Source organism: Carcharhinus amblyrhynchos, unplaced genomic scaffold, assembly GCF_965287045.1.
Source record: "Carcharhinus amblyrhynchos unplaced genomic scaffold, sCarAmb.v2.hapA scaffold_550, whole genome shotgun sequence".
Lineage (NCBI taxonomy): Eukaryota > Metazoa > Chordata > Chondrichthyes > Carcharhiniformes > Carcharhinidae > Carcharhinus > Carcharhinus amblyrhynchos.
The window spans coordinates 37501-102500 of NW_027650290.1; the positions used below are offsets into that span (position 1 = coordinate 37501).

The window sequence follows — 65000 nt, forward strand, 5'->3', positions numbered from 1 at the left end:
TTGCATAGACTGAAGCTAACAGTGCTAAGCATACGCAGGATCCCTTAACTTCAATCAACCCAAATGATCCAACTATCCAGGGCAGCATGTTTTTTAAGTTTAGTGTCACAAGTAGGCTTACAGTAACGCCACAATGAAGTTGCTGTGAAAATCAAAAGAGAAAATGTTAGAAAATCTCAGCAGGTCTGGCAGCATCTGTACAATGGGTTAGCACTGCTGCCTCACAGTGCCAGGGATCCGGGTTCGATTCCCGGCTTGGGCCACTGTCTGTGCGGAATCTGCACCTTCTCCCCGTGTCTGCATGGGTTTCCTCCAGTTTCCTCCCACAGTCTGAAAGACGTGCCGGTTAGGGTGCTAAATTCTCCCTCAGTGTTACCCGGACAGACGCCTGAGTGTGGCCACTAGGAGATTTTCACAGCAAATTACTGCGGAAGCTGGAATCTGAGCTTTGACAAGGGACTCGAAACATCAGCTGTCTTCTCTCCTTACAGATGCTGACAGACCTGCTGAGGTTTTTCCAGCATTTTCCCTTTAGATTTTCACAGTAACTTCATTGCGGTGTTAATGTAAGCCTTGTGAACACTAATAAATAAACTTTAAAAACTTGTTGACACGGTGAAACCGCGCAGCAAACTTGGTGCGGCCGGAACGCATGAACCTCGTCCACGCTACCTGGAATGGGGAATGTGCCTCCAAGCTATATCCTAGCCCCCTCCCTTACCCGCTCCTCCCCAACGCACCGAGGTTAGGACATGTGAAACGGGGCCTTTCGATTACCAGACAATTTGTCTCCAAAGTAAACCCGGGATAACAACTTCCTTCCACCCAACCAGCAAATCCAATGGAAAGCTGCAGCTTTGGAAAAATAAGTCGGAAACAAATTAGTAAACTATAATTAGTCACAGAACATTGTTAACCTCCAGCGGAGTGTGATGCACTTTGCATACAAAAACTGACTCAACTCGCAGCCTCAGAATCTTTTGCCACCCCCTCAAATTGATTTTCTTATCTGTTTTATTTAAGTCACCCATTGGCAAAATACTTTTATTGCTGAATTCTCTCCTTGCGAGGAAATTTCCGATTACTGTCACTCAGGCTATGGATTCAAAATTACTAAGAACTGGGGGCCCAGCCCAAAGCAGTGATGGCTCCTATTGCAGACGCGACGGGCCAAATGGCCTCCTTCTGCACTGTGGAATCTCTGGTTCTATTCTATTGGCTGGCCCAGAAAACTGCCTATTGGGCAGTGATGGAATTTACTAACTGGGGCTATAGGGCAGTGATGGTGTTTATGAGTTAAACTAGTGGGAACTATAGGGCAGTAATGGTGTTTACTAGTTAAACTAACTGGGACTATAGGGCAGTGATGGAGTTTACTAGTTAAACTAACTGGGACTATAGGGCAGTGATGGTGTTTACTAGTTAAACTAACTGGGACTATAGGGCAGTGATGGTGTTTATGAGTTAAACTAGTGGGAACTATAGGGCAGTGATGGTGTTTACTAGTTAAACTAACTGGGACTGTAGGGCAGTGATGGAGTTTACTAGTTAAACTAACTGGGACTATAGGGCAGTGATGGTGTTTAACAGTTAAACTTGCAGGGCCTACAGGGCAGTGATGGAGTTTACTAGTTAAACTAGTGAGAACGATAGGACAGAGATGGAGTGTACTAGTTAAACTAGCAGGACCTATAGGACATTGATGGGGCTTAGTAGTTAAATCAGTTGGACCTATTGGACAGTGTTGGAGTTTACTAGTTAAACTAGCTGGACCTATAGGGCAGTGATGGTGTTTACTAGTTAAACTAGCTGGACCTATAGGGCTGTGATGGAGTTTACTAGTTGAACTAGCTGGATCTATAGGGCTGTGGTAGAGTTTACTAGTTAAACTAGCTGGACATATAGGGCAGTGATGGTGTTTACTAGTTAAACTAGCTGGACCTATAGGGCAGTGATGGTATTTACTAGTTACACTAGATGGACCTATAGAGCAGTAATGGAGTTTACTAGTTAAACTAGCTGGACATATAGGGCAGTGATGGTATTTACTAGTTAAATTATCTGGGCCGATAGGCAGTGATGGTATTTACTAGTTAAATTATCTGGGCCGATAGGCAGTGATGGAATTTACTAGTTAAACTAGCTGGACCTATAGGGCAGTGATGGTATTTACTAGTTAAATTATCTGGGCCGATAGGCAGTGATGGAATTTACTAGTTAAACTAGCTGGACCTATAGGGCAGTGATGGTATTTACTAGTTAAACTAGCTGGACATATAGGGCAGTAATGGAGTTTACTAGTTAAACTAGCTGGGCCTACTGAGCAGGGATGAAGCTTACTGCATGGTTGCCCTGGGAAACTAGAGCTGGAACAGCTCCTCTCTCTGTCAGTGCTACCTGTAACCCTGTCAACCTGCTTTGGGACAGAAACATACAGATTTTGGCCCGAGATTTGGCACCATCCCTCCCCAACAGGGTAGCTGCACAAGTTTAAAGTGAATCAAACCTCTGCTATTGTGACATAAAGATCATCTATCTGGCTGAAGTGTTAATTCAAGTTCTCTGTCCACAGCCAGTCTGGCAAGAGGGTTTCCAGCCTCTGCAATTTCTTCTTCCAATATTTGCTCTGCTGACTGTCCCAGTAAATGATTGGAGGTGCTTTGACAGCAGTGCATTGCATCATTGTTTGGCGTGAATATAGGTGCAGTAGGAAGGGCCAGTATTGCCTATTCTGCTGATGTTGTTATCTCAGGATTATTATCTCCAGAATTCAGAGTAACTTTCTCATTGTTGGATGTGTGGTGACATCATGTGAGTGCAGAGGAGAAGGTGCAGCCCGCCTTAAACAACTGCAACGCTTCTGTTCATTAACGTCAGTGTTACTAACAGGGGAAGTGCATCACACCCAGTTTACGCACCCAACACACCCAGGTCAACTAGAGTACACAGTAAAGTTCCCTTTATACTGTCCCCGTCAAACACTCCCAGGACAGGTACAGCACAGGGTTAGATACAGAGTAAAGCCTCCTCTACACTGTCCTCATCAAACACTCCCAGGACAGGTACAGCACGGGGTTAGATACAGAGTAAAGCTCCCTCTACACTGTCCCCATTAAACACTCCCAGGACAGGTACAGCACGGGGTTAGATACAGAGTAAAGCTCCCTCTACACTGTCCCCCATCAAACACTCCCAGGACAGGTACAGCACGGGGTTAGATACAGAGTAAAGCCCCCTCTACACTGTCCCCCATCAAACACTCCCAGGACAGGTACAGCACGGGGTTAGATACAGAGTAAAGCTCCCTCTACACTGTCCCCCATCAAACACTCCCAGGACAGGCACAGCACGGGGTTAGATACAGAGTAAAGCTCCCTCTACACTGTCCCCCATCAAACACTCCCAGGACAGGTACAGCACGGGGTTAGATACAGAGTAAAGCTCCCTCTACACTGTCCCCCATCAAACACTCCCAGGACAGGTACAGCACGGGGTTAGATACAGAGTAAAGCTCCCCTACACTGTCCCCATCAAACACTCCCAGGAGAGGTATGGCACGGGGTTAGATACAGAAGTCCATGTTTTTACGATTGAGTTGGGACACAGTCAGGAAAATTCTCCTATCCACAATCCGGGCTCAGGTGAAGGTGCCCTGGATAGTCAGATCTTCATTCTCGGAGTGTGGGTGTTAATGGGAGTCAGAGGCAGCAGTTATGGAAAGTGATCAGCGGCAGGCACTGGGAGCACAGACAGTCTGTCTGAAAGGCTAGCCTTGGTGCTCTGGACCTGTAAGAAGAGTGAAATAGAAACACAGCCCTGTACTAACCCTCTCCTACCCCTTCACCCCTGCTCACAATCCCCATGCCCAACTCATGCCAACTATTGATTCCCGTACTCCCTCATGCCTTGACCCACCCCTGTTCCCCATAACCCACTCCTCACGGGCCCACATACCTCGCTGGACATTCTGTGCCCCTCTACCCACTCAGTACATGGCCCCATTTTAAGTCCTATTGTAGCTTATTTTTGTTTTATTTATTAGTATCATAAGTAGGCTTACACTAACAATGCAATGAAGTTACTGTGAAACTCCCTAGTCGCCACACTCTGGTGCCTGTTCAGGGTACACTGAGGAAGAGTTTAGCACGGCCAATGCACCCTAACCAGCACGTCTTTCGGACTGTGGGAGGAAACCAGAGCACCCGGAGGAAACCCACACAGACACTGGAAGAACGTGCACACTCCGCACAGACAGTGACCCAAGCCGGGAATCGAACCCGGGTGCTGTGAGGCAGCAGTGCTAACCACTGTGCCACTGTGCTGCCCAGTGCCAACTCATGCCATCCCGTGACTCCCCATCTGCCACCCTTTTCCATGCCAACTCACCATAAGCACATCTCAGGAGAGAATAACTGAGTACAAGGCACAGTGGTTAGCACTGCTGCCTCATAGCGCCAGGGACCCGGGTTCAATTCCGGTTTGGGTCACTGACTGTGCAGAATCTGCACGTTCTCCCTGTGTCTGCGAGGGTTTCCTCCGGGTGCCCTGGTTTCCTCCCACAGTCCGAAAGACATGCTGTTTAGGTGGATTGGCTGTGCTAAAATTACTTTAAAGAGAAACACTCCCATTCCTAAAACAGCACTGAAATTTCAGCATTCCTTATAAATGCCCGTTTTGTCTAATCTAAAGACCCTCCCTGAATACTCCACTACAACGTGGAAACATAGGCCACAGGGAAATGCTCCATCAACCCCTGCCACACACCAGATGCCCAGTTAGAACACGCACTTATTGACCTTTCAATTACAGTGTGTGAATAAATACTTCACAAACTGATAGCAGATCCCTCAGGCCACTCCTCCAACTGCCCAGAACCATTGACTAACAGAATGATAAACATCTCTCATTGGGTGTTAAATAGAATACTTATTCTGGAGATGGACTTTGATAGAATGCAGAATATAAGCAATTTCTAAGACCTTGATATCAGCGGTGACTCTCTCTTCCTACTCAGGCTCTGAGTCGCATATAGAATGATACAGTGCAGAAAGAGAGCTCCCACTTGGTCCATTGTGCCTGTACTGGGTTAGAGTTCAAAGCCTATTATTGTAGTGTGGGTGCCTGGAAGGTACTGCCAGTGGAGGTGGAGGAAGCAGGCACGTTAGCAATGCTCAAGGTGTATCTTGATGAACAGGAGGCAAACAAAGCGATAGAAACCGCGTATCGACGCAGACTTGATGGGCTGAAGGGCCTATTCCTGGGCTGTATCGATCCGTATTCTCTGTGAATGCCCGTGTTAGGGGCAGTGGTGTAACATAGCAAAGTAAGGCTAGTTTATAGTTTCTTTTCCTCCGCTTAGTAATATACTTGAATTCAGCGGGTTGACACGTCTGATCTGAGGTCGACCACTTAACGGTTTCACGTCCTCTTGAAGTCTCTCTTCAAAGTTGTTTTCAACTTTCCCTTACAGTGTTTGTTGACTATTGGCCTCGTGGGGTGGCACAGTAGCACAGTGGTTAGCACTACTGCTTCACAGCCCCAGGGACCTGGGTTCAATTCCCGGCTCAGGTCACTGGCTGTGTGGAGTTTGTACATTCTCCCCGTGTCTGCGTGGGTTTCCTCCGGGTGCTCCGGTTTCCTCCCACAGTCCAAAGGTGTGCGGGTTAGGTTGATTGGCCATGCTAGAAAAAAATTGCCCCTTAGTGTCTTGAGATGTGTAGGTTAGTGGGTAAAATATGTAGAGGTAAGGTCTGGGTGGGATTGTGTTGCGTGCAGACTCTATAGGCTGAAGGGCCTCTTTCTGTACTGTAGGGTTCTATGATTCTAAGGCACAAACTCCAATCAGTGAACTAAGAAAGGTTTGTAACTATACACATTACACAGCAAGGAAAAAAGTCTTCAACTCCATCGGCCCAAAACTTCTGGCACAAGCCGATGGGTAGCACAGTGGTTAGCGCTGCTGCCTCACAGTGCCAGGGATCCAGGTTCGATTCCAGCCTCGGGTGACTGTGTGGAGTTGGGACATTCCCCCCGCGTCTGTATGAGTTTCCTCCGGGTACTCCAGTTTCTTCCCACAGAGGTTTTAAGGTGAGAGGGGGAAAGATTTAAGAGGGACCCAAGGGGCACCTTTTTCACACAGGGGATGGTGTATGGAATGAGCTGCCAGAGGAGGTGGTAGAGGCGGGTACAATTACAACATTTAAAAGACATTTGGACAGGTACATGGATGGGAAAGGTTTACAGGGATATGGGCTCTAACACAGTCAAACAGGACTAGTTCAGTTTAGGAAACCTGGTCAGCATGGACGGGTTGGGCCGAAGGGCCTGTCTCCATGCTGTATATCTCTGTGACTGTATGGGCAGAATTATTCCATCCCACCTGCCATGGGATAACTAGTGGTTGGAAGGTTCAGTGGCCCGTGCAAAAATCAGATAAACTGAGGCAGGAATTTCTTAGTACGAGTGCAGCTGGAAAATCCCATCCCACGGCTCAGCCCATTCCAGATCCCAACCACTGGCTGGGTGAAAAAGGTTTCTCTCACATCATATTTGCTTCTTTTGCTAATCACTTTAAATATTTGCCCCTCGCTATTGTAAGTGCGAACAGTTTCCCTCTACTCTGTCCAGCCCCCTCATTATTTTGAACATCTCTGTCAAATTTCCTCTTAACCTTCTTCTCTCCAAGGGGAACAGTCCCAACCTCTCTAGCCCAGGTGACACAATGGCACAGTGGTTAGCACTGCTGCCTCACAGCGCCAAGGACCCGAGTTCGATTCTGGCCTCGGGTCACTGTCTGTGTGGAGTTTGGACACTCTGCCATGTCTGTATGGGTTTCCTCTGGGTGCTCCAGTTTCCTTCCACAGTTCAAAGATGTGCAGATTAGGCGGATTGGCCATGCTAAATGGCCCCATAGTGTCCAAAAATGTGTAGGTTAGGTGGATTGGCCATGCTAAATGGTGCCTTAGTGTCAGGGAGATTAACAGGGTAAAGGAGGTTACAGGGTAAGGATGGGTGGGATTGTTGCCTGTGCAGACCTGATGGGCCAAATGGCCTCCTTATGCACTGAAGGGATGCTATGATTCTATGAACAGCACTGTGGGCCTACTTCTACAGGAAGGACTGCAACGGTTCAAGATGGCGGCTCACCCCCCCATTTCTTAAGGGGGCAATTAGGGGTGGGCAATGAGTGCTGGCCTACCCAGCAGCACCAACATCTCTTGAATGAAGAAAACAACAAAAACAGGTTGGATGGAACTTTCCCATCCCGCCCGCCATGGGAATCGTAGCGAGCGGGACGCAGGCTGTGCAAAGGTCCATTGACCTCAGGTGGGTTTTCACACACTGGGACAAGCACAGCCAGAAAAGCCCACCCTTCATCACTGGCAACAGTTTGTATTTTGTGATTTTTTTCTCATTTTACCAGCGAGTTCCTCGCTGGGACTTAAACTCATTTCCTGCTGGGGTTTCATGGAGATTCCCGAATGTTCTCGACACTCGCCAAGCACGGTGGGTGAGTCTCAGAAGGTGGGACTGTCCGGCTGTGGGACCGGGTTCCACAGTCTGACACGATTCGCAGCCACATGTAAATGAAGCAGAAAATCCCGCAGGAGAAACATTAAGAGCCTGTAACCTGGATCCACTGAGATGTGTGGTACAGGCACCTACCCCAGCATTGGAGAAACCTATGTCGAAATAGTTTACAACCTATCGGTCGTTGTACTAAAAATATTCTCTGACAGAGCAGTTGTCACAGTACCCTGTTGTTCAACCTGTTCCAGCGGTTTGCCTTGGGGAGATTGGTGGATGATTCATCCCATCCTTTGCATATAATTTGTGTCACGAGGGCCAATATCATGACTTGATCTTCACAGGTTTGACAATCAATGGGCAACGCTTGACTCATTATTCTCACATGTACTGGCATCCAGTGAAAAGTATCGTACAGTGAAAAGTACCAATATCAGGACTACAAAAAGTTGCGAGTGTAGCCCAATCCATCACGCAAACCAGCCTCCCATCCATTGATTCTGTCTACACTTCCCGCTGTCTTGGGAAAAGCAGCCAGCATAATTAAGGACCCCACACAGTCCAGACATTCTCTCTTCCATTTGGGAAAAAGACACAAAAGTCTGAGGTCATGTACCAACCAACTCAAGAACAGCTTCTTCCCTGTTGCCGTCAGACTTTTGAATGGACCTATCTCACATTAAGTTGATCTTTCTCTACACCCTAGCTATGACTGTAACACTACATTCTGCACTGTCTCATTTCCTTCTCTACGAACAGCATGTTTTGTCTCTACAGCGCGCAAGAAACAATACTTTTCACTGTATGTTAATAGAGTGACAATAATAAATCAAATCAAATTCTGCCGTCCCTAACCCACAGTGAGATCATAGAATCCCTACAGTGCAGAAGGAAGCCATTCAGCCCATCACGTCTGCACTGAACACAATCCCACCCAGGCCCTATCCCCATAACCCCAAGCATTTACCCCAGCTAGTCCCACTCACATGAAGGGACAATGTAGCACGGCCAATCTATCTAACCCACACACCTTTGGACTGTGGGAGGAAACTGGAGCACCCGCAGGAAACCCAGGCGCACACGGGAAGAACATGCAGACTCCGCACAGACAGTGACCCAAGTCAGGATTCGAACCCGGGTCCCTGGTGCTGTGAGGTAGCAGTGCTAACCACTGTGTCACCAAGCCATCCTGCCAAGGCACAAACTCCCAACTAATCTCTTCCAGCAAGTGTGGGGGAAAAGAAAATTGGCAATTGATTAATGAGTTTATCAATTAATGATTCAGCACGGTGGCACAGTGGTCAGCACTGCTGGCTCACAACAGCAGGGACCCAGGTTCAATTCCCGCTTGGGTCAATGTCTGTGCGATGTTTGCATGTTCTCCCCACGTCTGCATGGGTTTCCTCTGGGTGCTCCGGTTTCTTCCCACAGTCTGAAAGGTTAGGGTGCATTGGCTGTGCTAAATTCTCCATAATGGAACAGGAGTGTGGCGACTAGGGGATTTTCACAGTAACTTCATTGCAGTGTTAATGTGAGCCCAGTAATAAATAAAGTTAAACTTAAAGAAGCCACATTTGAATGTGACAGAATCGCTTTACAGAATACCACATCCACCTCGCTTAACATTGGAAATTAAAATGAATAATAGTCAGGTGCACAAAATAGAGGGAATTTTCATTTAAATTAGTTCTCCTAAATGACTGATCATTGAGTTAATGCAAATAAATGCAATAATTAAGCAAAGATGGACAAGCATTTCAGGGTGTTTACAACACAGCTTGGAGAGAGATCAAAGCTTCCTCTACACAGTCCCCATCAAACACTTCCAGGACAGGTACAGCACAGGGTTAGATACAGAGTAAAGCTCCCTCTACACTGTCCCCATTAAACACTCCCAGGACAGGTACAGCATGGGGTTAGATATAGAGTAAAGCTCCCTCTACACTGTCCCCATCAAACACTCCCAGGACAGGTACAGCACGGGGTTAGATACAGAGTAAAGCTCCCTCTACACTGTCCCCATCAAACACTCCCAGGACAGGTACAGCACAGGGTTAGGTACAGAGTAAAGCTCCCTCTACACTGTCCCCATCAAACACTCCCAGGACAGGTACAGCACGGGGTTAGATACAGAGTATTGTGTGTATCAGCTCCGATTTCTGAATGGCTGCTGGATTATAGGTAGTTCAGCATTGGGCATTTGTAAACAGTGGAGTTACCCCTGAGCCTCAGTCATTCATTATTGGAAACTGAAAGTCGGTGAAAGAAATTCAGCTGCATTGTGGGCAGCAGGGAGCCGTTCAGATGGTGACGTACACACTCAGTGCACTTGATAGGGGTTTAGATCCCACCAGGGCAGCTGATAGAATTTCAATTCAGTTTATCAAATCTGAAATGGGAAAGCTAGTCTCTGTAATGGTGACCATGACAACATCATCAATTGTTGGAAAAACCCATCCGGATCACCAATGTCTTTTAGGGAAGGAAATCTGCCATCTTTACCCGGTCTGGCCTACATGTGACTCCAGAACCACAGCAATGTGTTTGACTGTTAACCATCCTCTTAAATAGCCTTGCAAGCCATTTAGTTCAAGGGCAATTAGGGATGGGCAATAAATGCAGTCATGGCCACAAAGAAATTTATTAAAAACTGCTTCAGTGCTGTTGACAACTCGAGGAACAGTTTATCATGGTATTTGTGTGTTACTCTCACAGGAACAGCTATGTGGGGGGGGGGGAGGTAACACGTTGACACAGTAGTTAGCACTGCAGCCTCACAGCGCCAGGGACCCGGGTTTGATTCTGGCCTGAGGTCACTGTCTGTCTGGAGTCTGCTTGTTCTCCCTGTGTCTGTGTGGATTTCCCCCGGTTTCTCCGATTTCCTCCCATGTCCCAGAGATCTGCAGGTTAGGTGGATTGGCCATGCTAAATTGCCCCTTAGTGTCCAAAGATGTGTAGGTTAGGTGGATTGGCCATGCTAAATTACCCCTTAGTGTCCAAAGATGTGTAGGGTAGGGGGATTGGCCATGATGAATGTGTGACATTATAGAGCGGGCGAGCAGGCCTGGGTAAGATACATAGTCACAGAGTTGGTGCAGACTTGTTGGGCCGAATGGCCTCCTTCTGCACCATAGCGGGTTCTATGTAACACAGTTTGTTTCCCACGAGTTAGCACAGATTCTGATCATTGATTTTGGTAAATGCACCGTCCAGGAACGTCGTCTGGTCTGGGCTGAGATAGCTCAGCGAGTGAAGCTGGCACTTAATGATGGTGCCACATTGCGACAGTCCTCAACACCCCCACTGTGTGAAGGTGGGGGCGAGCTCACCAACCCCCTCCATAATGCCCTTGTTCCCCAGTCGGTAGAGGCAGAGGCACAATGAGCAGTCACGAAGGAGGGGGGGGTGGTTAGACAGTTCCTCTCGTGCTGGTCTTTGTATCAAGTTTATCTCCCCCCCAGCACACCACCTCCACCCCCCCCCCCACCTCCCACCACGCCCCCCCCCCCCCCCCAACCCCACCACTGCCATTCACTCACTTGGAGCGGTGAACAAAGTGTTTCCCACAGTGCAATCTGCTCCAGAAACGGCCCCAGTAAAAATGGAGCTGGTTCTGTTAAAGCCACAGTGCAGAGGGGCCAGTGTGTAAACAGGTCAAAAACACAGTAATTAAACACATCTTTAATAAACGATGTTCTTCCCTGCAATTACACCAGCGAAGATGTACTGAAATCTCCCAGTCTATGGATGCTTTACTTACAGTTACTCACCCCGCCCCCGTCCCCCCACCACCCCAAGCCCCGACCCTCTTGGGACTGGGTCCATTTAACATTCAGTGCTGCTTGCGAAGGTGGTGCAGCTCTGCCCCCTACAGTTACCCCACAGTACTGCCTTTGGAAACCACAACAGAACAAGGCCACATTCTCAGTGCAGAGGGTGTAATCTACAGCCTCTGTCCAGCATCTCCTTTGCTGAAGAAAGTGAGAGAAGGAGGGGGGTTGTAATGAGCCACACAATTCTTGTAGCCACATTTGTGTTGGCAGACATTTAGATAGGCAAAGAGTGGTTAGGGACAGTCAGCATGGCTTTGCGAGTGGAAAATCATATCTCACAAATTTGATTGAGTTTTTTGAAGGGGTAACCAACAAGGTAGATGAAGGCGCTGCTGTCTACATGGATTTTAACAAGGCTTTTGACAAGGTACCACATAGTAGGTTGCTGCATAAGGTTAAATCTCACTGGATTCAGGGTGAGGTAGCCAAATGGATACAAAATTGGCTTGATGACAGAGGCCGGAGGGTGGTTGTAGAGAGTTATTTTTCAAATGGAGACTTGTGACCAGCGGTGTGCCTCAGCGATCAGTACTGGATCCATTGTTATTTGTCATTTATATTAATGATTTGGATGAGAATTTAGTAGGCATGGTTGGTAAGTTTGCAGATGACACCAAGAATGGTGACATAGTGGACAGTAAAGAAGGTTATTCAGGATTGCAACGGGATCTTGATCAATTGGGCCAGTGGGCTGACAAATGGCAGATGGAGTTTAATTTAGATAAATGCAAGGTGATACATTTTGGTAGATTGAACCAGGACAGGACTTACTCAGTTAATGGTAGGGCATTGGGGAGATGGGCAATTGGGACTAGCATGGTGGTTTAATAAAAGGGCGCATGAACAAGTTGGGCTGAAGGGCCTGTTTCCATGCTGTAAACCTCTATCACACTAAATGTGGGTAGAGATTATTTAAACTTCAAACTCAGTTGAAAATGCAGGTGCTGGCAATGTGTAAACCCTGGAGGTTATGAGGGGCATGGATAGAGTGGATAGTCAGAAGCTTTTTCCCAGGGTGGAAGAGTCAATTACTCGGGGGCACAGGTTTAAGGTGCGAGGGGCAAGGTTTAAAGGAGATGGGCGAGGCAAGTTTTTTTACACAGAGGGTGGTGGGTGCCTGGAACTCGCTGCCGGGGGGAGGTAGTGGATGCGGATACAATGGTGACTTTTAAGGGGAGTCTGGACAAATATATGAATAGGATGGGAATAGAGGGATATGGACTCCGGAAGAGTAGGGGGCTTTAGATCAGACAGGCAGCATGGTCAGTGCAGGCTTGGAGGGCCGAAGGGCCTGTTCCTGTGCTGTAATTTTCTTTGTTCTTTATCGACAATTGAATCTTTCGATTGTGAACTGGAGTAAGGTCTCCGCCCCTCACTCTGGAAAAGCCTCACTCACACTGTTGGCACATTAATGAGTTCAACACTTTGGGGATGCTTCCACTGAAAAGTGTACAAAGTGGCAGTCTGTTCCTGGAAAACCCTCCCCTGCCCTTGGTGCCCCCTCCGTCGCCACTGCGCTCCCCCCTCCCTCCTCGTCCCTTTTCCCCCATCCCCCCAAATCAAAGGCTTGCTTCACTTTGGAGTCCAGGAGTTACAGGTAGATCCTGCGCAGGTCTCCTGGTGACGTGATGGTGTTACACTGAGGGCACAGTTTCTTAGACCCCTGCAATAAACAGAGAAAAAAAGACATGAGGATGTTATGGGTTTTACACACTTAAAGTTTATTTATTAGTTACAAGTAGGCTTCATTAACACCACAATGAAGTTACTATGGAAATCCCCTAGTCGCCGCACTTTGGCACCTGTTCGGGTACACTGAGGGAGAATTTAGCACGGCCAACGCACCCTAACCAGCACGTCTTTCAGACTGTGGGAGGAAACCGGAGCACCTGGAGGAAACCCACACAGACACCGGGAGAACGTACAGACTCCACACAGACAGTGACCCAAGCCGGGAATTGAACCCGGGTCCCTGGTGCTGTGAGGAAGCAGTGCTAATCACTGTGCCTTCGTGCCTCCCAGCTTGGTCTGTTTTCAGAACACTCCCAGCTACAAAGGCACAAGGATCTAAATCCCTCATCTCCTGAACTAGGCACAAAGAAAGACCAGGGGAAAGCCCCATAACAACAACTTCTATTTACATGGCACCTTTAATGTAATGAAAGATCGCAAGGAACTTCCCATGAGATTTCTGAGATGAAGTTTGACACCAGATCTTGGTCATAGAATCTAATCATGGGTGGCACGGCGGCACAGTAGTTGGCGACATGCCTGCCAAGGGGCAGTGCTGGGGGATGCCTCTGGGCAGCTCCGAGGGGGGCTTTCTCCATGTCCGTAAAAGAAAGGGGATTTCCCGTGTGTGTGGGAGTGGGTTCCCCATGTGCAAAGCAGGATCTCTGCATGTATGTTGGAGTCCCCACGTGTGTGGGTGTGGGTGTGTGTGTGTGGGTGTGTGGGTGTGTGTGGGTGTGGAGGGGATTCCTCATGTTCATGGCGGATGGGGGTGCGGGGGAGGTGGTTGTTCCCTGTATCCATTGTGGGGAGGGGGAGTGTACCCTGTATCCATGGAAGGGGGGGTGTACCTGTATCCATGGGTGGGAGGGTTCCTGTATCCATGGAAAGTGAGGTTCCCCATATCCTGGAGAGGGGGGGGGGGTTCCCCGTATCCATGGAAGGGGTTCCCTGTATCCATGGAGGGGGGTGGGTTCCCCGTGTCCATAGAGGGGGGTTCCCCGTATCCATGGAGGGGAATGTACCCCGTATCCATGGGGGGGGGGAGGTTCCCCATATCCATGGAGTGGGGGGTTCATGTATCCATGGAGGGGGATGTACCCCATATCCATAGAGGGGCGGGTTCCCCGAATCCGTGGGCGGGGGGGAGGTGCGGTTTCTCCTTATCCATGGAGATGAGCGTTCCCCATATCCGTTGAGGGCTGGGGGGAGGGGGGGAGTTTCTCGTATCCCGGGAGGTCCCCGTGTCCTTGGAGAGGGTTGTGGGGCTGGGGAGGGGGGCGGGGGTGGTGGTCAGTGTTTTGATTTTTAACACTGGTGACCCCGGGATGCTTATCTCCGGAAAGCTGTTGTCACCGGCGGGACAGCCTGTGTGGGACACACCTCCAGCCAACACTGCAGCAGGCGGGCTACACACCACTTCTCCCATCTGAGGCAGCACTCCGAGGGAAAACCGGAACGTCCTGTCCATCGAAAACCACGTCCGTGCCAACTGGACTGGTCTCACCCGAGGTAACAGATTGAGCCTGACCGTGGGGCTGGGTGGGAATCACTCGCTGTAATGTCCAGAATATTCCGGCTCTCCTGTGTCTCAGAGGAAGAGGAAAGTCTATCGACCCCCAGCAGGATCAGGAGATCCCGGTGACCTCTAAACTTTGACCTGTGCCCAGAATAGCATGCAGGCTTGATTGCGATGCCTTTCACTGTCGAATAGTTTGTTGACCAGACCGATGGCAGCTCACACATGTGAATAGCTTCTCTTAAGTACTGACAAATTACCCACCCCCCCAACATCAAGAATACCGAGAGAAATTTGTCAAGAACGAGATTATCGTCACATCCCTCCAGGGCAGGAGGCCATTCGGTCCATCGAGCCTGCACCGGCCACAATCACAACCGGGCCCCATCACCGTAACCACACATATTAACCCTGCTAATGCCCCTGACACTAAGGGGTAATTTAGCATGGCCAATCCACCTAACCCGCTCATCTTTGATGTGGAGATGCCGGCGTTGGACTGGGGTGCACGCACTAATAAGTCTCACAACACCAGGTTAAAGTCCAAGGGGTTTATTTGGAATCACAAGCTTTCGGAGCGCCGCTCCTTCATCAGGTGAGTCGCTCTCTGATGAAGGAGCAGCACTGCGAAAGCTCGTGATTCCAAATAAACCTGCTGGACTTTAACCTGGTGTTGTGAGACTTATTAGTGTGCACAGCTTTCGGACTGTGGGTGGAAACCGGAGCACCCGGAGGAAACCCACAGAGACACGGGGAGAACACGCAAACTTCACATAGGCAGTCATGCGAGGCCGGAATTCGAACCCGGGTCCCTGGTGCTGTGAGGCAGCTGTGCTAACCACTGCACCAACCCCCCCATTCTCCCAGTGTAAATGAAAGTCTTCACTGAGGGGGAAGATATTTCACAAGATGGGGAGAGGAACAGCTTGTAAGGTTTGTTCCGAGTGACCTTACCAATGTGCGAAGCCAGCATTCCTCACAGTGTATGTGCCAACAATGGATTGATGCCAGAGGCACTGAGTATGATCCCTACAGAGAGAGAGAGAGAGAGAGAATTAGACATAGAATTGTCGTGGAGTTTTGGCAGTGAACCTTCCAGTTCCCACGATGTGGAGTCTCTGAATTCTATCCGCCAGCTCAACACACCAGTTGATGGCAGGCCTGTCCCATAAGGGGAGACTAAGTCGGTTAGCATCCTACAGTGCAGAAGGAGGCCATTCGGCCCATTGAGTCTGCACCGACCGCAATCCCACCTATCCCCGTAACCCCAAATCATTGACCCTAGCTAGTCCCCCTGACACTAAGGGGCACTTTAGCGTGGCCAATCCACCTAACCCGCACATCTTTGGATTGTGGGAGGAAATCGGGGCACTTGGAGGAAACCCACGCAGACACGGGGAGAATGTGCAAATTCTACACAGCCAGTGACCCAAGCCAGGAACCGAGCTTGGGTCCCTGGCCCTGTGAGGCAGCTGTGCTAACCACTATGCCAGCGTGCCGCCCGGTTAGGATTATATTCTCGGGAGTTTACAAGAGTGAGAGGGGAATCTCACAGAAACTTATAAAATTCTAACAGGGTTAGACAGGGGAGATTCAGAAAGAATGTTCCCGATGGTGGGGAGAGTCCAGAACTAGGGATCATCGTCTGAGGATAAGGGGTAAGACCTTTTAGGACTGAGGTGAGGAGAAATTTCTTCACCCAGAGGATGGCAAATGTGTGGAATTCACAGAATGGAGTTAAGACCAAAATATTGTGTGATTTCAAGAAGAAATTAGATATCGCTCTTGGGGCTAAAGGGATCAAGGGATTATGGCTGGGGGTGGGGAGGGTGGATCAGGATATTGAATTTGATGATCAGCCATGATCAAAATGAATGGGCTGGAGCAGGCTCGAAGGGCCAAATGGCCTCCTCCTGGGCTTATGGGGAGCACACAGACTAAGTGGAACCAATGGCAGCAGAGATTCGGAATGGCTTGAGTGAGAGGGGCCAATGGTTTTGGGTCGAAATGTAGAACATATTAACAGGAAAAGGCCATTCAGCCCCTTATTCAATGAGATCAGTGCTGGCCTGCCTCAATTCTGGATTACCTCACTCCTCGCTCTGATCCAGTTCATGGTGACAAAGTGTCAAACTTCTTAAATGAAAATCCGGGTGATTGGCAAGATTGGATTCAAGCCCAGAACTGTGTGTGTTTCTCTGCGATGGGAATTAAAGCACAAATACAGGAACTGTAAGTGGGTGGTGGGATCATCTGAGGGTCCCCCCCTAACACGTAGTGTCTGACCCCTGGGGCGGCACGGTAGCACAGTGCTACCGTGCACGGTAGCATTGCTGCTTCACAGCTCCAGGGTTCAATTCCCGGCTTGGGTCACTGTCTGTGTGGTGTTTGCACATTGTCCTCGTGTCTGCGTGGGTTTCCTCCGGGTGCTCCGGTTTCCTCCCACAGTCCAAAGATGTGTGGGTTAGGTTGATTGGCCGTGCTAAAATTGCCCCTTAGTGTCCTGAGATGTGCAGGTTAGAGGGATTAGTGGGTAAATATGGGGGGGGGTAGGGCTGGGTTGGGATTGTGGTCAGTACAGACTCGATGGGCTGAATGGCCTCCTTCTGCACTGTCGGATTCCCATGACGATTTGCCCCAGGGAAGGGTTTGGAAACTGGTTGAGCAAAAGAATTGAATGGCAGCAAAGGGCCTTCCGGATAAGCGAGTGGTGGAAAGGGATACGTCCCTGATCTCGGCTTGTTTCCTCCTCCAGCAGCAGGAACCTCTGTGGGAGAGGCCCAGCCCCAAGGCGAGGGAGTGGCGAGTCCAGGTGGTTGGAGCAAAGCAAGATGCCGTGAGGAAACATGACGTAAGCCACATTCCGGCAGTCGTGCTTCAGGCAGTCGACGGAGTCAACTCCTCGAAACTGGCTGAGTTCAGCTTCCTGACAAAATAAAGAAGATTCAGTGTGCCGCTCTCCCCCGCCCCACCTCCAGGACAGCATGTCCCAGCTTGCTTTCCACTGCAAAAAAAAACCCGTCTTTCGACAATTGATACAGAGAACGCTCCCTCTTCACCTGTGTCCCATCCAGCTCTCAAAATCCTTCCTGGATCTAGTTCAAAGGCTCGAGGCCCCACATCCCCACCACCTGTAGCTCATTCGGCCTAAGAGGAGGCGATGGCCCAGTGGTATTATCATCCAGAAACTCAGCTAGTGTTCTGGGGACCTGGGTTCGAATCCCGCCAAATTTGATGGAATTTAAATTCCATTAAATAAAAATCTGGAATTAAGGATCTACTGACCGTGAAATTATTGTCGGAAAATCCCATCTAGTTCACTAATGTCTCCTCAGGGAAGGAAATCTGCCGTCCTTACCCGGTCTGGCCTACATGTGACTCCAGAGCCACAGCAATATGGTTGACTCTCAATTGCCCTCGAAGGGTAACTAGGGATGGGCAATAAATGCTGGCCCAGCCAGCGATGCCCATGTCCCACAAATGTATATCTGATGTAATATGTCATGAAAAGACAAAACTCATGTGATTAAATCCAAACTAACCATCCTCTGTGATTGAGATCTCTGAAACCCAATCAATGTCAGGCCTCCCTGAGCTGGGAGAGCGAGACGTACAGTGGCCATGCCCATGACTAATGGGACATGGAGGTGAAGGTCCCCATTGTACCCACACAGAAAGCCAAAACGGTAAAAAGGGTGCAAAAACATCCTGGGAGAAGCGAGAGAGAGGCTTAAAAAACACAGGCGAGAAGACAGGGAGAAGTTAAAAAATGAAGTTCCCAGAAAGGGAAGAAGACAGAGAAAGTGGGAGAAGAGTCTCAAAATTGTTAGCAATCATAGACTCATTGAGGTTTACAGCATGGAAACAGGCCCTTCGGCCCAACTTGTCCATACTGCCCTTTTTTTTAAAACCCCTAAGCTAGTCCCAATTGCCCAAGTTGGTCCATATCCCTTGATACCCACCTAAACGCTTTTTAAAAGACAAAATTGTACCCGCCTCTGTTACTACCTCTGGCAGCTTGTTCCAAACACTCGCCATCCTCTGTCCTGTATTATCGTGGTGTGCCATGATAGAGAAAAGATCACGAACCGGTTGGGGCTTCGCTTGGGGTCTTACAATAGACCTCAGTGCCACCAGGGAAGCCATTCTGAGTCCGCGGGTGAGATTCTCCAGCCTCCCAGCCGGGTGTTAACCCCACCCCCCCCCCCAACCACCACCCCCCCCCCCCAACCTCCCCACCTCCCCCCTCCCCGCCGCCCACCACCACCGGCCGGAGGTGGCGTGCTGCTTGCTCGCGGCAGGATTCTCCGGGAATTCCCACTGATGTCACCCCACGCGGGCAGGAACCAGGCGAGGATTCTCCAGTCCCGCTGGCGTGGACGGGCGGAGAATTCCACGGAGAACGCCTCTCGGGAGAGGAGCGGGGGAGGTAAGATGGAATCAAGTATTTCAGCAACAACTGCTTACCATACACACGTGACATTTGTATGTTTCCCTCCGTAGCAGCTTCTGGGTCAGCTCACCGATGCGCGCTTTCAGGATTTCCGATGTCACACCTTTCTCCTCATCCGTGTTTATCATTCTGCAGAAAGTTGAAGCAGAAATGTTTTCAAGTGCACCTACATCCGAGACCCGTCTGAAAGCCCACTGTACGTCAAAACCACCTCTGGTTTCGTCCCCCTTCCCCCCAGCCCCTTCCAGACCAACGTGTACAACAGAACCACCACTTGAGCTCAGTCAGCAGAGGAAGATCCCACAGTATCTGACCATGCATGCCCAGAGTCCAAAACAGCAATAAGACCTCCTTCCCTCAGTTAACGTGACTGGCGATTCATAGAATCCCTACAGTGCAGAAGGAGGCCATTCAGCCCATTGAGTCTGCACCCACAACAATCCCACTCAGACCCGATCCCCCAAACCACACATATCTACCCTGTTAATCCCCTGACACTAAGGGGCAATTTAGCATGGCCAATCCAACTAACCTACACATCTTTGGATACTAAGGGAAATTTAACATGGTCAATCCAATTAACCGGCACATCTTTGGACACTAAGGTGCAATTTAGCATGGCCAATCCACCTTACCTACACATCTTTGGACACTAAGGTGCAATTTAGCATGGCCAATCCACCTAACTCACACATCTTTGGACACTAAGGGGCAATTTAGCATGGCCAATCCAACTAACCTACACATCTTTGGATACTAAGGGAAATTTAGCATGGTCAATCCAATTAACCAGCACATCTTTGGACACTAAGGGGCAATTTAGCATGGCCAATCCACCTAACCTACACATCTTTGGACACTAAGGTGCAATTTAGCATGGCCAATCCACCTAACTCACACATCTTTGGACACTAAGGGGCAATTTAGCATGGCCAATCCACCTAACCTACACATCTTTGGACACTAAGGTGCAATTTAGCATGGCCAATCCACCTAACTCACACATCTTTGGACACTAAGGGGCAATTTAGCATGGCCAATCCACCTAACCTACACATCTTTGGACACTAAGGTGCAATTTAGCATGGCCAATCCACCTAACTCACACATCTTTGGAAACTAAGGGGCAATTTAGCATGGCCAATCCACCTAACCTGCACATCTTTGGCATTAAATGGGAATTTAGTATGGCCAATCTAACTAACCTACACAACTTTGGGTTGTGGGAGGAAACCGGAGAACCTGGAAGAAACCCATACAGACACAGAGAGAACGTGCAAATCCCACACAGTGACCCAAGCCAGGAATTGAACACAGGTTCTTGCTGCTGTGAGGCAGCAGTGCTAACCACTGTGCCACCATGCCGCTTGAGATATACCTGAATTCAAATCATTTGTAGAAATGGGGGGTCATCATGCTCTCTATGTTCGTTCCGTTTCTGTCTAACCCAGTAACGTTAAACTTGCCTCATCACCACGTTATCCAGGTATCTGTCCTGCGATTCCAACAGTTTCTGGGCCGGGCCAGTTAGTCTGTCCACCGTCGAGCACCTGTACGATGACTTGGTCAAGGGAACATTCAGAACATCTCCAACCAAAGAGATCGGAGAGGGTGTAAACAGCTGCTGTGCTCAGACCGAGAGATCTGGGTCGAGATTCTCCCAAAAAAATTCTAAATTCCCAACATGTGGAAAAATGGGAGTAAGTCCCACTGGTTGTTTTAGCGTCATTTCTGGAATGAATCTCCGATACTCAGTACATCACAGAGTGCCCCAGCGGGATTCACTCTGAGGGAAACTGGCATGTGCCAATCTGTCAATGCCAAGATCAGCGCTTGTGTGGTACTGCCCCTTTGTCAGCCTCCCGATCACTGGCTTTCCCCACGCACCCCCATCACTAGCTTTCAGAACTAACCTCCCCCCCCCCCCACCCCGCCCAATGATCACTGCTTTCCCTCCCTTCTGGACCCACCCCGATGTCCCCTCTCGTCCCCACCCCAATAACCAGCCCCGATATCCCCCCCGTCTCGCGGTAACCCCAATCTCCCCACACCCCACCCCCGCTGACTATCCCTGACCACCCCCTGGGAGCCCTTCCCTCTCCCCCCCTCCCTCTGATGGCCAGTCCTGATCGTCCTCAATCCCTCCCCCCCCCCCCACCCCCCCACCGATCCGCTTGCAGAGTGGCAGCGGGTTCCCCCCCTCGTAGACCCCACCCCGGCAGGTTCCATCCCTTGGCACTGCTAATGCCCAGTGGGCAGTGCCAAGATCCCCCATTGGACAGCGCCACTTTGTCCCTTTGGCAGTGCCAGGGTGCCAGGCTGGCAGTGTCAGGCTGGCACTGCCCAAGGGGTACCCCCCCTTACCCCGACCTCCCGGGGAGGGAGGCAATGTCCTCTCTCCACCCCCCCCACAGTGGGGATGGGCCACCTACTCCCCATTAGTGGAGAGCAGGAGTAAACTCTGCTGGGGGGAGCCACTCCCGGCTGGGGGGGGGGTGGGGGAGACACTAACGGGCTGAAGAATTCAGTCCCAGGCCCACTAATCAAAGGGAAACATTGATTTCTATATACCGATACTCGAGTAGCACAGTGGGTTGGGAGAACTGCCCACCACCCCTGATATTTTGTGTTGCTGGAGGTTTATTTTAAGGAGTGCTACTGGGCCAAAACTGAAATTGCAATGAGTTGTGCGAAGGATACTTAAACTTGGTGCAGGCTGGGAGTTCATCGCCATCTGTGTCCAGATCTCCATCACTGTCCCTGCTTGTTGGACTCTGGGTTGCGCAAGAACTGGATTCTGGAATAAAACAGCGGATACACAAGGCGGTTTGCTCATTATAAAAGCAGCAGCAATGTGGATAGTTGCAAGTTTGCAAGTTCTGAAACCGCTTTGGTGGCATTTGGAACAATGCTGCGTTAATGCGAGGTTAATCATTCCTGATCTAAACCTTTCCGACCTCACAAAGTGTCGGAGAACAAGAGGTGACACGTTAGCAAAAATGTGAGAGGTGTAAAAGATCATCGTAAGCTTATAACAACGAGAACTAACAACTAAAGGAGTTATTGAATGAGGAAAGCGATAAAGGAATGGCAAGAAAGGAATTCTGTAGAAGGGTCAGTAGACTCAAAGTGTGAACTCTGTTTCTCTCTCGCTCCAGGTCCAACATTTTCTGCTTTTATTATTGAGGAATGGCAATAATTCTCAGAGACAGATTTCTAAAAATTTATTTCATGGGTTGTGGGCCTTCGCAGGTAAGGCCAGCCCCAACATTAATTCACCTGAGAAAAAAAACCTTTTTGAACCAGCAGCACATTGATTAACACTGCTGCCTCACAGTGCCAGAGACCTGGCTTTGATTCCAGCCTCAGGGCAGTGTCTGTATGGAGATTGCACATTCTCCCTATGTCTGCGTGGGTTTCCTCTGGGTGCTCCGGTTTCCTCCCACAGTCTGAAAGATGCACTGGTTAGGTGATTGGACATGCTAAATTGCCTCTTAGTGTCCAAAGATGTGCAGGTTAGATGGATTGGCCATGCTAAATTGTCTCTTAGTGTCCAAAGATGTGCAGATTAGGTGGATTGGCCATGCTAAATTGCTCCTTAGTGTCCGAAGATGTGCAGGTTAGGTGGATTGGCCATGCTAAATTGCTCCTTAGTGTCCAAAGATGTGCAGGTTAGATGGATTGGCCATGTTAAATTGCCCCTTAGTGTCCAAAGATGTGCAGGTTAGATGAGGCTGAATAAAATAGGCTTGTACTTGTTAGAGTTTAGAAGAATGAGGGGAGATCTCATTGAAACATATATGATGAAGGGGATGGATAGGATAGAGGTGGAGAGGCTCTTCCCGCTCAGAAAGGACAGTAGGACTAGAGGGCACAGCCTCAAGATAAAGGGGGGGCAGTTTAGAACGGAGTTGAGGAGGAACTTCTTCACTCAAAGGGTGGTGAATCTCTGGAATTCTCTGCCCGTTGAAGTGGTGGAGGCTGCCTCGCTAAATATATTTAAGACGCGGGTAGATAGGTTTTTGATAGGCAAGGGGATTAAGGGTTATGGGGAGAAGGCGGGAAAGTGGAACTGAGCCACGACAGATCAGCCATGATCTTATTGAATGGCGGGGCAGGCTCGAGGGACTAGATGGCCTACTCCTGCTCCTATTTCTTATGTTCTTATGTTCTTATGATTGGCCATGCTAAATTGTCCCTTAGTGTCAGGAGGATTAGCAAGGTAAATACATGGAGTTAACCATTGCGCCACCATGCCACTCCTAAACCAACCTCAGCCCGTAGCAGAAACCTGCCAGGGCGGGGTGGGGGTTAAATCCTGCCTATCATTCCTTACCCAAGAAGTCAACTCATCACCACTGATTACCTCTCAGGCCAGGGAATGGCTGTGTGCTGTGTTTGCCCAGGCGAGGCCACGGACACTGCAAGTACTGATTCCCACACGGAATTTCCTCCCCCATATCGCGGAACCTGAGGTCCTTCGAAAAGGGGCCTTCGATCTGCAAGGCAAGAAGACAACATGGATAACCAACTGTGACAGGCCTCCCATTAAGCAAGGCAGAAGAAAATGTAGAAGCTTGGGGTTGCTCCGATGCAGAGGGATCTGGGAGTCCTTGTTCATGGGTCACAGAAAACTGGCAGATAATAAAGAAAGTGAATGGAATGTTGACATTTATAACTAAATGAATAGAATATAAAGGTAAGGAAGTATTGTTGCAACTGTACAAGGTGTGGAGATGTCGGCGTTGGACTAGGGTGGGCACAGCAAGAAGCCTCACAGCACCAAGTTAAAGTCCAACAGGTCTAGTTGGAATCACGAGCTTTCGGAGCACTGCTCCTTCATCAGGTGAGTCCATCCATGAAGGAGCAGTGCTCCGAAAGCTCGTGATTCCAAATAAACCTGTTGGATTTTAACCCGGTGCTATGAAATTTCTTACTGCAACTATACAAAGCATTGGTGAGGCCCCACCTGGAGTATCGTGCACAGTTTTGGTCCCCTTATTTGAGGAACAATGTCGTGGCATTGGAGGCAGTTCAGAGGGGGTTCACTAGATTGGTTCCAGAGATGAGGGGTTTGTCGTATGGAGAGAGATTGAACAGTTTAGGCCGACACTCTCTGGAATTTAGAAGAATGAAGGGAGATCAATTTGAGGTTTACAAGATGATAAAAGGAGCGGATGCTTCCTCTTGTGGGCCATTCTAGGTCAAGAGGTCATAGTCTTAGGATAAGGGGCAGCAAATTTAAAACAGAGTTGAGGAGAAACTACTTCTCCCAAAGGGTTGTGAGTCTGTGGAATTCACTACCCCAAAGCGCAGTGGGTGCTGGGACAGTGAGTAAATTTAAGGAGGAGTTAGATAGATTTTTAATTGGTAATGGGGTGAAGGGTTATGGGGAGAAGGCAGGGATGAGGAGCATATCAGCCATGATCAAATGGACTCGATGGGCTGAATGGACTCATTCTGCTCCTATATCTTATGAACTTCTAGAAAAAGAGCAGGAACCATAACAATCACACAGCCTAACATCTTAGCCTCTTCGGGGTGGCCAGTGGAGCCAAGAGGTGTGTTGCTGGGAGGGGAGTATAGCACCCCCCTTAACAAAAGTTTCAAAGCCCTCTTACCCAGGCCCGTCCTAATCCTGGATCTGTTTCCCCAAGTCTGGATGGTATTGTCCTGTGATACCTATAGCCTTGCCGTAGACAACAAAATTGTGAGCCAACATAAATAATTGGGGCCGAATGGCTAACAAGACCTTGACCGACCTGGTGTTGGACTGTGGCAAAATTGTGCCTCATCGTGTGCGGGGCAAGAGAAACACTGCTAGACAGAGTGTATGTCAGAAAGAGGAGTGTGATCAAGATCTCCAGCCTCCTGCCCACTGCCCACCCCCTACCGCACCCCACATCCCCAACGTCATGTCTCCCTCTCCTCAGGCCCAGGAAGTTGAAATTGGGCCTTGTGTTTCTCCATGTGTGCAAAGTCTCCCCTGCCTTCCTCCCTCCTTCAGGAAGCTCAATCACGCCTACCTGATCTTCATCCAAAGGCCTGATCCGCTTACACCTCTTGGCCCTGGCTGGAAGATAAAGAGAGGAGAATGAGAGCTCGCTGGTGACTCTGAGGTGAATGAGACTGTTCCCTATCCTAAATTACAACCTAATCTATACGTGGCACCTGCGCGGAAGAATCAAAGAACAACTACAGTGCAGAAGGAGGCCATTCGGCCCATCAATCCAGCACCGACAACAATCCCACATGGACCCTAGTCCTGTAACCTCATGTATTTACCCTGCTAATCTCCCTGATACTTAGCGGCAATTTAGCATGGCCAATCCAGCTAACCTGTACATCTTTGTACACTAAGGGGTAATTTAGCATGGCCAATCTACCTAACCTGTACATCTTTGTACACTAAGGGGTAATTTAGCATGGCCAATCCAGCTAACCTGTACATCTTTGTACACTAAGGGGTAATTTAGCATGGCCAATCCACCTAACCTGCACATCTTTGGACGCTAAGAGGCAATTTAACATGGTCGATCCACATAATCTGCATAATTTTGGCACATGCAAGGAAACTGGAGCACCCGGAGGAAACCCACACAGACACAGGGAGAACGTGCAGAGTCCGCACAGACAGTGACCCAAGGCCGGAATTGAATCCGGGTGCCTGGCGCTGTGAGGCAGTAGCACTAACTACTGTGCCACTCCACTGATGTCTGCCAGCCATAGCTCACACTTCTATTACTTCGGATGGACAACTTTAGTGGAGGTTTGTGAAATGTGGGTGAATTTGCGGTCAGGATTGTAGAACGTTGTCGGCTCCCCCCGATATCGGGGACTTCCAACAAAGGTAGTCCATCCCTAAGCTCAACAGTTACATACAGTATTCTGCCCGAGATCCCAGGGACAACTGGCAGGCTCCCACCACCCCATCTCACGTGTGAACACGTCATCATATTTCCTCACGACCATTCAGTCTACAAGGACAAGCGTTTAACAAGGGTAGGCCAGAGTGCATGATAACTGAGTACTCTGTCGATCGTGGTAGCTCAGGGCTAGATACTGTAAGGTAGGAGGTACAAACTGGAATGAGGTAAGCAGGGGTTGCGGCCACCAGAGGTTTTGGAAAGGGTGGATTTTGAATTCAATGCACTAGGGGGCGATGTTGCCCTCTTTTTGGATCAGAAGTTGCTGCCTCGAGTGAAACCATTTCCCAAGAAATATAGCCTATTGCTCTCGATTCCACTCCCCCTCCACCGTGCCATCAATGGAGATAGCCAGGCTTCCAGGGAGACCAGCTTCTGATTAGTAATTTCAATGCAATGAACACATCCTAACTTCAGAAAACTGAGAGGGTGGCACAGTGGTTAGCACTGCTGCCTCGCAGCACCAGGGACCCAGGTTCAACTCCCAGCTTGGGTCGTTATCTGTGTGGACTTTGCACGCTCTCCCCATGTCTGCGTGGGTTTCCTCCGGGTGCTCCAGTTTCCTCCCACACCCCCAAAGATGTGTGGGTTAGATCGACTGGCCATGCTAAGTTGCATCTTAGAATCAGGGGGATTAGCTAGGATAAAGGTGTGGGGATAGGGCCCGGGTGGGAATGTTGTCAGTGCAGACTTGATGGGCTGAATGGCCTCCTTCTGCACTGTAGGGATTCTATGATTCTATGATCTTTGAAGGCTAAAGGTCAATTTAGCATGGCCAAGCCACGGTAACCTACACATCTTTGGACACTAATGTAAGTCTACTTGATACACTAATAAATAAACTTTAAAACTAATGGGTAGTTTAGCAATGGCTAATCCACCTAACCCATACATCTTTGGACTGTGAGAAGAAACCAGAGCAAAACCCACGCAGACACAGGGAAAATGTGCAAACTCCACACAGTCAGTGACCCGAGGCCGGAATCGAACCCGGGTCCCTGTGAGGCAGCAGTGCTAACCACTGTGCCATGTGCTGTCCACACCAATGAACAAGGAACACTTCCTTTTTGTACATTTTGTGTTTTATGGGTCCATTTAGAAGGAATGGAATTCCTCTTTAATTGTGTCCTGTCGTGAAGACGACTTTCATTCATATAGCACCTTAAAGCTAAAGTTTATTTAATGGTCACAAGTAAGGCTTATGTTAACACTGCAATGAAGTTACTGTGAAATTCCCCTAGTCGCCTGTTCAGATACACCGAGGGAGATTTTAGCACGGCCAGCGCACCCAGTCAGCACGTCTTTCAGACTGTGGGAGGAAACTGGAGCCCCTGGAGGAAACCCATGCAGACATGGGGAGAATGTGCAAACTCCACTCAGACAATGACCCAGGCCAGGAATCGAACCCAGGCCCCCGGTACGGTGAAACAGCAATGCTAACCACTGTGCCACCGTCCACCCCTAAAAATATTCAGTGTAACCTCATTGACTTCTATCAAGTGCAGGACTGCCAATGATACGCTTGACCTTAGCCCAAAGGCCGAGTAGTGAGGACCTGAAGGCATCCCATAATGTTTTACATTCGATGAATCACTATTAAAGTGTTGTCATTATTCTAATGTAGGAAACACAATGTAGGGTGGCATGGTGGCACGGTGGTTAGCACTGCTGCTTCACAGCACCAGGGACCTGGGTTCATTTCCCAGATTAGGTCACTGTCGGAGTGGAGTCTGCACATTCTCCCCGTGCCTGTGTGGGTTTCCTCCGGGTGCTCCAGTTTCCTCCCACAGTCCAAAGATATGCAGGTTAGGTGGATTGGCCATGCTAAGTTGCCCATTAGTTTTAAAGTTCATTTATTAGTGTCACAAGTAGGCTTACATTAACACTGCAATGAAGCTACTGTGAAAATCTCTGGGTCACCACACTCCAGTGCCTGTTCGGGTACACTGAGGGAGAATTTAGCACAGCCAATACACCCTAACCAGCGTGTCTTTCAGACTGTGAGAGGAAACTGGAGCACCCGGAGGGTATCTACACCGACATGGGGAGAACGTGCAGACTCCACACAGACAGAGACCCAAGGCGGGAATCGAACCCAGGTCTCTGGCACTATGAGGCAGCAGTACTAACCACTGTGCCACCGTGCCACCCCATTAATGTCCAAAGATGTGCAGGCTAGGTGGATTGGCCATGCTAAATTACACATTAATGTCTCAAGAATGGTCGGTTAGGTGGATTGGCCATGCTAAATTACGCCATTAGTGTCTCAATATTGATAGGTTGGATGGGTTTGGCCATGCTGTATTGGCCCTTAGTGTCAAGGTTACGGGGATGAGGCCTGGTTGGGATTGTTGTCAGTACAGGCCCGATGGGCAGAATGACCTCTTTCTGCACTGTCGGGGTTCTATGGGATTCTGTAAGGAGAATAGAACTTCCACCTTCAAACATACCCAAGCACTGTGTGAGGAGGCTGTACGTTACTATTCGTACCATGACATTTTACAGTGAAGAATATTATCCAGGGTCCAATCTTATCTTTATGAAGACCCATGGATTGTTTAGCCTTACATTTGTCTCCCAGGCATGCATTAAAATAATCAGATCACTGGAGTCTGGGTCAGAAAGGGGACAGCACCAATTTCCGATGTGTTATTTGGAACTAATGGTCTAATATTTCTTCTAAATTTGAGGTCAAGTTGGCGTCTTGGCTCCTGTAAAACCTTTTGCGAGGAATATTGAAGAAAAAATACAGGTGGTGGCTGATTGAATCGCGTGTTTTTGCAGAGAGACAGACGGAGTTACACACAGAGATAATAAGTGGTACAATCTGCCTCTCTGCTCAATAATCCTTCATACAGGAAAATCTTTGAACTGCAGCAGACTGAGCTGGGATGTTATCCCATTTCATAGCCGCCAGTTCCAATTGCAGGAGCCGCAATGAGTTTCTGCTCAAACAGCTGATCTTCAACTTAATCCCCCAGCTCCCCCGTGTATTTGCACGCAGGGTTAATAAAGTTTCACTGATGGAATTATTTTAATTTAAGCATTGATTTCACATTGGAGTGTGGGGGAGAGCTGTCAGTGACGGGGTTAGTGGCAGTGGGATTTGAACTCATGTCCTCACACTAAGGTTTTATGAATAACCCTGTGTCCTCCTAGCAGGAAGTGTCCCAGTGCTAATCACATTATCTTGTCAAGCTGTCAAACAAACCCCTACACTTCCCTGTCAGAGGAAGACAAAGAGTGAATTCACTTTGGTGAATCTGTCCACTAGCGAAACTTTACTTTCTCAGGTGGCTAAGGAAATTCAGAATGTCCGCTACGACTCTCACCAATTTTTACAGATTCAACATAGAAAGCATCCTGTCCGGTTGTATCACAGCTTGGATTGGCTCCTGCTCTGACCAAGACCACAAGAAACTACAAAGGATTGTGAATGTAGCCCAGTCCATCACTCAAACCAGCCTCTCATCCATTGACTCTGTCTACACTTCCCGCTGCCTTGGAAAAGCAGCCAGCATAATCAAGGACGCCACACACCCCGGATATTCTCTTTCCGCCTTCTTCCGTTGGGAAAAAGATACAAAAGCCTGAGGTCACGTACCAATCAACTCAAGAGCAGCTTCTTCCCTGCTGCTGTCAGACTTTTGAATGGACCTTCCATATATTAAGCTGATCTTTCTCTACACCCTAGCTATGATTGTAACACTCTCTCCTTTCCTTCTCCCCTATGTGCTCTATGAACAGTATGCTTTGTCTGTACAGCGTGCGAGAAACGATGCTTTTCACTGTATCCCAATTCATGTGGCAATAATAAATCGAATCAAAATGTGTATATATATATAGACATATGCGCATGTCTGTTGCCCTGGTTTTGACCTTCCATCTTGTCCCTCAGTGTAAAGACTCACCGTTCCGACGGCCCTCTCTGTTAATCTTTACTTGTTGCAGAGTCTGTGGACAAACAGAAGTTGTTATAGTTGATTATTTACACAGAAACGTAGAAGATAGAAGCAGGAGGAGGCCAGTCAGCCCATCGAGCTTGCTCCGCCATTCATCACGATCATGGCTGATCATCCGACTCAATAGTTTAATCCTGCTTTCTCCCCATAACCTTGGATCCCATTCACCTCAAAAAGGTATATCCAGCTGCATCTTGAATACATTCAATGTTTTGGCATCAACTACTTCCTGTGGGAATGAATTCCACAGACTCACCGGGTGAAGAAATGTCTCCTCAGCTCCGTCCTAAATGGTCTACCCCGAATCCTCAGACTGTGACCCCCTGGTTCTGGACTCCCCCACCATCAGGAACATCCTCCCTGCCTCTACCCTGTCTAGTCCTGTTAGAATTTTATAAGTCTCTATGAGATCCCCCCCTCATTCGTCTGAATTCCAGTGAAAACAATCCGAACCTCGTCAATCTCTCCTCGTACATCAGTCCCGAAATCCCCGGAATCAGCCTGGTAAACCTTCACTGCACTCCCTCGAGAACAAGAACATCCTTCCTCAGAAAAGGAGACCAGAACTGCACACAAAATTCTGAGTGTGGCCTCACCAAGGCCCTGGATAATTACAACACCATAATCCCTGCTTCTGTATTTGAAACAGCATCTCTGCACCCACAGCTGGAAGCTACTTCAGAGTAACTTAGAGGCAGCATAAATAGACATAGTGAATAGCAAAGTGGGAATGTCTCTGGGCTAGAAACCCAGAATAATCCTCTTGAGTCACAAGTTCAAATCCCATCACCACTGATGGAGGAATTTAAATTCAGGTAATTAATAAACCGGGATAGAATATTTTTTACTCAATCATAGGACAGGGTGTCGCTGGCTGGGCCAGTATTTATTACCCAACCCAAATTGCCCCTTGAGAAGGTGGTGGTGAGCTGCCTTCTTGAATCGCTGCAGTCCCCGTGCTGTGGGTTGACCCACTGTGCTGTTAGAGAGGGGATTCCAGGATTCACCCAGCCACAGTGAAGGAACAGCCGATATATTTCCAATTCGGGATAGTGAGTGGCTTAGAGGGGAACTTGCAGGTGGTGGTGTCCCCCATGTATCTGCTGCCCTTGTCCTTCTAGATGGAAGTGGCCATGGGTTTGGAAGGTGCTGTCTAAGGAGCCTTGGTGAGTTGCTGCAGTGCATCTAGTAGATGGTACACACGGCTGCTACTGAGTGTCAGTGGCAGAGGGACTGAATGTCGTGGATGTGATGCCAATCACAGGGCTGCTTTGTCCTGGATGGTGTCGAGCTTCGGCTAGTGTTGGAGCTGCTCCCATCCAGGCAAACCCGTCACACTGTCTGGGTGGAGTCTGCACATTCTCCCCATGTCTGTGTGGGTTTCCTCCGGGTGCTCCGGTTTCCTCCCACGTCCAAAGATGTGCGGTTAGGTGCATTGGCCATGCTAAATTGCCCCTTAATGTCAGGGTAAATATGTGGGGTCGCGGGAATAGGGCCTGGATGGGATTGTGGTCGACACAGACTCGATGGGCTGAATGGCCTCCTTCTGCACTACTGGGATTCTATGATACTAACACTTAATACTAATCGTATTAATGATGGTGACTGAATTGGGATAAGGGCCCATCTGGTTTGCTCACGGCCTCCTGAGGAGGATTCTCTGACCCACATGTGACTCCTGACCCCAGCCATGCAGTGCCCCCCTCCCAAATCCACAGCGAACCACTCGGTCATGTACAGCTCACCACTCAAGGGCAATTAGGAATGGACGTTAAATGCTGGCCTCATCAGCGACACTCACATTCCAACAACGAATAAAAGAAAATATAATAATGTTAATCACGGATTTGTTTCCCTGCTTGATCTTTTGCAATGGGATTGTTGAAGCTTTTGAAGCTCTATGCTGCCGTGTTACAGCGAGAGGGTGGCAGCCAAAACTGATGCCACAAAGAGATTGTGAAGGGAGTGGGGGGAACTTTCACCATTTCCAGTGGCTGGGAAGGTCGTGGGGGGAGAAGGGGAGAGGGGGGGGGGCAATCAAACAGCAGAGCCAAAATGGCATTTACACATTGAGATAACGTCTCCTCCCCCACCAATGAAATAAAGCTTTAGAGTTTATTCATTAGTGTCACAAGTCAGCTTACATTAACACTGCAATGAAGTTACTGTGAAAATCCCCTAGTCGCCACACTCCGGTGCCTGTTCAGGTACACTGAGAGAAAATTAGCACCGCCAGTCCACCTAACCAACACGTCTTTCAGACTGTGGGAGGAAACCCACGCAGACACGGGGAGAACGTGCAAATTCCACACACACTGACCAAGCCGGGAATCGAACCCGGGTCCCTGGCGCTGTGAGGCACCACTGTGCCACGATGCCGCCCCCTAATGGGGTTCCCACCATAAAAAGTTAAGAATGCCATTGCCATGCATTTTTTAAAATTTTTTATTAGTGTCACAAGTAAGCTGACATTAACACTGCAAAGAAGTTACTGTGAAAATTTCAATGACGTGACGTAGAAACTAGAAGCAGGAGGAGGCCATTTGGCCCTTCAAGTCTGCTCCACCATTCATTTTGATCATGGCTGATCATCAAATTCAATATCCTGATCCCCCCTTCCCCTCCCCCCCATATCCCTTGATCCCTTTAGCCCCAAGAGCTATATCTAATTTCTTCTTGAAATCACACAAGGTTTTGGCCTCAACTACTTCCTGTGGGAGTGAATTCCACACATTACCACTCTGCGGGAGATGAAATTGGGTCCTCCCACTGTATCATCCTCTCCACGTAACGAGTTCCCCTTCCAACAGGTTGGGAACTTGACAAAGAGGACCCACCACTGTAAGTATAACTCCCAGACGGCAGAGGGTCATGCCCAAGCACTGCCCTGGCATTTCCTCTGGCACTGCCCCTTATTACCAAGGAAATACAGTCGACATTCTGCAGCAAGACAGATGGGACTAAGGCAATCTCACAACCACGTGACACGTCACTCAACACGGTTTCACCTGTTGTCTTTCCAGATGGTGGCCATCGTCTGTAGATACGGGTGACCCACTGGGAGATTCCACTTCTTTCTTAATGGAAGGACTCTGGGGAAAGATAAGAAGCATTAATACAGATAGTGAAGACAACAGGAATGCGAGGGTCACAGTGTATGTCTCATGTGTAGGTTAATCACAGGGAGGTCAGACTGGCCCAGTTTCGGAATCAGTAAGGATTTTGCCTTTCCTTAGCAAAGGGTGGCACAGTGGTTGGCACTGCTGCTTAACAGCACCAGGGACCTGGGTTCAACTCCCGACTTGGGTCACTGTCTGTGTGGAGCCTGCATGTTCTCCCCATGTCTGCATAGGTTTCCTCCGGGTGCTCCAGTTTCCTCCCACAGTCAGAAAGACGTGCTGGTTAGGGTGCATTGGCCATGCTAAGTTCTCCCTCGGTGTACCTGAACAGGCGCTGGAGTGTGGCAACCAGGGGATTAGCACAGTAACTTCATTGCAGTGTTAATGTAAATTAACTTTAAACTTTTTCCCTGGAGTGTAGGAGGATGAGGGGTGACCTTATAGAGGTTTTTAAAATCATGAGGGGTATAGATAAGGTGAATAGCCAAGGTCTTTTCCCCAGGGTAGGGGGAGTCCAAAACGAGAGGGTGTAGGTTAAGATGAGAGGGGAAAGATTTCAAAGAGACCCGAGGGATAACTTTTTCACACAGAGGGTGGTGTATGGAATGAGGTGCCAGACAAGGTGGTAGAGGCGGGTACAATTACATTTAAAAGATATTTGGACAGGTACATGGATGGGAAAGGTTTAAGGACAAGAACAAAGAAAAGTATAGTACAAGAACAGGCCCTTCAGCCCTCCAAGCCTGTGCCAATCATAATGCCCTAACTGAACTAAAAAAGACTTCTGGCCTTAGTTGATCTGTATCCCTCTACTTCCATCCAGATACCTTTTAAATATCGCTAATGTTCCTGCTTCCACCACCTCCTCTGGCAGCACATTCCAGACACCCACCCCTCTGGGTGAAAAACCTCCCCCGCACATCTCCCTTAAACTCTCCCCCTCTCACCTTGAGCCTGTGCCCCCTTGTAATTGACACTTTCACCCTGGGGAAAAAGTCTCTAACTCTCCATCCTGTCCACGCCTCTCATAATTATGTAGACCTCTATCAGGTCTCCCCTCAGCCTCTGTCACTCCAGTGAAAACAATCCTAGTTTATCCAACCTCTCCTCATGGCCAACACCCGCGAGACCAGGCAACATCCTGGTGAACCTTCTCTGCACTCTCTCTAAAATTTCCACATCCTTCTGGTAGTGCGGTGACCAGAACTGCACAGAATACGCCAAATGCGGCCTAACCATGGTTTTATATCGCTGCAACATGATTTCCCAACTCTTGTACTCAAAGCCCTGGTTGATGAAGGCAAGCATGCCATGTGCCTTCTTAATCACCTTGCCCCCCCCACCCCCATGTTGCCACTTTTAGGGAGCTGTACGCCCAGATCCCTCTGCATGTTAATGTTCCTAAGTGTTCTGCCATTTACAGTATAATTCACACCTAAATCTGATCCTCCAAAATGCATCACCTTGCGTTTGTCTGGATTAAATTCCATTTCCCATTTTTATATGAGCCAAACACAGGTAAATGGGATTAGTTCAGTTTAAGAAACCTGGTTGGCATGGACCAGTTGGGCCAAAGGGCCTGTTTCCATGCTGTTTATCTCTAAGATCCTATGACTAGGTCCAAAACCTGGCCCCTGCTTCATATACATTTAAGGCATGGCTGTCAGTGGGTGGACTGGCAGCAGACACTGGCACGTGGGCATTAGTTCAGGAATCTGTGTCCACAATTGGAAGCGCAGAAACCTGGACGTAGGCAAGCTTAATCCCATCTCTGTCCCGTGCTCTACCCATTGGGGCAGCCACCTTGACATTGAGTTCAATAATGTTCTAATTACACACTGAGAACTTCATTCTTTGATCTTAGGCAATGACGAGACAGAGGACAGGAATGAGATAGAGAATCTGGTGAACTGGTACGGCAACAATAATCTCTCCCTCAATGTCAACAAAACGAAGGAGACTGTCATCGACTTCAGGAAGCGTACTGGAGGTCATGCATCTGTCTACATCAAAGGGGACGAAGTAGAAATGGTCGAAAGCTTCATGTTTTTAGATGTCCAGATCACCAATGACTTGTCCTGGTCCCCCCATGCTGACACTATAGTTAAGAAAGCCCACCAACACCTCTACTTTCTCAGAAGACGAAGGAAATTTGGCATGTCCGCTATGACTTTCACCAACTTTTATAGATTCACCATAGGAAACATTCTTTCTGGTTGTATCGCAGCTTGGTATGGCTCCTGCTCTGCCCAAGATCGCAAGGAAATACAAAAGATCGTGAATGTAGCCCAACCCATCACTCAAACCAGCCTCCCATCCATTGACTCCGTCTACACTTCCCACTGCCTGGGCAAAGCAGCCAGCATAATTAAAGACCCCATGCACCCCGGACATTCTCTCTTCCACCTTCTTCCATCAGGGAAAAGGTACAAAAGTCTGAGGTCACGTACCAACCAACACAAGAACAGCTTCTCCCCTGCTGCTGTCAGACTTTTGGATGGACCTACCTCACATTAAGTTGATCTTCCTCCATTCTCTAGCTATGACTGTAACACTACATTCTGCACCCCCTGCTTTCCTTCTCTATGAACAGTCCGTATAACACGCTACCTTTCACTGAAACAATACTTTTCACTGTATACTAATACATGTGACAATAATAAATCAAAGCAAATCAAAAAACAGAAAGATGTGCCATCAATTACCTGTGTCAGTTGTAAAGTTGCACTTTCCGCCTCACAGCTGAAAGAAAGGAACAAAAGTTAGTGTTTGGAGATGTAAATGAGACCATAACTCAATCAATTCAGAGAGAATGAGACACCCCACTGCTTGATTAGGCCGCACAAATCCCAGAAACATCAAACTCCCCCCCTGGAGCCCTGGATTGACCCCTTGACAATTTGCCTGGTCTCCTGGACGACCGCACTCCATTATCCACCAATGGAGAGCACTCCTGGCCATCTTGTCTCACATATACAGGGCAGGACTGGGGAGTGAGAAGATAGAAAAGTAGAATTAGGCCATTTGGCCCTCCGAGCCTGCTCCACCATTCAACATGATCACTGCCAATCCTCTATCTCAATACCATTTGGCATTGGTAAGAGTGCACAGTGGCACAGTGGTGAGCACTGTTGCCTCACAGCACCAGGGACCCAGGTTCGATTTGGGTGATTGTGTGGAGTTTGTACATTCTCCCTGTGTCTGCAAGGGTTTCCTCTGGGTGCTCCAGTTTCCACCCACAGTCTAAAGATGTGCAGGTTAGGTTGATTGGCCATGATAAATTGCCCCTTAGTGTTAGGAGGATTAGGAATATAAATATGAGGAGTTATGAGAATAGGGCCTGGGTGGGATTGTTGTCAGTGCAGGCTCGATGGGCCAAGGGGCCTCCTTCTGCAGTATAAATTCTATGATTCTAACCATATTCCCACACTCTCTCAATATCCCTTGACATCTTTCTCAGCTAGAAATCTATCTATTTTCTTCTTGAGTATATTCAGTGATTATCAAGGCCTCCACAGCTTTCTATGGTCGAGAAATCCACAGAACTGTCACCAGCTAAATGAAGAAATTTCTCTTCTTGATCCTAAATGGTCTACCCCGTATCCTGAGACTTTGATCCCTTGGCCTAGACCCTGTATCCAGTCTGTCCAGGCCTGCCAGAATTCTTATCTTTTTCTATGGGATCTCTTCTGATTCATCAAATTCCAGAGAAGACAGGCCCAGTTGACCCAATCTCTCCTCCTATGACAATCCGGCCACCCCAGGAATCAGGCTGGTGAACATTTGCTGCTCTCCCTCGATCCTTTCTTAGGTAAGGAGGTTAAAACTGTACACAATACTCCAGGTGTGGCCTCACCAAGGCCCTGTACAGCTGCAGTAAAATATCTTGCAATGAAGGCCGATATACCATTTGCCTTCCTAATTACCTGCTGCAACTGCATGCTTACTTTCAGCAACTGGTGTCCAAGGACACCCAGGTCCATTTGTACATCAACATTTCCCAATCTATTAACAGATGCAGCTAATGGTGCATGTTACCCTTTTCCGGATATTCCAGCTTTGTGGCACCAATTGCATTCTAAGGCATGGTTCGCTTGAGGATGAGGAGAATTTCAGGGTAGATATTCTTCAAGGATCTGTTCATGGGTGGCACAGCGGTTAGCACTGCTGCCTCACAGTCCCAGAGACCCAGGTTCGATTCTGATCTTGGGTGACTGTCTGTATGGAGTCTGCATGTTCTCCCCGTGTCTGTGTGGGTTTCCTCCTGGTGCTCCGGTTTCCTCTCAAAGTCAAAGGATGTGAAAGTAAGGGGACATGTTAACTTGCCCCTTAGTCTCCAAAAATGTGTAGGTTAGGTGGATTGACCAGGCTAAATTGCTCCTTAGTGTCCCAAAGATGTGCAGGCTAGGTAGATTGGCCATGCTAAATTGTCCTTTAGTGTCCCAACAGTGTGCAGGTTAGGTGGATTGGCTATGGTAAATTGTCCCTTAGTGTCCCAAAAGTGTGCAGGTTAGGTGGATTGGCCATGGTAAATTGTCCTTTAGTGTCCCAACAGTGTGCAGGTTAGGTGGATTGGCTATGGTAAATTGTCCCTTAGTGTCCCAAAGGCGTGCAGGTTAGGTGGATTGGCTATGTTAACTTGCCCCTTAGTCTCCAAAGATATGGAGGTAAGGTGGATTGGCCATGGTAAGTTCCCCTTAGTGTACCAAAGATGTGTGGGTTAGGTGAATTGGCCGTGTAAAATTGCCCTTTGGTGTTCCAAAGATGTGTAGGTCTACACAGACAGTGACCCAAGCCAGGAATCGAACCCGGGTCACTGGCGCTGTGAGCCAGTGTGGGAGCTGGAAGATTTTGAGGAAGAGCATTGCACTCGCAATTGATGTAAACAATTTCATAATTCCTGGGAAGTCATTCCTTCCCAAATATAACTCAGCCTCCCACTTTATTAATGGTGGAAATCCAAATGTATAAGCTGTAAACGCGACTCACTGTAAAATCTACACAAATAATGTCCTTTTTCCATTGGTGCCCTGGCTATTGGTAAATGAGCTACAGACAGTGTCACCCACAAATAATTACCTATTCACATTCAGATTCATCATACAGATCCCAGTCACTTGAGAAATACAGAGGGGGTAATCTTAATGACTCCACTCCCTCCCCTACTGGCAAGAATCACATTTGGGATCTTTTTTCTCTAAGTGCCTTACGATTGCGTCTGGAAGCTCACCCAAAGATTTGATGCAATCCCCTTCCATTTTTACATTCATTCAACACTTAGAATTTTTTCGGTGAGGTTGTCCTCACCCCCCCCACCTCACCCCACCTCAAAGAGTTCCAAACTGAGGCCCAATCCTCTCTCAAATTCATATCTCTTGCACCAGCAAAGGTAGAACATTTTCAGCAGGGACATGGGGTGGTGAGACTGACGGTTACTGGTTTGTGTTTCTGACGATGTGGGAGGCAGAGGGGGAAAGCAGAAAGGGGTGGAGCAGCAGAATGAATGTCCCCCCCAACTTGTTCCCCTAGTAAGAAGTCTCGCAACATCAGATTAAAGTCCAACAGGTTTATTTGGAATCACGAGCTTTCGGAGCGCTGCCCCTTCGTCAGGTGAGCGATGAAGGAGCAGCGCGATTCCAAATAGAGCAGTTGGACTTTAACCTGGTGTTGTGAGATTTCTAACTGTGCCCACCCCAGTCCAACGCCAGCATCTCCACCTTACGGCTCTCACCCACACTTGTTCCCCCTGACACAGACCTGGGGCTGAGTGCCATCAATCTCTCCAATTCATGCTTCAGGTGTTGCTGGAGATCTCCTCGAGTTAACTCCTCCTGGCACAGGGGGCAGCGCGGGAGTGTTGAGCAGTCGTGGGCGGTCTTAACATCTACAAGAAGATTCACAAACAGCCATCACATCGCAAAGTCCGTCCTTCCAATCATGTCAGTTTAGTTCAGATACAGCACTCCTCTCTGAGTCAGTACAGTGTGGGTTGAGTCTATAACCTCTGCTAACCTTCCACTGCAGTGCTGACGGAGGGTATTTATTTATTAGTGTCACAAGTAAGCTTACATTAACACTGTAATGAAGTTACTGTGAAAATCCCTTAGTTGCCACACTCCGGCACCTGTTCGGGTACACTGGGGGAGAATTTAACATGGCCAATCCACCTAAACATTGCATCTTTCGGACTGTGGGAGGAAACCGGAGCACCTGGAGAAAACCCACGCAGACACAGGGAGAATGTGCAGATTCCACACAGACAGTGACCCGAGCTGGGAATCGAACCGGGTCCCTGGTGCTGTGAGGCAGTATTGCTGACCACTGTGCCACCGGCTGCTTGTTCCCTCAATCCAGATGTTAAACTGAGGCACCATCTGCCTGTAAATCCACATGCCATTTCGCTAGGTGCAAGAGAAAGGCAATATGTTGTTGTTGTAATCGCACGTAGGCATTAGGAGCAGGAGTAGGCCGTTCAGCCCCTCAAGCCTGCTCCGCCATTCAATAAGCCCATGAGGTGGTTGTGGCCTCAAACTCCACTTTCACCCGATAACCTTTGACCTCCGTGTTAGTCAAGAATCTATCCACCTCCTGAAAAATATTTATTGCCCCATAAGAACATAAGAAATAGAAGCAGGAGTAGGCCATCTGGCCCTTCGAGCCTGCCCCGCCATTCAATAAGATCATGGCTGATCTGAAGTGGATCAGTTCCACTTTCCCACTTTCTCCTCATAACCCTTAATTCCCTTGTCTGTCAAAAACCTATCTACCCGTGACTTAAATATATTTAGCGAGGTAGCCTCCACCGCTTCAATGGGCAGAGGATTCCAGAGATTCACCACCCTTTGAGTGAAGAAGTTCCTCCTCAACTCCGTTTTAAACTGCGCCCCCCCCCCCTTTATCTTGAGGCTGCGCCCCCTAGTCCTGCTATCCCTTCTGAGCAGCTGCTTTACCGAGGCAGTGGGAAGTGTAGACGGAGTCAATGGATGGGAGGCTGGTTTGCGCGATGGATTGGGCTACATTCACAACCTTTTGTAGTTCCTTGCGCAGATGTGCAGATGAGGTTGATTGGTCATGCTAAATTGCCCCTTAGTGTCCCAGGTTACATAGGTTCGAGGGATTAGCGGGGTGAATATGTGGGGTTACGGGAATAAGGGACTGGATGGGATTGCTGCTGGTGCAGACTCGATGGGCTGAGTGGTCTCCCTCCGCATTGTAGGGATTGTATGATCCACGTACAAGAGGGTGGATGAATCCGGCGATAGCCAGTGTCAACCCTTAGGTTCTGCTGGCATCCCGACCTCATAAAACGATTTGAAAAATGACGAGAGATGAAGGAAGGGATGTCTGTGAGGTGCGGCTGAGTGCCTGTGACAGATCAGCGCACACAGTCTGTCTGTCACTCCTGTGCTGAGAGCGTGCCCCGGACTCCAGTTGATTTCTTTGCTTCGACAAACATTGCAGCGCGGGAGCCACAATTTGATGATTGTTTAGAGAGCAGGGCCCCGCTCGGAGCTGGGAACTGGGCAGCTTGACTCTTGGTTGATCTATCGAGAGCATCTGTTCACACAAGCAACGCTGTTGTAAACCGCCATTCAGCTCAATAAACAGCGGCCCACCTCCCAGGCTCCTGGGAAAAGACAAACCTGAGCGATTATCAGGTCATTATCCACACGGTGACCCACACAGAGCGGGGGCGGAGGGGGGGTGGTGGTGAGGCTTGTGTCAAACCACCAGGCCTCAAGGGGTGTTAGCAACCGCAAACAAATCTGTTAACGGTTTCCCTCAGTCCTGAATATTTATTATTTGATTTTAACCTCGACAGGAGGCTCCTTTTTAACCCTTACGTTGTCTCTCAGCAGTGTCCGCTTCCCGTCGTAGGCCTCGCTCGGCCAGGGTTCAGCTCCTCGGCCTAATCCAGCCGCACGGCACATTTTAAAATTAACTTACGGGGTGTGGGCGCCGTTGGTTAGGCCCAGTGTTTATTGCCCATCCTCAATTGCCCCTTGAGAAGGCGGTGGTGAGCCGCCATCTTGAACCCACCGCAGTCCATGTGGGGTAGGTACGCCCACAGTGCTGCTAGGGATGGGGTTGGAGGATTTTGATACCCAGCCACACTGAAGGAACAGCCAATATCTTTTCAAGTCAGAGTGGTGTGTGGTTTGGAGGGGAACCTCAGGGTGTTGGTGCTCCCGCCCCCCCAAATCATAGAATCATAGAACCCTACAGTGCAGTAAGAGGCCCTTCGGCCCATTGAGTCTGCACCAATCACAATCCCAACCAAGCCCTACCCCCATATCCCTACATATTTTACCGCTAATCCCTCTAACCTAAGCATCCTAGTACACTATGGGGCAATTTTAGCATGGCCAATCAACCTAATCTGCACATCTTTGGATTGTGGGAGGAAACCGGAGCACCCGGAGGAAACCCACACAGACACAAGGAGAATGTGCAGACTCCACACAGACAGTGACCCGAGCCAGGAATCGAACCCAGGTCCCTGGCGCTGTGAAGCAGCAGTGCTAACCACTGTGCTACCGTGCCACCCCAAATGTGCTGCCATTGTCCCTGTAGCTGGTAGGGTTGCGGGTTTGGAGTTTTGGTGATTTCCTGCAGTGCACGACGGGAATGGATAATCACACAGCCAGCAGTGTTTGACACATCTCCACCAATTCTGTTGCACGGTAACACATGGTGGGGGTGGGGGGAGTGGGTGGCAGCACTGCTGCATCACAGCACCAGAGACTGAGTTCGATTCTGGCCTCAGATCATTGTCTGTGCAGAGTTTGCACCTTTTCCCTGTGTCTGCGTGGGTTTCCTCTGGATGTTCTGGTTTTCTCCCACATTCCAAAGATGTGCAGGTTAGGTGGATTGGCCATGCTAAATTGCCCCTTAGTGTCCAAAGATGTGCAGGTTAGGGTGGATTGGCCATGCTAAATTGTCCCTTAGTGTCCAAAGATGTGCGGGTTAGGTCAATTGGCTATACTAAATTGCCTCTTAATGTCCAAGGATGTGCAGGTTAGGAGGATGTGCCATGCTAAATTGCCCTTTAGTGTCGGGGGATTAGCAGAGTAAATACATGGGGTTACAGGAATAGGGCCTGGGTAGGATTGTTGTCGGTGCAGACTCGATGGGCCAAACAGCCTCCTTCTGCACTGTAGGGATTCTATGTTTGTCTCCACCGATGCACAGGAAATGAGATTGGAGCTGTCCCCTCACAGTATATTGAAATAAGTGAATGACCAATCACAGAAACTGAATGTAAATATCTCGGTTGGAGAGTGGGGAGCTCTCCTTACATTGACACTTGTGAACGGTGCACATCTTACTGTAAGAGGCTGACTGTCTGCACCTTTCACCAGACGCTGACTACATTGTGAGTCACCTCAGGATCTGGTCAGGGAGCTCCACACAGCTACAGAGAGTCAGGTTGTCTCCATCGGCACAGCTGTGAAGATGGATAACCCGCAGGTTCACTCAGTCGAGTAGCTGACCGGCTGAACCAGCCTGTATTGAAAGTGCAGACAGTGTGAGGGACAGCGAGGTGACATTGGCGAGGATCTCACACATCGATCTCGTTAGGGTGACAGACTATCTGAGGAAGATACCTAAAAACAGAGTGACCTCATGAACCAGAGAGAGAACTGATCCCATACTATACAGCACACAATAAACTCACCTTTCATCAAATACAATCCCTACAGTGCAGAAGGAAGCCATTCAGCCCATCGAGCCTGCACTGACAACAATCCTACCCGGGCTCTATCCACGTAACCGCACATATTTACCCTGTTAATTCCCCTGACTTGGAAAATTTAACATAGCCAATCCACCTAACCCATTCATCTTTGGGCACTAATGGCAATTTAGCATGGCCAATCCATATAACCTGCACATCTTTGGACACTAAGGGGCAATTTGACACCGACCGCAATCCCACCCAAGCCCTATTCCTGTAACCCCACATATTTACTCTGCTAATCCCCCGACACTAGATTAAAGTTTAATGTTGTAAGTTTAAAGTTTTTTAAAATGTATTTATTATTGTCACAAGTAGACTTATATTAACACTGCAATGAAGTTACTGTGAAAATCCCTTAGACGTCACACTCCGGCGTCTGTTCGGATACACTGAGGGAGAATTTAGCACGGCCAATGCACCTAACTAGCACGTCTTTTGGACTGTGGGAGGAAACGGGAGCATCCGGAGGAAACCCACGCAGACATGGGGAGAATGTGCAAATCCACACATTCACCCAAGGCCGGAATTGAACCCCAGGTCCCTGGCGTTGTGAGGCAGCAATGCTAACCACTGTGCTACCGTGCCAATTGTCATCCTATATCCCAGTGGCAGGCGCCTGTGGTTCAGTTATAATCCACACCTCCAGGAAACTGGTAAGAGAGACCACATTTTTGTTTGTTTTGCTGCCAGTGACTGTTTGGATTTGCTGAAGTCAAATTGAAAGAATGCTCACAATGGGCTCGTTTGACAGCAGCCAGGCCTGCTACAATTAAAAACACACACATACAAATCCCACAGCGTCCACCATTCCCCCAAACTCCGCTCCCGAAGTTTGTGGGATCGATCAACCCATCTGCTGTTAAGCTACTGGAATGTCCCAGCAGAGAGAAAGGCACTTGGGGAGGCTTCAGAGAGACAGCTGCTTGCATTACAATCACCAGCCTTTGAAAACATTGCCTTCAATAGGCCACCAGAACCTCTCTCTATTGTCCGTTTGCTTTTCAATGGCCTTAATTAGTCACAGATCATTGACTCCTGCTTAGAGACATGTTAAACCTGTACTATATATGCCCTGGGATTAATCACACAGTGTTGAGTCCTACCACACACACTGTCACTCTCACTCACTCACTCACACACACTCACACTGTCACTCTCACTCACTCACACACACACATTGTTACTCTCATTCACACACATACTGTCACTCTCACACACTGTTACTGTCACACACACTGTCACACGCACTCTCACACTCACTCACTGTCACACCCACATACTCATGCACATATGCACATACTCACACACACAATGTCTCACACTCACACACTGTCTCTCTCTCTCACACGCTGACACACACACACACACACACACACACACACACTCACAGAGACTGTCTCTCACACATACACACTCATGCACGCATCCACTCACACGCACACACCATGTTAGAATCACTACAGCACAGAAGGAGGCCATTCATTCCATCGAATCTGTACTGACAACAATCCCATTCAGGCCCTATCCTCGTAACCCCACATATTTACCCACTAATCCCCCTGACACAAAGAGGCAATTTAGCATGGCCAATTCCCCTAACCAGCATGTCTTTCAGAATGTGGGAGGAAACCAGAGCACCCAAAGGAAACCCATGGAGACATGGGGAGAATGTGCAGCCTCCACACAGACAGTGACCCAAGCGGGAATTGAACACAGGTCCCTGGTGCTGCGAGGCAGCCGTGCTAACCACTGTGCCCACCTGGCTCAGTGTCTCCAAACCACTGCTCTGCCACTTTCAAACACCAACCCCACCCCCTACCCTCTCAGACCCAACATTCACTCCATTTTTATTTGATTAGAGAAGATTCTGTGCTGAGGTCATTTGATTGAGGTGTTCATGAGGTGTCTGTCAGCGCAGACGGGGAGAACCTGTTCCCATTGGCACAAAGGACCAGAACAAGCAGGACACTGACCTCAGGCGCTTGGCTAAAGAATGAGAGGTAATTGAGGTAACTCTTTAATTTAACACAGTGATTGGTACGGAATGCACTGCCTGAGAGCGTGGCAGCGGCAGATTCAATCCTGGCTTTCAAAATGATATTCCACGTTCTCCCCGTGTCTGGGTGGGTTTCCTCCGGGTTTCCTTCCGCTGTCCAAAGGTGTGCAGGTTCAATGATTGGCCATGCTAGATTGCCCCTTAGTGTCCAAAGATGTGTAGGTTAGATGGATTGGCCATGATAAATTGCCCCTTAGTGTCCAAAGATGTGCAGGTTAGGTGGATTGGCCATGATAAATTGCCCCTTAGTGTCCAAAGATGTGTAGGTTAGGTGGATTGGCCATGCTAAATTGCCCCTTAGTGTCCAAAAATATGCAAATTATGTGGAGTGAACACACTAAATTGCCCCTTGGTGAAGTTTATTTATTAGCCGCAAGCAGGCTTACATTAATACTGCACTGAATTTACTGTGAAAATCCCTCGTTGCCACACTCCGGCGCCTGTTTGGCTACACTGTGCCTCCAAACTGAGGGAGAATTTAGCACTGCCAGTTCACCTAACCTGCTCATCTTTGGAGTGTGGGAGGAAATCAGAGCACCCGGAGGAAACCCACGCAGACACAGGGAGAACGTGCAAACTCCACACTGACAGTGATCGAAGGCCAGAATTAAACCCATGTCCCTATCGCTGTGAGGCAGCAATGCTAACCACTGTCCATTGATGTGCAGGTTAGGGTTATTGGCCATGCTAAATTGTCCCTTAGTGTCCTAACTTGAGCAGATTAGAGGGATTGGGCACGGTAAATTGCCCCTTAGTGTCCAAAGATGAGTAGATCAGAAGGATTGGCCATGCTAAATGTGTGGGATTATGGGGCAGGGAGAGGGCCTGAGTAAGATTCTCTGTCAGAGGGTCGGTGCAGAATCGATGGGCCAAATGGCTTCCTTCTGCACTGTAGGGATTCTATGATACCTCAAAAGTAATTCATTAGTTGTGAAGTGTTTTGTGTTGTTACGAGGATGTGGGAGGTATTATTAGTTTTTTAATTCAGGATGTGAGCGTGGCCCTTATTGCCCAGGCCTAATTGCCCCTGAGCAGGTGGCGGCTGCCAGCCCTCCAAGCGAGCGGTTTGATGGGCCATTTCAAGAGGGCAGTTCAGAGTCAGTCATTTCACTGTGACTCTGGAGTCACGCATGGAAACAAAGAAACTAGAAGGAGGAGTAGGCCATTCAGCCCTTCGAGCCTGCTCTGCCGGTCATTATGATCATGGCCGATCACCAAATTCAATATCCTGATTCCCATTTCCCCCCTCATATCCCTCAATCCCTTTAGCCCCAAGAGCTATATCTAATTTCTTCTTGAAAACACACAATACCTCAAATACTTTCTGTGGGAGTGAATTCCACCACCCTCTGGGTGAAGAAATTTCTCCTCACCTCAGTTCTAAAAGGTTTCCCCCTTATCCTCAAATTATGACCCCCTAGTTCTGAACCCCCACCACCTCCATCAGGAACATTCTTTCTGAATCCACCCTGTCTAACCACATTAGAATTTTATAAGTTTCTATGAGATTCCCCTCTCACTCTTCTAAACTCCAATGAATATAATCCTAACCGAGTTTGTCTCCTCTCGTACGACAGAGGGAGGAGCCAATTCCTGCTCCTGACCTCTGCCCTGTGACCTTTGCCTTTATTAGCCGAGGCATAGAATGTAAGAGCAGGGAGGTTATGATGGAGATGTATAAAACACGCATGAGGCCACAACTAGAGTGTTGTGTGCAGTTCTGGTTGCCACATTGTAGGAAGGATGTGATTGCACTGGGACAGAGTGCAGAGGAGATTCACTAGGATGTTTCCTTGGCTGGAGTGTTTCAGCTATGAAGAGAGAGGCTGGTTAGGCTGGGACTGTTTTCCTTAGAGCAGAAAAGGCTGAGGAGGGAATCTGATCGAGGTGAACAAAATTGAGGAACATAGATGGGGGAGATAGAAAGAAACGTTTCCCCTTCGCAAAGGGGCCAATAAACAGGAGGCAGAGATTTAAGGAAAAGTTTTTTTGACGCAGAGGGTGGTGAGAATCTGGAATTCACTGTGTTAAAGGGTGATAGAGGCGGGAACCCGCACAACATCTAAGAAGCATTTGGATGAGCACACAAGGCTACAGACCAATGCTAGAACATGGGATCAGAATAGATAGATGTTTGATGGCTAGCACAGACCACGATGGGCTGAAGGGTCTCTTTCTGTGTTGTGAAACTCCATGAGTGTACGTGCACCATTAACACCACTAGATAGGATCAGACTTGGGTGTTGTTTCATGGGGAACAGACTCCTGGTTTTGAGGATGGGACTGTGAAATACAGGAGGATCGTTGCTGACCCATTCCTCCTGTAAGTGTTTGGGCCTCAGGCAAGGGCTCAGAAAAATATTAATAACTTGAAATTATTAAAATGAGCCAGATTAGAGACAGATTGGATTTGATTTATCATTGTCACGTGTATTTGGATACAATGAAAAATATTGTTTCTTCTACACTATACAGACAAAGCATACCATTCATAGAGTACATAGAGGAGAAGGGTGGGAGAGGGTGCAGAATGTAGAGTTACAGTCATAGCTAGGGTGTAGAGAAAGATCAACTTAACATAAGGTAGGTCCATTCAAAAGTCCGACGGCAGCAGGGAAGAAGCTGTTCTTGAGTCGGTCAGTATGTGACCCCAGACTTTTGTATTTTTTTCCCAACGGGAGAAGGTGGAAGAGAGAATGTCCGGGGTGCGTGGGGATCCTTGATTATGCTGGCTGACAGAGACAGATCGGTGACTCTGAGCAAGTTATTGGGCGCTTGTAAAAAAAAAATCCAATATTTTGTGTCGATTTAAAGTTTATTTATTAGTGTCACAAGTTGGCTTGCATTAACACTGCAATGAAGTTACGGTGAAAATCCCCTAATGTGATAAAGTGAGGGAGAAAAGGTGTTCTGCGGAATAGGGGCGAGAATAAAGTGCTTTTTAAACTAAAATGTGTTGTCTCATTTTGTGTGGGTGTTAAAACAGCCAGTGAGAATAGAGACCGGGACAATTATTAAAAGCCTATCCCTGAATTCTATCCTTTGCAGCTGCCCATTAATTAATGGAAGATGATTAAAAATCAAATACATTTAGGATAGGGATTTCGGAAAAGATATTCGGGATGCTCAGAATTAGCAACTGTTGAACAAACTGACACATTTGAAGGGACAGTTTCTGAGAGATTAGTTTGGCTGGTGAATGGTTAGTTTGGACACAGGGCTGATATTCCCTTATTGAATTCCCTTTAAATTTCATGTCCCGTCGCTTCCGATGGGAGATTTAAGCCGGGGTCTCCCTGCTTCCTAAGATCGATCCTTTTGTTTGAGGACCACTGGATCTCCCAGTGCGAGGGTTGGGATGGTTGGGGTTGGGGTGGGGGGTTACCAGTAAATCTTAAAAAAAACAGCCAGCAGTCCCAGAACAAAAGAGGTTCACGCCACTGTAAAGGGAGCATCTCGCCGGGACATCAATCAGGGGCAGAGACAGCCATTAAAATAATCAACATGCATTTTTTAAACTTTAACAGCCCATCACCTCCCTGTCATCCAGCCCACCCTGCTACCAGGTGGCCATTACAATGAGCCGTAGACCACCCGCCCCCACCCCACCTCCCCCCCCAACCCACCACCTCCCTTTATTACCATGAGAAAACGAAGGGACACAAACGAGAGGACAAAGATCTCGTGAAAGTGAGAGGGGGGCCTGACGGGGACAAAATGACAAATCCCCAGTGCTTGCACACTGACCTCCGCCGGGTCAAGTTCTGTTCTTTACCTCGCCCCCCTGAGTGCCTGCCCTGCGGCCCCTCCAGCTGGGTGGCCACTTCCTACACCAGAGCGTCTTACAAGTGGAGAGACCACTCAGCCCCTCAAGCCTGTCCCACCATTCCGTCGGACAATCTGTATCTCATTTCTGTCCACCTACTGTCACTCTAACTCTCAAGCAAACCAACCTCCCATCCATTGACTCCGTCTACACTTCCCGCTGCCTCGGGAAAGCAGACAGCATAATTAAGGGTCCCAAAAATACTCTCTTCCATCTGGAAAAAGATACAAAAGTCTACTACAATTCTCACCAACTTTTACAAATGCACCATAGAAAGCATTCTTTCTGGTTCTATCACAGTTTGATATGGGCTCTTGCTCTGCCTGAGACTGCAACAAACTACAAAAGGTTGTGAATGTAGCCCAATCCATCACGCAAACCAGTCTCACATCCATTGACTCTGTCTACACTTCCCACTGCCTTGGAAAAGCAGCCAGCAAAATCAAGGACCCTCATGCACCCCAGACATTCTCTCTTCTACCTTCTTCCATTGGGAAAAAGATACAAAAATCTAAGGACACGTACCAACTGACTCAAGAACAGCTTCTTCCCTGCTGCTGTCAGATCTTTGAATGGACCTACCATATGTTGAACTGATCTTTCTCTACACCCTCGGGTCGGGTGTATAATGTAGGGATTCTATGATTCATCTGGAAATGAACTCTAGTTCTCCCTCAGTGTACCCGAACAGGCACCGGAGTGTGGCCACTAGGGGATTTTCACAGTAAGATTATAGAATAGAATCCCTACTGTCCAGAAGGAGGCCATTCGGCCCATCAAGACTGCACTGTAAACAATCCTACCTCGGCCGTATCCCACATATTTATCCCGTTAATCCCTCTAACCTACTTATCCCGCGACGATAAGGGGCAATTTAACACAGCCAATCAACCTAACCAGCACTGTGGGAGGAAACCGGGGTGCCTAGAGGAAACCCATGCAGATACGGGGAGAATGTGCAAACTCCACACAGACAGCGACCTGCGATTGGAATCAAACCCGGCTCCCTGGTGCTGTGAGGCTAATCAGCGTGCTGCCCTAACTTAATTGCAGTGCTAGTATAAGCCTACAAGTGATACTAATAAATAAACATTAACCTTAACTCTACGTCCTCTTGCCGCTAAAGCCATCAGGTCAGTTCCAGAAAGTTGATTTGTCTCCGAAAGCCCAATGATCCCACTAGCAAGGATGGAAGAACAGTTCGGCACAGGAACAGGCCCTTCGGCCCTCCAAGCCTGTACTGATCATGATGCCTGCCTAAACTAAAACAGAGTCCGTATCCTTCCATTCCCATCCTATTCATGTATTTGTCTAGATGCCCCTTAAATGCCGCTATCGTATCTGCTCCCACCCCCTCCCCGGGCAGCGCGTTCCAGACACTCACCACCCTCTGTGTAAAAAAACTTGCCTCGTACATCCCCTCTAAACTTTCCCCCACGCGCCTTAAACCTATGTCCCCTACGACTTGACATTTCCACCCATCGGACCATCCACTCTGCCCCTGCCACTCGTAATCTTGTAAACCTCTACCAGGTCACCCCGCAACCTCCGCCAGGCAACTTATTCAAATGACTCCGAAACAGTTTGTTCCTGCGTGACTCAGAACTGCAAACTGGCTTGAACTGACAGGCTGGCGCTGCAGTTGAAGATAAAAGGTTCAGCCACCCTTACTAATCCCCTTGGACGTCATGCCTCTCAGTCAGGAAGTCTTCACACACACGGAGTGAGCTCCACACCGAGAGTAAGTGGAGGTGGTGTGGCGGCAAAGAGGGAGGTCTGAAAATTAGACAAGCCGCATTAGCCGTGGAGTGCACCCACTCCACACCCCCCTCCCCCTCCCCGCCCAACAGCAATCACCCACATGGGGACAGATCTTAGATACGGGGGCTGTGTGGCCTGAAAGACGACCCACAGGGAGACAGGAACCCAGCCAGTCAGTCCCCTCTCACAGCCAATTAACAACACAACAGGCCGACATGAGAACAATCCCCTCCCAACAAATGGGCCTCATTTCACACTTAACACAATCTGTGTCCGATCCCCAACCGGCACAAAAGAATTTCAATGATGAGGATCTCGCCTGTGGATCTGATGAGGCTGGGAGCATCCCTCCCCTGTCACAGCCCTGAATATTCCTTAACCCTTTTGTGCCACCGGTCCGACCTTCCTCGAGGGTTACGAGGAAAATCAAAATCAGACAGAGAGCCTGGCCCTGGAGCACACACAATCTTCCGGGATAGGATCGCTGACTCAAAAAAGGACAGTGAAAAGTTAGCACCTTTCGACAAAGTGTCATCCGGACTCGAGACGTCAGCTCTTATCTCACCTTACAGCTGCTGCCTGACCTGCTGAGATTTTCCAGCGTTTTCTCTTTTGGTAAAAGATAACTTTTGGCTTGATGTGTTTTATTATCGCCGCATGTATTAGCAAACAGTGAAAAATATTGTTTCTTGCACGTGCGCGCTACAGACAAAGCATACCGTTCATAGAGAAGGAAAGGAGAGGGTGCGGAATGTTGTGTTACAGTCACAGCTAGGGTGTAGGGAAAGATCAGCTTAGTGTGAGGTAGGTCCATTCAAAAGTCTGACAGCAGCAGGGAAGAAGCTGTTTTTGAGTTGGTTGGTACCTGACCTCAGACTTTTGTATCTTTTTCCTGACTGAAGAAGGTGGAAGAGAGAATGTCCGGGGTGCGTGGGGTCCTTAATTATGCTTAGCAGGGAGTGTAGACAGTGCTGATAGCTGGGAGGCTGGTTTGTGTGATGGATTGACCCCATCCATTGGCTCTGTCTACACTTCCCGCTGCCTCAGCAAAGTAGCCAGCATAACCAAGGACCTCACGCACCCCGGACATTGTCTTTTCCACCTTCTTCCGTCAGAAAAAAGTTACAAAAGTGTGAGGCCACGTACATCCCTGCTGCCGTCAGACTTTTGAATGGACCTACCTTGCATGAAGCTGATCTTTCTCTACACCCTAGCTATGACTGTAACACTACAATCTGCACTCTCTCCTTTCCTTCTCTATGAACGGTATGCTTTGTCTGTACAGCGGGCAAGAAACAATACTTTTCACTGTATGTTAATACATGTGACAATAATAAATCAAATCAAATCAACATCAAATCAAGGAGAACTGGTCTAACTATTACCTTGCATCAGTTCTCTTCACCCTATGAACAACATTCTTTGTCTGTATAGTGCGCAAGAAATAATACTTTTCACTCTATACTAATACATGTGACAATAATAAATCAAATCAAATACATGGGCACCACCAGCTGGCCAGATTTATTGCCCATCCCTAGTTGCCTGAGGGCAGTTGAGAGTCAACCACATTCCTGTGGCTTTGGAGTTACAAGTAGGCTAGACCAGGTAAGGACAGCAGATTTCCTTCCCTAAAGGGATATTAGTGACCCAGATGGGTTTTTCCGACAATGGTTTCATAGTCATCAACAGATTCTCAATTCCAGATTTTTTTTGTTGAATTCAAATTCCACCACCCACCGTAACAGGATTCGAACCCGTGTCCCCGGAACATTAGCTGGGTTTCTGGATTGATATTCTGGCAATAATACCACTAGGCCATCCCCTCCTTGTACTAAACTGATCCCCGATTGTAAAGGCAGCATCACACCAGCTCAGGTAGACAGACTTTCAACTGAATCAACCCCGTCGCTCTCTTAAAACTGAATCACAAGTAACGCAACAAACTTCTGTTCCTTACTCTTACTCCTGTCTTGCTGGGAGTTCTTCCATGGAATGTCAGGATTCGACATGCTTCCCGGTCCCCCCACAGCATCACGTTTGGTAACTGTCGGCGAACCTGAGGAATTGTGAGCCCGATCTGAGGCAAGATACCGGATCTGAGGAGGCTCCACGCTCGGAAGGGGTTTTGGTCTCTTTGAGGCCTGGTATGCAGGCCGGAATGGCTCGACCTCTGGATAGGACGGGAAGGACTGAAGGGTACCGTATCCCAGCATGCTAAACTGCGGGTGCAGGTGCAGGAGCGGGACGGGGTACTCAACACTGGGACGATCCGGTTGATGGTACACGGGTGCCAACGTGTAGGAGGGGCCCAGGAACGGAACCTGCCCTTTCTCCAGCGTGACTGGCACTGCGAAGGTTCGGGGCTGCTGGCAGAAGGTGGTGGTCCCTCTGGTGCTTTCCGTCGCCGTGGATGCCAAGACCATCAGCGCTGCAGGGGTCAAGGAATTCAGTAGGCCAGGCGAATTTTCCATCCTTAATTCCTCACGTCCTCCGGAACTCCCTAGGAATGATAATCCGATGTTGATAGTTGTCCGCAATTCCTGTTTCTTTCATAAACACATCGCACAAAGACTTTTCAACCATCTCCGCTCTGTAGAAGGATCACTTATCCCCTTTATAGAATCATCAAATCCCTGCACTGCCAAAGGAGGCCATTTGGCCCATCGAGCCTGCAGAACAATCCCACCCCCAGGCCCTACCTCCATATTTGCCCTGCTGATCATCCTGACACTAAGGGCAATGCAGTATGTCCAATCAACCCAACCTACACATCTTTGGACACTAAGGGGCAATTTAGCATGGCCAATCCACCTAACCTGCACATCTTTGGACACTAAGGAGCAACTTAGCATGGCCAATCCTCCTAACCTGCACATCTTTGGATACTAAGGGGCAATTTAGCATGACCAATCCACCTAACCTGCACATCTTTGGACACTAAGAGGCAATTTAGCATGGCCAATCCACCTAACCTGCACATCTTTGGACACTAAGGGACAATTTAGCATGACCAATCCACCTAACCTGCACATCTTTGGACACTAAGGGGCAATTTAGCATGGCCAATCCACCTAACCTGCACATCTTTGGACACTAAGGGGCAATTTAGCATGGCCAATCCACCCAACCTGCACATCTTTGGACACTAAGAAGGAATTTAGCATGGCCAATCCACCTAACCTGCACATCTTTAGATTATGGAAGGAAACCAGAGCACCCGGAGGAAACCCATGCAGACATGGGGAGAACATGCAGACTGCACACAGACGGTCACCCAAGGCTGGAATCGAACCTGAGTGTCTGGCGCTGTGAAGTAGCAGTGCTAAGCACTGTGCAAGTGGAAAGAAATGTGAACACTTTGGTACAGCCAGTGCTGCTGTAATGAGCTGAGAACTGTCCTGTATCAGTGTGGATCTCACTGCAGTCTGCCGGAATCAACTATCCAGTTCCTTCACCAGCAGCAAGAAGGACTGGAACCTTTTAAACTCATACTAACAAAAATATTGACTGCTGGTGGAGATATTTCCTCTCTCAGTGTTAGTGGGACTATTAACATGATATTGCTGGTTTATTATAAGTAACATACCAATTCAATGTCCCTTCCCTCATCAGCTGGATCACTTAGGTTTAGCTCCCCGGTCAGTGGACACTTTCTGTTAACACTTTGTCGATTGCAACCCCATTTACACAGGGCCATCCGCCTAACTAACATTGGACATCGCAGAATCCCAGTTATTTCCCAAGTACACAAATCGGAAGTTATTAAAGCAATTGAGAAACTTTTCCTTCAATTTCCTGTCACACAGGCAACAGGAATATCTTCCCACTAAAACTTCACCAAGATCCACAGGGGAGATGTTAAGAAAGCAGTGTCTGAAAACAGAGAGAGAAAGAGAGGTATATATAGAGAGAGAGAGAGAGACAAAGAGAGATAGAGATATAATTAAAGTTAAAGTTTATTTATTAGTCACAAGGAAGCCTTACGTTAACACTGGAATGAAGTTCCTGTGAAATTTGCACACTAGTCGTCACACTCCAGCGCCTGTTCGGGTCAATGCATCTAACCAGCACACCTTTCAGACTGTATCTCTCTCGATATCTATATCTCTCTTCAGATAGAGCGAGAGAGAGAGAGATAGAGAGATGGAGAGAGAGAGATAGAGATATTGAGAGAGAAAAACAGATAGATAGAGATAAAGAGAGAGAGAAAGATAGTGAGAGATAAGGAAAGAAATAGAGAGCGAGAAAGAGAGAGATAGAAAGAGATAGAGATAGTGTGTGTGTGTGTGTGTGTGTGTGTGTGTGTGAGAGAGAGAGAGAGAAAAACCAGCCCCAGCGTTAATCCTGCGTTAATATAGTGAGAGAAATAGGGATATTGAAAGAAGTTAGAGATGGAGATAGAGACACAGAGAGAGAGAGAGAGAGACAGAGACAGAGACAGTGAAAGACAGATAGAGAGAGAGAGACAGAGATAGAGAGATAGAGATAGAGAGAGAGAGACAGAAAAAGAGCTAGTGAAAGAGAAAAACAGAGAGACAGAGATAGTGTGAGAGAGTGAGAGAGAGATAGTGAGAGAGATAGTAAGAGAGAGAGAGACAGAGAGAGAGGAACAGAAATAGTGAGAGAGGGATAGAGAGAGATAGTGAGAGAGAGATAGAAGATAGAGAGACAGACAGAGAAAGTAAGGGAAATAGTGAAATAGCGAAAGAGATAGTGAGAGAGAGAGAGAGGTAGAGAGAGAGGTAAAGAGAGAGAAGCCAGCCCCAGTATTAATGCGGGATAACTGAGTAACAGCCTCACCTCAGCTGGACAGTGATCACTGCCACTCCACTTCCCTCAGTGTATCCTTGTAGTCAGCTCTTCAATTTCCTCTGTTTCTTCAGCAACCACAAAAACAATTTTTCTTTCCCTTCCTCCTTGTTTTCCGACCCCCGTACTCGGTTCTCCCACACCTCCTGATCTGATTCCTCTCTTTCCTAGTTTGCAATCATTGAACTCGCTTTCTCTCGCTCACTTTCTCTCATGTCCTCACTTTCCCTCTCTCGCTCTCTCTCTCGCTCGCGTTCTTTCCTTCTTTCCGATTCACTCTCCACTTCCCCCTTTCGCTCTCTGTCCCTCTATCTCCCTGTCTCTTTCACTCTCGTTATCTCTGCCTTTCTCTCTCTCTCTCTCTCTTTCTCTCTCAGTCTCTGGCTCCTTCACATCCCCCCCCCCCTCACACACTCGCCTTCTCTCTCTCTGTCTTTCTCTCTCTCGGGTATTTGTCCTGGTGTGAGGCAGAGATGCTTTTCCCTGGATTTTTTTCCCCCTGAATGGGAACTGTGAGGGGACGTTTGCTCAAATTCCTGGGGGTGGGACTAAGACCAGTTTCCTCACTGAGATGCGTTGGCCATTGGTGGTCAGTTTGTGGTTTAGGCCTGTCAGTCACAAAGTCACTGTTACCGGCGAATACTCCAGATCAACAATCCCACTCACATCCTTACAGATCCTGGGACCACCCGATTTCAAATCTACCTGAAATTTCACCCCCACGCACCCCTTCCCCCCACCAACGCACCACCCCCCCCCCCATGCACCAACCCCCTCACCCCCACGTACCCCACCAGATCCCCACACAACCCTCTCATCCCAACACACCCCTCCCCCACGCATCACACACCTCACCCCCAGGCACCATCCCCCTCATCCCCACATACCCCCCTCATCTCCCCCGCACATCCCCCTCACCCCCACCTCACCCCCACACATCCCTCCCCCCACACATCACCCCCCCTCACCCTCATGTACCCCCTCAGCCCCACACACCCCCCCTCATTCCCAAACACCCCACTCCCCACGCATCACCCTCCTCACCCCCACGTACCCCCCTCACCCCCACACACCATCCCCCTCGCCCCCACATACCCCACCTCACCCCCACGCACCCCACCTCAACCCCACACACACCAACCCCCCTACTTGAAGCCTTCTGAAATCACAAAATTTTCAACTGCACCTCGGATCGTACTATAGTTAAGAAAACCCCCAACTTTCTGTGGGGGCTAAAGAAATTTGGCATGACAGTTATGGCTCTCACCAACTTTTACAGATGCACCATAGAAAGTATTCTTTCTGATGGTATCACAGCTTGGTCTGGGCTCCTGCTCTGCCCAAGGCCACAAGGAACTACAAAAGGTCGTGAATGTAGCCCAATCCATCACACAAACCAACCTCCCATCCATTGACTCTGTCTACACTTCCTGCTGCCTCGGAAAAGCAGCCAGCATAATTAAGGACCCCACGCACCCCGGACATTCTCTCTTCCACCTTCTTCCATCGGGAAAAAGTTACAAAAGTCTGAGGTCACGTACCGACCGACTCAAGAACAGCTTCTTCCATAGAACCATAGAACCATAGAAAATTACAGCTCAGAAACAGGCCTTTTGGCCCTTCTTGTCTGTGCCGAACCATTTTTTGCCTAGTCCCACTGACCTGCACTTGGACCATATCCCTCCACACCCCTCTCATCCATGAACCCGCCCAAGTTTTTCTTAAATGTTAAAAGTGAGCCCGCATTTACCACTTTATCCAGCAACTCATTCCACACTCCCCCCCACTCTCTGTGTGAAGAATTCCTCTCCCTAATATTCCCTTTAAACTCTTCTCCTTTCACCCTTAACCCATACCCTCTGGTTTTTTTTCTCCCCTAGCCTCAGTGGAAAAAGCCTGCTTGCATTCACTCTATCGATACCCATCAAAATCTTATACACCTCTATCAAATCTCCCCTCATTCTTCTACGCTCCAGGGAATAAAGTCCTAACCTATTCAATCTCTCTCTGTAACTCAGCTTCTCAAGTCCCAGCAACATCCTTGTGAACCTTCTCTGCACTCTTTCAACCTTATTAATATCCTTCCTGTAACTAGGTGACCAAAACTGTACACAATACTCTAAATTCGGCCACACCAATGCCTTATACAACCTCACCATAACACTCCAACTTTTACACTCGATACTCCGATTGCTGCCATCAGAATTTTGAATGGACCTATCATATATTAAGTTGATCTTTCTCTACACCCTAACACTACATTCTGCACTCTCTCCTTTCCTTCTCCCCTATTTACTCTATGAACAGTATGCTTTGTCTCTATAGCGCACAACAAACAATACTTTTCACTGTATGCCAATAAATCAAATCAAATCGCTTTGAGTTGAGTTTGTGGCCCAGTATGAGGCCATTCAGCCTATCGAGTCGATACTGGTTCTCTGTCAAGCAATCCATCAGTCGTCTCAACTCTGCCGGAATGTAATCTCTCTCGCTGAATTGAAATAATCCCCGTTAGAACCCTAAGGCCTCGCTTGACAAACCGACTCACTTTTCACACCACACCACAATCTCATCAGCCTCACCGTCCGAAACCGTAACCACAGTCAAGCTGGCAGAGGGACAGAGTTACAAACAGAAACTCGATCCCGCTATTCTGTAAACAGCGCGGCGACACGGTAGTTAGCACTGCTGCCTCGTGTCTGCGTGGGTTTCCTCCGGGTGCCCTGGTTTCCTCCCACAGTCCAAAGATGTACAAGTTGGGTGGATTGGCTAAATTGCCCTTTAGTTTCAGGGGGGGGCTATCTAGGGTAAATGCATGGGGTTATGGGAATTGTCCTTGATGCACTCAGTGGGCCAGATGGACCCATTCGCCTCACTCCGTCACCTGCTCGTGTACACTGAGGGAGAATTTACCATGGCCAATCCACCTAACCTGCACACCTTTGGACACTAAGGGGTAATTTAGCATGGCCAATCCACCTAACCTACACATCTTTGGACACTAAGGGGTAATTTAGCATGGCCAATCCACCTAACCTACACATCTTTGGACACTAAGGGGTAATTTACCATGGCCAATCCACCTAACCTATACATCTTTGGACACTAAGGGGTAATTTAGCATGGCCAATCCACCTAACCTGCACATCTTTGGACACTAAGGGGTAATTTAGCATGGCCAATCCACCTAACCTACACATCTTTGGACACTAAGGGGTAATTTAGCATGGCCAATCCACCTAACCTACACATCTTTGGACACTAAGGGGTAATTTAGCATGGCCAATCCACCTAACCTACACATCTTTGGACACTAAGGGGTAATTTACCATGGCCAATCCACCTAACCTATACATCTTTGGACACTAAGGGGCAATTTAGCATGGCCAATCCACCTAACCTATACATCTTTGGACACTAAGGGGTAATTTAGCATGGCCAATCCACCTAACCTGCACATCTTTGGACACTAAGGGGTAATTTAGCATGGCCAATCCACCTAACCCCCACCTAATTGATGCCAAGACTGACACAAGCTGAGAGCTGTGTGAGTGTGACCTTCAGACCCACTCTATTTGTTTTTTATATCTCACCTCTGCAAGATAGTTTGAAAGATCTCAAGAGCTTTAACTGTTTTGGAAAGCGGGGCTCTCGATTCTGGGAGCCGTTGTCTTGATGTGGAGATGCCGTCGTTGGACTGGGGTAAATACGGTAAGAAGTCTCACAACACCAGGTTAAAGTCCAACAGGTTTATTTGGTAGAAAAATCCACTAGCTTTCGGAGCGTTGCCCCTTTGTCAGGAGAGTGGGGATTCTGGTCCAGTTCACTTGTTGAATTTTTGCTGTTTGTAATGAGCAGAAATCCGTTGCTAAATCCTGACACTGATTGAATTCATTTCTATGTACTGAGCAATCAGTCGCAGTGAACTGTGTGTTTGGTAAATGATGCTTTGTCTGCAATTGCTGTGGTACAGCCACGGATTTACTGAGTCAGTTGTTGACCCTTATAACACTGACCAGACATGAGGAAGCTCCATCTACTGGCTCAACTCACACAAAACATGTAAACCCCCAACCCAGCAACCCTCTCCTCCTAACACACACTACCTCGACAACCACCACCCCCCAACCAGCTAACATACAACACAAGCATCACCCCCCTCCTTTATTCTTCCTCTTCCCCCCATTCACCACTGCACACAAGAAAAAGACTAACATGAATAATAACATAACATTTTTTAAAAAGGAAAGGACCCAGGAGACAAGATGACAACAAGCCACAAGTGCAAGGCGTCAAAGGGAGTAATAAGGGATGGATGTGAGCCAAAACAAAAGCGGCAGAACATGAAGAGAAGGGGATATGCCCTCTGTCTGTCCAACCCCTCCCGTGTGAGACAAAATTTACAATCTAGACAACTCATCAAAAACAAAGCTTGGCAGCCATGTATGTACAAGGTGTGGTACAATTGCAGGTGTGACACCAGGGTATATATCATTTGTTTCATTGGTATACCAGCTAGTCTCGCCTCACAAAACCACTAGTTTGACCCCCTCACCCTGGTGTTTAATATCTGTTTGTCTTTCTCCCCGATCCTCAGTCATCTCCTCTGGCGCTCACACTTTCCTGTGATAATGCTCTCCTCTGTCTGTCCGTCACTCCGCTGCTGTTAAGAGAGCCCACCAACGCCTTTCCTTTCTCCGGAGGCGAAGGAAATTCAGCGTGTCCGCCACAACTCTCACCAACTTTTACAGATGTAAAGCATTCTTTCTGGTTGTATCACAGCTCGGTCTGGGCTCCTGCTCTGCCCAAAACCGCAAGGAACCACAAAAGGTCATGAATGTAGCCCAATCCAGCACACAAACCAGCCTCCCATCCATTGATTCTGTCTACACTTCCCGCTGCCTTGGAAAAGCAGCCAGCGTAATGTTATCAAGGACCCCACACACCCCGGACATTCTCTCTTCCACCTTCTTCCATCGGAAAAAAGATACAAAAGCCTGAGGTCACGTACCAAGCGACTCAAAAACAGCTTCTTCCCTGCTGCTGTCAGACTTTTGAATGGACCCACTTTCTATTAAGTTGATCTTGCTCTAAAAAAGACAGTAGGACTAGGGGGCACAGCCTCAAGATAAAAGGGGGGGCGGTTTAGAACGGAGTTGAGGAGGAACTTCTTCACTCAAAGGGTGGTGAATCTCTGGAATTCTCTGCCCGTTGAAGTGGTGGAGGCTGCCTCGCTAAATATTTTTAAGACGCGGGTTGATGGGTTTTTGATAAGAGAGGGGATTAAGGGTTATGGGGAGAGGGCGGGAAAGTGGAACTGAGCAGCGACAGATCAGCCATGATCTTATTGAATGGCGGGGCAGGCTCGAAGGGCTGGATGGCCTACTCCTGCTCCTATTTCTAATTATGTTCTTATTATGTTCTCTACATCCTAGCTATGACTGTAACACTACTCTCCTTTCCTTCTCCCCTATGAACATTATGTTTTGGAGGGCATAGTGGCACAGTGGTTAGCACTGCTGGCTGACAGCGCCAGGGATCCAGATTCATTCTAGCCTGGAGTCACTTTGTAGAGTCTATACGTTCTCCCCGTGTCTGCATGGGTTTCCTCCAGGTGCTCTGGTTTCCTCTCACAATCCAGAAGACGTGCTGGTTAGGATGCATTAGCCATGCTAAATTCTCCGTCAGTGTACCTGAATCAGTACCGGAGTGTGGCAACTAAGGGATTTTCACAGTAACTTCATTGCAGTGTTAATGTAAGTGTTAATAAATTGAATTAAAATATTCCTTCATGAGTATTTCAAGGAATGCACCTTATGTCTAAAACTATAAAATTTTCACTTGTCTAACATTCTCACATACTTGTGACAATAGTAAATGAGCTTTAAAACTTTGTCTGTATAGCATGCAAGAAACAACACTTTTCACTGTATCCCAGTATATGTGACAATAATGTCAAATCAAATCACTATTTCCCTCACTTTCTTTCTACGTTCCTCACTTTAGAACCATAGAAACCCTACAGGGCAGAAGGAGACCATTCGGCCCATCGAGTTTGCACTGACAACAATCCCACCCAGGCAATATCCCCGTAATTGCACATATTTACCCCGCTAATCTCTCTAGCCTACGCATCCCGGGACACCAAGGGGCAATTTAGCATAGCCAATCAACCTAACCAGCACGTCTTTCAGACTGTGGGAGGAAACCAGAACACCCGGAGGAAACCCACACAGACACGAGGAGAATGTGCAAACTCCACACAGACAGTGACCCAAGCCGGGAATCAAACCCGGGTTCCTGGAGTTGTGAGGCAGCAGTGCTAACCATTGTGCCACATGCCACCACACTGCTGATGTACCTCTCTTTCACTCTCTCTCACAGCTCCCCCTCCCCCAGATCTCTCCTCTCCTGGTCAGCCTCTGACCTTCTAGAGACTTGAGTTCATCCGTGGTCTGACCCATTCACCCATCACCACTGCGCTTGCTGACTAGAATGGCTACCAGAACACCAGGTCTTGGATTTTAAAACCTCTCCTTAATTCTGGAACCTTCTGCAGCTGTAGGAGACTGTACAAAACTCTGGTGTGGCCACATTTGGAATATTGCGTACAGTTCTGGTCACCACACTGTAAGAAAGATGTGGAGGCATTGGAAAGGGTGCAGAGGAGGTTTACTAGGATGTTGCCTGGTATGGTGGGAAGGTCTTATGAGGAAAGGCTGAGGGACTTGAGGTTATTTTCATTGGAGAGAAGAAGGTTACGAGGTGACCTGATTGAGGCACACAAGATGATCAAAGGGTTAGATAGGGTGGACAGTGAGAGCCTTTTACCTCGGATGGTGATGGCTAACACAAGGGGACATAGCTTTAAGTTAAGGGGTGGTAATTATAGGACGGATGTCAGAGGTAGGTTCTTTACTCAGAGGGTAGTAAGGGTGTGGAATGCCCTGCCTGCAGCAGTTGTGGACTCGCCAACTTTAAGGGCGTTCAAATGGTCAGTGGATAGGCATATGGATAACGTTGGAATAGTTTAGGTTGGAGGGTCATTAGATTGGTTCCACTGGTCGGTGCAACATCAAGGGCCAAAGGGCCTGTACTGCACTGTTATGTTCTATGTTCTATGAGACAGCCCCACTTCTGGCCTCTCTTCGCATCTCCTCATCTTCCTCTGCCCAGCATGGTAACCATGACAGCAGCCATCTTGGGCCTACTTGCCTCCCCAAGAACATAAGAAATAGGAGCAGGAGTAGGCCATCCAGCCCTTCGAGCCTGCCCCGCCATTCAATAAGATCATGGCTGATCTGAAGTGAATCAGTTCCACTTTCCCGCTCTCTCCCCATAACCCTTAATTCCTTTTACCCGTGACTTAAATATATTTTAGCGAGGTAGACTCCACCACTTCAACGGGCAGAGAATTCCAGAGATTCACCATCCTTTGAGTGAAGAAGTTCCTCCTCAACTCGGATCTAAACTGCCCCCCCTTATTTTGAGGCTGTGCCCTCTAGTCCTACTGTCCTTTCTAAGCGGGAAGAATCTCTCAACCTCTACCCTATCCATCCCCTTCATTATCCTATACGTCTCTATAAGATCCCCCCTCATCCTTCTAAACTCCAACGAGTACAGACCCAGTCTATTTAGTCTCTCTTCATAGTCCAACCCCCTCATCTCTGGTATTAGCCGAGTGAACCTCCTCTGCGCTCCCTCCAAGCCTCCTGCCTGCAAGATGTTCCATAAAACTTTTCTATTCTGACTAATCTCCTAATGTCTCCTTCTTTTGTCTCAGTCTCAACTTCTACCTGATAACCCTTTGGGGAAGAAAACCTTTGGACATTTTGCTGCATGGAGGATGTTATTTAAATGTAAATAGATCAACTGATACTGGGAGACTGGAGGCTCCTAATACTGATAAATCTGTCTTCTTCTCTTGCGGTGTAGACTCACAGACTGCAAAATTATGTTGGAATAAGGAAGCTTGATTTTAGCAATATGATTGTTGCGAGTCTGCTCAGAGGAACCGAGAGTCTGAATTAAAATACCACAGAACACTGGAATCAGATTTAGGCCTCTGGCCATTTAATAGCCACAAAAGACAGAACTCTGGCTTCTCTGGAAGCAGTTGTGGGAGTGAGCACTGGAACAAGGTCATGAGTTAGGGGTACAGGTTGGAGGAGCACAGACTGTGGCTCAGTAATAAAGGGGTGACTGCTCCGTTCCCCATTCCCATGTGGCGAGCTATCTCAGGCGGGGTGGGAAGGGTCGGAGAATCAGGATCAGCAGCACTGTCTCCATCATATTCACCCAGAGATCAAACTACCCCAGTGTTAATGTCACACCCTGGATTCATCCGTTCTCAGACACACACACTCACACATTCTCACACTCATACACACACACACACACTTTTAAGTTTTAAGCTTGTTTATTGCTGTCACAAGTAGGCTTACATTAACACTGCAATGAAGTTACTGTGAAAATCCCCTAGTCGCCACACTTCGGTGCCTGTTCAGGGTACACTGAGGGAGAATTTAGCACGGCCAATGTACCCTAACCAGCACGTCTTTCGGACTGTGGGAGGAAACCGGAGCACCTGGAGGAAACCCATGCAGACACAGGGAGAACGTGCAGAGTCCAGACAGACAGTGACCCAAGCCGGGAATTGAACCTGGGTCTTTGGTGCTGTGAGGCAGCAGTGCTGACCACTGTGCCACCATGCCACACACTCACGTATACACACACACACAATAAAATATTCATAACACTTAAGATTAGCTAACTTGCTGTGGAATGATGGCTTGTATCCACAGAAACGGTTATGTTTGTTTGGCTCACCTGACGAAGGAGCAGCAAGTGCTCCGAAAGCTAGTGGTGTTTGCTACAAAATAAACCTGTTCAACTTTAACCTGGGGGTTGTAAAACTTCTTACAGTGTAGCTGATCCAAGCACAGTGAGATCACAGTGGCTGATCCAAACGCAGTGGAATGAGGAATGAGCAAAACTGTCCTGCATTAATCCAAAACCTCCAGCAGATGGAGCCCACGTATCAGTTACTGGACAGTCAATGATGCTTCCAGACTGAATGCTTTCTATGGTGCATCTGTAAAAGTTGGTGAGAGTCATAGCAGACATGTCAAATTTCCTTAGTCCCCTGAGAAAGTAGAGGATTTGGTGGGTTTTCTTAACTATAGTGTCGGCATGGGGGGACCAGGACAGGTGGTTGATGATCTGGACACCTAGAAACTTGAAGCTCTCGACCATCTCGGCCGAGCCCCATGATATGGGGACATTTTCCCTTATCAGCCTCCAACATCCTTCAAGATTTTTATCCTCTGACACAAGTGTGGCAAAAAGCAGAGTGACCATATTCACTGAGGGCTGCACCGATCAGCCGATGGGGAAGATAATAAGCAGTGGGATATACGGGGCAATTATCCCAGGACTAGCTCGGAATCCCAGAGACACAGCGTCCATAGACAACTTGCAAGATTCCCAAACGGAATATGTTACTTTTTATTTGTTCATGGGGCGTGTGCGTTGCTGGCTGGTCAGCATTTATTGCCCCTCCCTAGTTGCCCGTGGGCAGTTGAGAGTCAACCATATTGCTGTGTCTCTGGAGTGACATGTAGGCCAGACCCGGTAAACACATCAGATTTCCTTCACTAAAGGACATTAGTGACCCAGATGGGTTTTTCCAACAATTTGACAGTGGTTTCACAGTCATCTGTAGATCCTTAAT

At 48.3% G+C, this 65000-nt stretch overlaps 1 protein-coding gene across 1 annotated transcript; it reads right to left on the reverse strand.

Moving 5' to 3' along the window:
- Positions 1 to 12914: 12914 nt before the first annotated feature.
- On the reverse strand, positions 12915 to 54155 carry LOC145339588 (E3 ubiquitin-protein ligase RNF220-like). Its single transcript, XM_080184084.1, has 13 exons — positions 54045 to 54155; positions 52416 to 53004; positions 38828 to 38954; positions 35776 to 35812; positions 32960 to 33043; positions 29901 to 29943; positions 25090 to 25136; positions 23430 to 23562; positions 21764 to 21860; positions 20530 to 20613; positions 19078 to 19192; positions 15565 to 15639; positions 12915 to 13023 (listed from the first exon to the last, which is right to left on the reverse strand). The coding sequence occupies exons 1-13, from the start codon at positions 54153 to 54155 to the stop codon at positions 12952 to 12954; spliced, it is 1614 nt and encodes a 537-aa protein (XP_080040210.1). The 3' UTR covers positions 12915 to 12951.
- Between the last annotated feature and the right edge of the window lie 10845 nt (positions 54156 to 65000).

Bases quoted from the DNA above. Each gene is read 5' to 3' on its own strand.
- LOC145339588 (XM_080184084.1), bottom strand. From the start codon at position 54,155: ATGGCCCTGTGTAAATGGGGTTGCAATCGACAAAGTGTTAACAGAAAG. The intron at 38,955-52,415 runs GTAAGGAACAGA...ATCTTCTTGTAG, and splicing joins CCAGCAAGACAGGAGTAAGA to ATGTTAAGACCGCCCACGAC. The intron at 13,024-15,564 runs GTAAGGTCACTC...TGTTTATTGCAG, and splicing joins AATGCTGGCTTCGCACATTG to GGGTCTAAGAAACTGTGCCC.